This window comes from Phaseolus vulgaris, chromosome 7 (assembly GCF_051622355.1).
Source record: "Phaseolus vulgaris cultivar YP4 chromosome 7, ASM5162235v1, whole genome shotgun sequence".
Lineage (NCBI taxonomy): Eukaryota > Viridiplantae > Streptophyta > Magnoliopsida > Fabales > Fabaceae > Phaseolus > Phaseolus vulgaris.
The window spans coordinates 6,051,701-6,123,789 of record NC_143504.1 but is presented as its reverse complement, the minus strand read 5'-3'; the positions used below and the strand labels follow the sequence as shown (position 1 = coordinate 6,123,789).

The 72,089-nt window shown below is 31.6% G+C and overlaps 8 protein-coding genes and 1 long non-coding RNA gene across 12 annotated transcripts in view; 3 read left to right on the top strand and 6 right to left on the bottom strand.

The window, feature by feature from the left end:
- The window catches only part of LOC137828080 (PTI1-like tyrosine-protein kinase At3g15890), a 2,247-nt gene extending 2,032 nt beyond the window's left edge, over positions 1 to 215 (bottom strand). The window contains exon 1 of one of the 2 annotated variants that reach the window (XM_068634499.2): positions 1 to 215. This exon is cut by the window's left edge and continues 74 nt beyond it. The gene's annotated coding sequence lies outside the window, so the exon portion shown is untranslated. The other variant, XM_090305469.1, reaches the window with a different exon arrangement.
- Positions 216 to 11,519: 11,304 nt separating this feature from the next.
- Positions 11,520 to 13,491, bottom strand: LOC137829970 (transcription factor bHLH36). Of its 2 annotated transcripts, none has more exons than XM_068637025.2 (4): positions 13,007 to 13,491; positions 12,558 to 12,902; positions 12,366 to 12,441; positions 11,520 to 11,834 (listed from the first exon to the last, which is right to left on the bottom strand). In XM_068637025.2, the coding sequence occupies exons 1-4, from the start codon at positions 13,337 to 13,339 to the stop codon at positions 11,812 to 11,814; spliced, it is 777 nt and encodes a 258-aa protein (XP_068493126.1). In that variant the 5' UTR covers positions 13,340 to 13,491; the 3' UTR covers positions 11,520 to 11,811. The 2 variants fall into 2 exon arrangements, with proteins under 2 accessions (XP_068493126.1, XP_068493125.1); XM_068637024.2 differs by having other exon boundaries at positions 12,360 to 12,441; positions 13,007 to 13,434.
- Positions 13,492 to 29,510: 16,019 nt separating this feature from the next.
- On the top strand, positions 29,511 to 30,616 carry LOC137829703 (transcription factor bHLH118). Its single transcript, XM_068636587.2, has 3 exons — positions 29,511 to 29,943; positions 30,053 to 30,388; positions 30,513 to 30,616. Exons 1-3 carry the CDS (start codon positions 29,626 to 29,628, stop codon positions 30,594 to 30,596), a joined length of 738 nt encoding a protein of 245 aa, XP_068492688.1. The 5' UTR covers positions 29,511 to 29,625; the 3' UTR covers positions 30,597 to 30,616.
- Positions 30,617 to 34,623: 4,007 nt separating this feature from the next.
- Positions 34,624 to 37,099, bottom strand: LOC137828410 (receptor-like serine/threonine-protein kinase At4g25390). The gene has a single exon (XM_068634973.2). It carries the CDS (start codon positions 36,625 to 36,627, stop codon positions 35,014 to 35,016), a length of 1,614 nt encoding a protein of 537 aa, XP_068491074.1. The 5' UTR covers positions 36,628 to 37,099; the 3' UTR covers positions 34,624 to 35,013.
- Positions 37,100 to 43,264: 6,165 nt separating this feature from the next.
- On the bottom strand, positions 43,265 to 46,179 carry LOC137827843 (subtilisin-like protease SBT1.3). The gene has a single exon (XM_068634196.1). It carries the CDS (start codon positions 45,801 to 45,803, stop codon positions 43,467 to 43,469), a length of 2,337 nt encoding a protein of 778 aa, XP_068490297.1. The 5' UTR covers positions 45,804 to 46,179; the 3' UTR covers positions 43,265 to 43,466.
- A 4,927-nt stretch (positions 46,180 to 51,106) lies between these two features.
- LOC137827844 (3-ketoacyl-CoA synthase 6) lies at positions 51,107 to 52,630 on the bottom strand. Its single transcript, XM_068634198.2, has one exon. The coding sequence runs from the start codon at positions 52,628 to 52,630 to the stop codon at positions 51,182 to 51,184; it is 1,449 nt and encodes a 482-aa protein (XP_068490299.1). The 3' UTR covers positions 51,107 to 51,181.
- A 6,527-nt stretch (positions 52,631 to 59,157) lies between these two features.
- LOC137828333 (alpha-L-fucosidase 1) lies at positions 59,158 to 61,248 on the top strand. Its single transcript, XM_068634852.1, has 3 exons — positions 59,158 to 59,861; positions 59,945 to 60,184; positions 60,479 to 61,248. Exons 1-3 carry the CDS (start codon positions 59,296 to 59,298, stop codon positions 61,155 to 61,157), a joined length of 1,485 nt encoding a protein of 494 aa, XP_068490953.1. The 5' UTR covers positions 59,158 to 59,295; the 3' UTR covers positions 61,158 to 61,248.
- A 3,902-nt stretch (positions 61,249 to 65,150) lies between these two features.
- Positions 65,151 to 69,911, top strand: LOC137830761 (uncharacterized). Its single transcript, XR_011084256.2, has 2 exons — positions 65,151 to 65,366; positions 69,389 to 69,911. It is a non-coding gene; the product is annotated as an uncharacterized LOC137830761 (long non-coding RNA).
- Positions 69,436 to 72,089, bottom strand: part of LOC137830758 (cytochrome P450 704C1) — a 2,740-nt gene continuing 86 nt past the window's right edge. Inside the window, exons 1-6 of one of the 2 annotated variants that reach the window (XM_068638272.2) lie at positions 71,703 to 72,089; positions 71,085 to 71,300; positions 70,684 to 70,974; positions 70,256 to 70,576; positions 69,956 to 70,159; positions 69,436 to 69,829 (exon numbers count right to left, since the gene is read on the bottom strand). The exon at positions 71,703 to 72,089 is cut by the window's right edge and continues 86 nt beyond it. In XM_068638272.2, the coding sequence (XP_068494373.1) occupies positions 69,644 to 69,829; positions 69,956 to 70,159; positions 70,256 to 70,576; positions 70,684 to 70,974; positions 71,085 to 71,300; positions 71,703 to 72,089 (1,605 nt within the window). In that variant the 3' untranslated portion in view covers positions 69,436 to 69,643. The remainder of the gene's footprint in view (positions 69,830 to 69,955; positions 70,160 to 70,255; positions 70,577 to 70,683; positions 70,975 to 71,084; positions 71,301 to 71,702) is intronic. The other variant, XM_068638273.2, reaches the window with a different exon arrangement.

Genomic DNA, 72,089 nt, shown 5'->3' with positions numbered 1-72,089 from the left:
ATCTCTAAGAGAAATAAGTACAAGAAATTTTCGAAGGAAGTGAGAAGAAGAGAAAAAATAGATTTCGAAGGAAAGGACCAAAATTTATCGGCAAATGCAAAGAAAGAAATTAAGAATTAAGAAGTAAGAAGGCTCTGTGATGACGACAAAGAGGGCTGCTGCCTTGGAAGTCAAGGACTTTGAACAGAAGCCATTTCAGTGAGTATTATATCCTCAAATGGGTGTATGCTAGTGTTTACCAGCTTTTGTCAACCAAATTTTCCATTGAAAATGTCACACTTTTATAAATATTCTTGTCGGAGGAAACATTCTTCAGCGTTTTATTCAAGAGTTATGCTATATTTGCTTAAATTTTTACAACTTTTTTTTTTCCTTATCTTTCTCCCATGTATAAATTATCATGAGATAAAAAAATAATTAATTTTTAAATTAGTTTTTATTATTGTTAAATAGTTTTTAAATTAGTATCTAATTAGCAACCAAAGTTTTAACTACCAATTATTTAGATTTTAAATTTGGTAGCAAAAACTTTGGTCGCTAATAAGATACTAATTTAAAAACCATTTAACAATAATAGAAACTAATTTAAAAAAAAAAGTTTTTAAAATGGTCTCTAATTTAGTCACTATAAAAATTAATTATTTTTTTTCTCTAAAATTGATTTCTATTTGATGATTTTTTTTTAAGTGTATCTTATTTCATATATATTTTTTGAGCAATTTTTTTTATTATTGGTAATTTAAAATTCAATGAAAGGAAAGTGATGCACACAATCAAAATATAGCTAATTCTTTTTACTTCATTCTAGTAGAACAATTTAAAAGTGTAAAATGTAAAATGTGTTGGGCCTGTAACTAGGTGACAAAAAGTGTTAGCTATAGCTAGTTCATATTGTCATTGTTGAATTAAAAAAGAATGGTTCATAATTGAGCTTTTGAGACAAGTTCTATGAGAATTGGGGTCCCATGAGGCGTTTGATGTAAGCAATACAATTTTCTTAAAATAAAATTACTGAAACCAGTTTTATAATTACTTTTTAGATTATCGTTTTGCTCTTGTTCTCATCTGAACCTGTTTTTTAATGTTTAATCTGTCAATTTACATCTTCATTATAATAAACATTTGGCCGTACGAAAAATAAACGGAATCTTTTTTTTTAAGAAATTGTTTAAATTAACACACACAAACATTGCGCCTAATTAATTTAAATTTAAGTACCCTACTTGAAAAATAAACTATACTATAAATATACTAATTGACTGCAAAAAAATAAGATTAAAGCTATTACAATAGTAAAACAATTACCGATCACATTAATCTCCGTCTCTTTTGGACTTCACTCTTTAACTTTTAGTAGGTAGCAGTAAACTAGTTATAGTAACATGAATTTAATGTGACATGAAAATATATATAATCTTTACCTTGATAGTATATTTTAGCAATATATAGTACTTAAAATATAACACTATCATATACTTTAGCAATGTATTAATTGTTGCTATTAAAAATTATTAACATCCTTTCACTTTACTTTTTCATAGTCCGAGTTAAAAAAAAAATCAAACCCCGTTCCAATGTCTTTTTTATTAAAAATGAAAACAATATATATGAAGGAAAAAAATTAAAAATGATAGAAATAGAGTAAAAAAAGTGGTATTAGTTTGAATGGATGAAAATATAATATAAAGAAGTAGACGAATTATTTAGGTGAGTGACAAAACAAATTATCTAAAAATATTTATACTAATTAAAAATGCAATTTTGTATATATCTTTTTTATTAACAGATCTTATTTATATTATTCAAAATTGTATTCTATTTAAAAAAATCATTGTTATACCATTTCATTCTAATTTTTTTTTAAAAATATTTTCTAATATGTCCCAAATATTTTTTTCTTCTTCTAAATCAAACAATGAAAATATAATATTTTGTTACTATTATTGATTTTCTCATTTTTTTTAAGGTTGAAAAAATACAACAGAAACTAAGGAGAAAATACAAAATTAGTTTTTAAAAGAAATTATTTATCTCTCATTTTTTACTAAATAAAAGGAAATACGTCATTATGTATATTTTTTTTCTACTTATATACTTTTATTTCCTTTACACACCCCATTCATGAAATGATATTAATAAATTTTCCTGCCATTATCTAAATAATAAGTTGTATTTAGAAAAAAAAATTATAAATATAATTAGTAATTGAAGCATAATTAAAATAACTTGTTTGAGATTACTTTCTAAATTCTACTATCTTTTGTTTTTTGAGTCATCTTCTTAAATCTTTTATCTTAGTCTGATTAATTCAAATTTATTAATTAGCAAGGACTCTAGCTCAGTTTGTCAATTAGTTTGTGAATTTTTGTAATATATTTAGCACCTGAGTTTTTATTTTTTCATGAATAAAAAAGTTCAATTTTGTTGAATGTATATTCAATACTTTTTTCACATTTAGACTTCTTCCATATGTGCCTTTCCTCATATTTGCTTTCTTATGTCCATATCCTATATGTTATAAACATCATAGATTATCTTAATTATTATTGGCCAATCAAGGTAAGTAAGATGTCAATTTATGATCAATACAATATAAAATCATTAGGTCATATGTAATTTTTGTCATTCATCATATGCAAATCTCTTATAAGGTCAAAGATAAGATGACATGTTGGAATAGCATTTGATATTTTTTTTTTGTTCGTATTCCATATCAATGTGTTAACATCTTTTTCTAATAACTATGATTTATATCACATGGATTAAATTTTGAAAATAAACAAATTTTACTGACGAAAGAGAATATAAAGTAAGAGTAAATTAAAATTTATGAGTTCTTAGGTACTGAAAGTAAACTATGTTCTCCATTGTTGAGCAAAATAACTGGTCTGTCTAAAATAAGTACAAACAAATTAAGTTTAGCTGCATTAAGAGAAATGATGGAACACCTGGCACATGATTCCTCAGTCAACTTGTTAGATAAATGCAGCAAAACATAACATAACATATATGGATATTTTTTGGCACTAGATGTTCATGGGCTTGGATTTATTGTAAAAGAGGATTTGGACCTGTATGGGCCTGTATTATGGCACATATATGCTCATGTTCCTATGACTCTTTCTTCCTACACCTTCATACCTTCTTGTGTCACCCCATACTAAATATGAAAATACCACTTTATCCTTTTTTTTCACCCCTTGGATTTGAAATAATAAGCTTATGGATTATGTAATCCGGATAAATTCGAGATTACATAATCCGGAAGTCAATTTCATATTTAGAAAAGACTTTCGAATTATGTAATTCGGAAGCTAATAACACATCTGAAAAAAAGACTTCCGGATTACATAATTCAGAAGTTAATCTTATGTATAGAGAAGATTTTCCGATTATGTAATCCGGAAGCTAATCACAAAAGACTTCCAGATTACATAATCTGGAAGCTAATTTTGAATCTAGAAAAAGACTTCCGGATTATGTAATCCGAAATATTAAAAAGGGTATTTTTGGAATAAGAAAAATTTATGGGGGTAGCACAAGAAGGTATGGAGTGCAGGAAGAAGCAGCCTGTTCCTATCTCACAATATGGGCCTGTATTATGGCCCATATATGGTCATGTTCCTATGCAGTACATATCTTTCTCCACCTCAGTACATTTTTTCTGCACCTCCATAAATATAAAGTTTTATTTTTCTCTTTTTGGATTGTACTGTCTCAAACTTAAAAGTGTCGTTTTAAATTTAGGATTTTAAAAATCATTTATGTTTTCTGGATTGTATAATTCCAGAAACAGGACTTCCATATTTTGCAATGTAAAAGCCTTTTATTAAAAAAAGAAATAATTTTTAGATTGGGTAATTTGAAAGACAAAAATGAATTTTGTATTATATGAGTTATAAGCTTTTGTGAGTTGTGTAATTTAAAAAAAATAAAAATGTCTAGATTACACAATAAGAAATAGCAATATATATATATATATATATATATATATATATATATATATATATATATATATATATATAAAAGATGTAGCAGAAATATATGGAGGTGCATAAAGAAATCTTATGAAACATTTAGGGGTAAAAAGATAGAGTAAGTCCAATTTGATCTAGAAATTTGTTGAGAGTGTGGACTGCATCAAATCTCAAATTTATTAAAAATGTTTTTTTTTAACAAAATGAGTAAGTTTTATTTTTTTTTCAAAATAAATTTTGTTCAAATCACTTAATATTTAGTTTTTTTAACAATATGATGTCATGACACAGAAGAAACACCCACATCAACCTTCTTATCAGCATGTTGGATCTTCTTCTAACATTTACAAATTTCTACAATAATATATTGGTCAATTTAATTTTCATCCCCCTTCACTATTTTCATATGTCAATCATCATCATTACACGTTAGCCAATCTTCATATCAATGTATACACATATAATATTTTTTTTCATCACAATCACATCTATTTTTAGACAGATTAAATGTTTATGAGATATACTATGATAGATTACTGAAGAGTCATATTGTCTTTTCATAATACAACTCAAGATAATAAAGATGAACTCTTGAAAATATTATTATTTGTCTTTTCATAATACAACTCAAGATAATAAAGATAGAAGAAAAACCTAAGATTAACTTGTTTTTTTTTTATCGACAGTAAAAAATTAATAAATATGAACCACTTCATGGGTGGTTCAACCCTTATACAAAATAAAAAACTCAAGCCAACTCACTTAACTGGACTTTGAGATCCAACCTAAAAGAACAAACCCCTAGAAAAAACATCAACCAATCATCCTCATACAACTAGAGAGTCAAGACACCAGTCAGAAAAGGAGAAAAGCGTAGCATGAGACTTGATAGTGACCCATGACCAAGCCTTTAATTGAACCAAGGCAAAAACTTCTAAAACGTCAGCCACAATCCTATTAAAGATTACATTGTTCCTATGCTTTCACAACTCTCTTTACTACTGTAATCCAAATCGCTCCCCACACATCGCCTAAGACTAACTTGTGAAATCAACTACTATAAATAAATAGCTTACTACCTTATGTGTAATTCTTCAAAATTAATTATCACATTATTCAATTTCCTATTATTTATGTGTCAATCATTTTCATTTATTTTTTATAATTTTTTCACAAAGTACATTAAATATACATTTTAATTTCAAGTTAAAGTCTAAATATTTTTTAAATTTTTTTACACAAAATACTTAACTTAAAAAATAAACCTACATTAAATAAAATACAATTTATCAAATACAAAACATAAGAAACATTAAATATCTTTTTAACAAAAAAACAACATAAAAAAATATTAAAAAAAAATAAAAAAACCTATCTACTAAAGTCGTGGCTCAACCCACTCCTTCTATGAAAAATTTAAAAGGTAAAAAACCTATCTACTAAAATCATGGCTCAACCCACGATTTCACATAAAAAGTTTTAAAAAAATCTACACTAAAAAATTAAAAAGTGAAATTTAAAAATAAGAAAAAAAATTAAAATTCTAATTCACATGACTTAAAAAAAAATCTACACTACTTCATATGAAAAATTAAAAAAAATGAAATTTAAAAATAAGAAAAAAATTAAAATTCTAAAGGCATGACTTTAAACACGTTTTTTACAAATTATTTTTAAATTACTAATGTTGAAATCGTGCTTCCTATAACAACTTTAAAAAAATTAATTTAATACAAAATCCTGCCTTTATACACAATTTCAATTATAAAAAATATAAAAAATTCAGATGCACAATTTTTTGTATTTTAAAATTGTGTTTCCAAACATGATTTATTCAAATTTTTTTATAAAACAATATTCATTCTAGTAAAAATGAAAGATATTTTTATTATTTATGTAAAAAAAAAACAGCCCAAGTCAACCTTAAGCTAGCTTCTGTCGAATTTTCATTACATTAAAGTAGTTTTTGCTTATTTATTCTTTTTTTTTATACAAATCTCATATATTAGTATCCATAAATCATAATGAGAAAATACGAAAATAACTATATATAATAATACTAGTATGCTCCACAATTTGTTATAAATTTTCAACAAAAACAAACAGATAGTATCAATGTATATATATATATATATATATATATATATTATTTTAAGATGTTTTTTTTTTAATTAAAGATACTTTAGGTACAATGGGTCTATTCAAGATTTGAGATCATTATTCTCGATTTGATCCATTGAATTGAGACTTTAACTGTTATTTGGCTTTACTTATATTATTCTCTTTACTTATCTTTCCTATTCTTTACTTTGTAACCTAGAAACCTTTCCTGCTCAATATCACATGCAGCATTGAACAGTTGGAAATTTTTTATGAATGAATGTTGCTTTGTTTCTCATGTTCAAAATATCATAGTTTAACATTAGTAGATATCTTGTGTTAGTGGAAAAAGTTTATCCTTTTAAAACTTTGAGCTCATATAATGCAAAACAATTAAGTATTTATTATTATTTTTTTTATAAAAACTTTCATGTTTAGTATTGCTATATATAACTTGGCATTTTAGCTGGCACAACATCAAGTAATAACAATAATTTGCTATCACATGAAAAAAAATATTATTAAAAAAAATACAAAAAATATAAAAAAATAGACTAAATTTCATATGTTAACAAAAACTATTCATAAATAGACTATACATATTAATAATAAGAACAAACTAGATGAAAGCCTATTACACCAATGAAATAATTCTTTATAAATAAATTTTAAATCAGTCAACTTATCAACACACGCATTTCCTTCATGAAAAATATGAGTAACTCTAAATTTGATTTTCACATAGTAATTAAGAAAAATATTCTATCAATTACAAAAAATTTAAGTACTTATTATTTATTTTTATAGAAATTTATTCATCTCTTCATAACAAAAACTTTAAGCATAATTATTTTTTACTTTTTTGTTTCATTTTCGTTTTATCTTATAATCAGCCTATCGTTCTCTTATCACCCCTCTTTTCTCCTATGATTTGGATGAGACTAGCTTCCATCCTTGTCATGGATGGTAAATAGGAAAGAGAATGTTATGTTTTAGGATACTAATAATTTAAAAAAAAAATATGTATTTTGTCAAATATATATATATATATTTGTTTATCAATTATTATATTAAGAAATCTTTTTTTTACCGATAGTAAAAAATTTATAAAATATATGAAATATTTTGGATGTTTTTTTTTATCAACAATAAAAAATCAATAAATGAGAATCACTTCAAGGTGGTTTAACCCTTATACATGAATAACATTACCATTCTCCTAGTTAGAACTGTTCACCAGAGAAAAAAACATTAACGGATCGTCCTCATACCGTCCAAATGATTCAGAATTCAATTTGAATAAGAAAAGAGATCACAATTTAGAGTGTTGTAACTCTTTACAAGTATACAAATATATACATGCAACTATACAAATAGATACATGAGGTGTACAATCCACTTCCTTATAATCAAAAGCCACTACAAAACATAATTTCACATCACACATTCCTTTCTTTTTGTATTGGATTTTGACTTTATACTTGTGAGCTAAGTTCTCAAATCAGTTATATCGTTTTTGCACAATCTGTATGAGATATATATAGCGACAAGAAGTTGTCTTGTTTCTTAAACCTTATTACTCTTTCTGCAACAAGAAAGTAAAATGATATGAATATATATGATTTTCTTAAATAAATTTTATCTTTTCTGCATAAAATATATTTTTAAAGTGATATTGTTTTAAATTAATTTTAGATTCCTACAATTTTTTAATCAAATGACATGGTATTTTTATATATTTTCAATACAAAATTGTCCTTTCCATAAATACAAATATATTTTAAAATTATTTATTGTTTTAAGTTTTCATTAACTTTCAGTTCTTATGATTTTATACATAGTTAAACTTAACATAATAGTATAATGTTAGAAAGAAAAATAACTATTTTTATTAAAGTTCATGAAAAAATGCAAGTCGTGCTACTTTTGCAATAATCCCGCACAATGAACCCCAACTTTAATGATGAAAAGTAATTGACACTACAAGAAAATTATTAAATATAAATCAATTTTAGAGATAAAAAATAATTAGTTGTTATAGTGAGTAAATTATTTATTCAGCAATAAAAAAAAAACTTTAGAGACTAAAAAAATTTTGATTTCTAAATTAGTTTCTATTATTGTTAAATGGTTTCTAAATTAGTATCTAATTAGCAACCTACGTTGTTGCTACCAAATTTAGAATCTAAATAATTGGTAGTTAAAACATTTGTTGTAAACTAGATGCTAATTTAGAAATAATTTAACAATAATATAAACTAATTTAGAAACTAATTTTTTTTAGTTTTTAAAATGGTCTCTAATTTAGTTATTATAGTAAGTAATTATTTTTTATCTCTAAAATTGATTTTTATTTCATGTTTTTCCTGTAGTGTGAGTTCATTATACAAGGAAAACACAATTGGTAATAACTTATTTTTTTTAATCAATAAAAAATAAAGAAATTAATAAAGACATTCTAGGTATAGCAACTCTTATACAGATGCAACAATATCACCATCTACCTTGAAACAACATGAATAATACATACAATATTATTCTTTCCAAACAAAAAAGTGTTGTATATACTATACTTGTTGGGATTAGGGGGGTCAGGATAAGATCATATGACAGAAATTAATATGGGTTAATACCTCAAAATTGAATATAGATAAGTAGATATATAATAAGTGAGTGCTCATAAAATATTGCAATAATGCTGTTGAAGAAGTACTTAAAGAAGCATTGTCAAGATTAGCTTAGTTGTCATATCTTTGCTACCTTGATTTAAGTTATTTTGTCTATATTTGATGGCCACCAAACCATCTTCAGTTATAATTCATTACACTCTATAATAGTGTGAGACATGCATCAAAATCAAGTTGTTTGATGCATGATGGACCTAGATAGATATTGCAATAAATTGATATGCAATAGATTTGAACTGGTTTTATATTATACAGAAAATGTCAAAACTTATTTTGTTTATAGATATATTAACACGGACTCGATTAATGGTGCCCAGATGTAGGTTTTACTTAAGTTTAACACATATACCAGTTAACATCCATACATTTCCAATCAAAGATAAATTAGGAGATGCTCTAAGAAATTAGAAAGTTTTCCAGCCTCTCATATTTGTTAGAGAACATGACTTATACGTATGCTCAGAAGGGAATGTTTTAATTTTTATTTAATTCATTATATTTATCATTGCTAGGATTCAATTTTGATTGAAGCTGCATTTCATTATTTTAATTCGCATATAACATGATTCTTTTACAGTGTATTTCCATTAAACGTGCTGCATTTAGCTACAATATTCAAGATAAAGCCATACTCTTTCCAGGAAATTATAAAGGAATGGTGCAATTTTACACTAAATTGATTACAATGGACAAATTTTGATTTTTTTTTATAGAAATGAGTAAGTTATGGTGAACAACACAATTAGAAGTACTATGTTCAATAACAACTAAATTTCAATAAAGAAATCGTCAAAAAGACAAAAAAAAAAAAAGACTTTAGTTGTGAAAAAACTATTGAAAAAATCGTGTTGAGTTAACACAATTTTATAAGAGTTATTGGATCCGTTGTAATATTTTTATAGGGATATAATAAATGTGTTTTGCTGCAAGTTAAAATGAATCAAAATTAATAAGATGGATCAAAATTAAGTAAGCTTTTGTCTCTTTTTATGAGATCATGGGTGAATTTTTTTTAGGGTGTAAATTTAGAATCATATATAAGAGTCATTATGAAAAAATAAATGGTTGTTTAGGAGTTTTATAACTATTTTTTATATAAGTTTCCTAGTATTCTCATTTTATTTATTATTTGTTTTGATAAAAAAAACACAACTTTGATTTAGTGTTTTTTTTTATCAGTAAGAAATAATTAAATAATTTTCATTTTTTATCAGGATCTTTACATGGTTGAAGAACTCACAATGACTCGAAAGTTATATATTACACTACAAGAAAATCATGAAATAGAAATCATTTTTTAGAGACAAAAAATAATTAGTTGCTATAGTGACTAAATTAGAGACCATTTTAGATACTGAAATATTTTTGTTTTCTAAATTAGTTTCTATTATTGTTAACTGTTTTCTAAATTGGTATCTAATTAGCAACCAATATTTTTGCTACCAAATTTAGAAACTAAATAATTGGTAGTTAAAACCTTGTAGTTAATTAGATACAAATTTAGAAACCATTTAACAATAATAGAAACTAATTTAAAAACCAATTTTTTTTTAGTTTCTAAAATGGTCTTTAATTTAGTTACTATAACAACTAATTATTTTTTGGTCTCTAAAATTGGTTTCTATTTCATATTTTTCTTGTAGTGTTAAGACGTGGGTTGAGGGGGTGAGAGTGTGAGAAAAAAAGTGTGAAAAAAGTTAGTGTGTTTGAAGTAGGGTATGTTAGAGTGGATGTGTGAAGAAAATTTATTGAAATACGTGAGTGATGTGATGGTTGTAAGAGTATTTTAAATTATTTGGAATAGTGTAAATTGTAAGATTACAAATTTACCCTTATATATAAAAAAAGAATAAATAATTATTAATTTTGTGCACATTTTAGTTAATTAAAATAATTTAAAGTTTCATTTATAAATAAAAGAAAAAAATGTAAAATTCAAAGAAATAATTAAATATAATTTTAAATGTAAGTATAATTTTATTATTTTTCATTTTATTAATTTAAATTAATTTTGTTATTTTATTTAGATAATTTTAATATTATTTATGATTCTTTAAATTATATTATGTTATATATATATATATATATATACACAAAATTATTATTAATAATAATTTTCATTATTAATATTATTGTATGAAGGGCATCATGGTCTTTTCACCTCATTCTATTCTCCTTTCTCTTCAATTATGAAAAGATTCTAAATACTTTTAACTTTCCACTCACCCTCACCCTCTCCCTCTCATAGAAACAAACAAGAGTGATACCCATTCACCCTCACCCTCAACCTCCATCACCTCCAAAAGCAAACACACCCTTAGTCTTCTTGTAGCAGTCCTGAGTTCTTATTTCTGTTTTAGATGTATTCTGTATTTTTCTGCTAGGCTCACATGGTTGTGGTTCCTACATGTGTTTTCGTAATTTCAAGTTCTATCCAATTTTCTTGCATAAAACACTACAGTTTGATCCTGCCACTGAGAAGCATATATAGGTTGTGCTAGGAAGGTTTTATATGTGACTTTTGTACCATCTAGTTTTTTGCATTTCAATAGGTAGATCTCATCATGTAATCGTTGGCTATGTCACAGGTCACATATGAACATATATATCCTTGCATTATTTTTGTCATATCAAGGCCAATGTTGGTAGGACTGGAAGGGACGAAATGGATAAAAATATTTAATAATAATCTCATTCCTTTGGGTTACTTTCCTCTATAAGCAACAAAGCCACCTTAGAATCACATTCCATCATATATATCTACATATTCTTTATATAATATTTCTTTATTTCTGATAAAAAAACTCAACTATACATGATTCTGATTTCCACTGAAAAGAAATTAAATGAGCTCATGGAATACTGCATTACCATTTTTGTACTTTACTCTTTCAACTGGATTCCTTTTAGAGTACTCCAGTATAGTCATGACAACCAGCAAAGTAGTGGTACAATAACATGTACACATGACTAAAAGTTAATTGTCTACCAGATCAGAAATATCACCACACAATACATCTGTCATAAGATATCAACACTTTTCATGTTCAGATACTTATCTCCTCCAAACCTACAATTGTAACAAATGTTGTAATGTAAAGAATAGCAATACATTAACAGTAATCAATATTCTCAACTGGAAAACAGAGACATGTAATAAAATCTTATTAGTATTTTTCAAGTCATAATTAACAACAGGACTGCTAACTAATTCAATAGAAATTTCAATTTTTTAAGTTTTGAGTAGACATTGTCTACAAACTTATATTATACTTGCCTGTTTTCATATAGAGAAGAAAAAGTATAGGTCTTACTATCCTGTGCACCATACTTGAGTAAGAGAACTGGAATTTATGGTATTTTTTTTTAATAAAAGGTTGAAGCACCCTTTATGTTTCATATTAACTTAATTCTTTTATTGATAAAATATATTAAATATACTATTATAGTTGATAATTATTTATCTAATTACATACCATTATATTATTTATTAATTTAGATGTTATTATTATATGAAAAATTTAATTTTCCTTATGCAAATATTCGGACAAAATCATAGGAAAATATATGAAAATCTTGTGCAAATAAATAATACTTGTACTTGAAGATGATGATATTGCTTCGACAAGCTTCCTTTGCAGTTCAGTGTAATTAGTCCCAGTCATCATATGTGGAACCTTCAAGGCAGATAGATTATAAGAAGACAGCAATAATCAAAATTTTAACGGAATATATACATCATAATACGCCATGCATGCTCATTGATAACTTCAAATAATAATAGATATGGTACCTCTAATCGGATAGTGTGTATGAACCTGTCATCTGTTTTGGTGGAGGTACAGTTGACCACATCAAGCCCTTCTTTAAGCACCATATCTATCACTCTTGACAAAGAAAAGACATATTTTCTGAAACTATAACTACACTTAATCTGAGCACCTCCTGGAAAAGGATGAACAAGGACACATATTGGAAAATGGGTAGTGCCAAAGCTTCCACTATCAGAAACAACAGGAATCAAATTGGACAACTTCTTAAACTTGTCTCTCTTAGCTTCCAACAGTTTCACTTTGTTTTCAAGGTGTTTGATGTAATTTGAACCCTCATGCATAAGATCAGAAATTGAGCGCTTTCCCTGATGATGGCCATCAAGAAATAATATACTGAATATAGTGATGCGCAATAATGCCCTTGAATGGGTTGTTAATGAGATGAAAAATACTATAACCGTGTGTTTACCTTAATATATTGAAGAGGCAGAAGAGATCTAAAGTGGGTGCAAAGCCTGGTCATTTCTTGCCTTCTTTGTTTCTCGATCTCTCTATGCATCCACTTCTTGTTTTCATCTATGGTGGTGATCTTATAATCCTCGTTTCTCCAAGCAGGTAACTTTTGTCTCTGCTTGCCCTTGGTAGTTTCCATTTGACCTGTACATGGAATGAGAGCACTACCATCCATCATAGGATCACACAAGATCTGATTTTGCAGAGTGGTTGTTTGGATTGGTAGGGAACAGTAATCATCAGTTGTAATCTGAGAGTACAACCCATGACTAGGGTGTAAAGGATTCATCGTAATCTGGTTGGGGCACTCAAAGGTTTGGAAATTAGGGTTTCGGATTGATTCCCGTTTGACTAATATATATCCTAGGATCCTCAAATCCCCTCCCGTATAAGAAAAGAATCCATCTTACCTGCCATATCAACGTTCTTGTTTCTACTTTCTTTGCTCTTTTGTCTTTCTCTTGTTAATTAATATTATCTTGTGGGACATGGTGTTGATCTAGTTTGATGGATGATCAAATTTTGAAGAGTCTATTTTGAAACTTGTTTGATTTACATACCAAATTTTTGTTTGGGCTGCTTTGTCGGTTGGTATGTTGTGAATCCAATCTAGCCGAACCTTGAAACAATAGGAAGGTGGCTATGTAATTGTTCTCTTTTATTCTGTAAATATTTAAAGAAATTGCCAAAATTTATAATAATTATTAGTTAGGTGTTTTTAAAATTATGCAGTAATCATAACTTTTTTTACCTTTTTATCATAATAGATTTGAAAAATCCCTAAAATGTTGGATATTTATTATTCTTTTAAATATAAAAAATTAATTTGAGTTTCATCTTAATAATGCACATCATAAAAAAAAATTATCAGAAAAAAATCACTTCAGATTAATTCAATCCTATACAAAATATAAGAAACAATCATGTTACTTCCAATAAATACAAATTCAAAAACAAAACTAACACCTAACAACTAAATTGAGAGTATTAGGAAGAGCTATAAAAAAAAACACAAACAACAATAAAAAAGAAAACACGAAAGCTTAAAACCTAAAATATATCGTCTCAGAATTCATCTTCACAAAAAAAATAACATCCAAAAACACCTTTATGATCAAACAGAAAACACTCTGAAAACAACAATTCACCAACCTAAGAAAGAACAAACAATCTAAATTGAGTACAAACATACCAAAGGATTAAGACACCAATCTAAAAAAGATAAACAAACTGAAGAAACTTTAGAAATTACTCAAAATCAAGCATTCACAATTGGATCATAGAAAAAATTTCAGAGTAATCTACCACTTCACCTTTTTATGACACCAAATCTCTATTATCACAGCAATCCACTTACTTTCATTTTAACTCAAATTTAAAAACTTCATATATATATATATATATTACTATCTATAAGAAAATCACGTGTCTACAGTATTGTTATTTCACCAAATCTAAGTTATTTTGTTCCGAAAACATTCACATACAAGCCATGTTTGGAAAAACAAATTTACAATTTTTTTTACAATAACAGTATTAAGATTCAATTCTAGGATCCATATTACTTAAACATCTCATCTTCAGCTAAAATCCTTCTAGATCCATATTACTTTTCTAATTCAACTCTTTAGGTTTTCTTGTGGGCAATATGAATCCTTTAATTATTTAGATTTTAATCTAATTTTAAAGTTCTCACATCTTTGCACTTGCTGACCAGAAAAAACTTTTGTATTTAGCTAATTTACTGTTTATGTGAATTTTTTTAGGCTTAATAGTATATTTCTGAAATATTTGATTGATTTGATTTTTTATTTTTTATCAACAAAAATAATATTTATAAATGAGAGTACTTAGATTATTTAATCCATTTACAAGAAAAAACTATACATGAAACATTTTTTAGGAGGTGCAGGATATATAAAAGTCACCTAGTATTATCTTTCACTATTTTTAAAATTTTTATTTAGATCCTAATTTTTTTAAATTATAAATTGAGTATTTTCATCAAATTCACACAAAAAAAAAACATTAAAGAGTAATCACCTTTTTTTTTATCAGCAATAAAAAATAAATAAATGGGGACCACTTCAGGGGTGGTCCAACCCTTTTACAAGAACACATAGAATCTAACTCCTAACTTGGCACCCAAAATCGTCGGACAAAGGACCAACCAAACCAAACGCTAACTAGCTTTACCGAATCAGCCGTATACATGCCAAAGGATCAATAACCCAACAGGGGTAGGAAAAGTAAACTTCGCGGGACTTTGCAGCAATCCAAGACCATACCTTTACTTGCGCAGAGGCAAAAACTTCTAACACATCTGCCACTCCTCCATTAAAGACGATCGAGTTCCTATGCTTCCAAATTTCACTCACAATTCCAACCCAAATTGCCCCCCAAACATCATTAACTGAATTTGATGCCTGACTCAACCTGAATTGGATAAAATTTTGCATAGGATCCAAATGGATTACGAACGACACTCCAAGCCACTCAAAGCAAAGACACCAGACCCTCCAAGAAAAGTCACAAACGGATAACAAGTGACTCGACGACTCTTCAACCTTCCCACACAAGCAGCAAACAGGGTTTTCAACCACCACCCCGCGCCTTACCAAATTAACCCTAGTTGCAATCCTATTTTCCAACACCCTCCAGGCCAAGAAAACAGCAGAAGGCAAGGCTTTACACCTCCACAACCTACAGTAAATCGGAGAGAGTTCCCCATCACTAACCCTCCTTACCTTAATATAAGCTGAGTTAACAGTAAAGCTTTGAGACCCCTCAGCCTTCCAGACCCAGCTGTCCACCCCTCCCGCATCCATCTTTATCCCTTGCAGCAACTGACTCAACTGCTCCTCCAACAACTTCTCCCAGTCAAAGAGGGATCTACGCCAACACAGATGCCAAATCCAAACACCATTAGACCAGTTCTCGATCTCGGTCACCTTAGCAGCTTTAGCCGTGCTAAGCGAATATAATCTCGGAAACATTTCCTTCAAGGCACCACAATTCAGCCAGTTATCTTCCCAGAAAGAAATATTCCCTCCATCACCAACTTTCCACTCAATCCCATCTTCAAAACTTCTGCCCCAGCCCTCAGAGGCCCAAACCTCCTTCAAGTCTCTCCACCATAGGGAACCCCTGCAAGGTTTACCTTCCGCTCTCAAATTCCTCCAACCACCATATTTAGAGTCGAGAATCTCTTTCCACAAACCTCCCTTGGCCGAACCCCACCTCCAAATCCACTTGCCTAGCAGGGCCAGGTTAAAAGTCCTTAAATCAATGATTCCAAGACCCCCGTAGTCCCGAGGCTCGCACACCTTATTCCAAGAGGCCCAAGCGATTTTCCTTCCGTCAGAGCCCCATCCCCAAAGGAAATTCCTTTGGATCCGAACTAACTTGTCAGCCACCCCAGATGGCAGTTTGAACAAGGACATAAAGAATAACGGGAGTGAGGAGAGGACTGACTTAATCAAACAGATCCTCCCAGCCATTGACAACCACCTGCCTTTCCACCTCGACAGCTTACCCTGAACTCTCTCTAACACCCCGTTCCAAAAAACACCGCGCTTGTGGCACCCACCTACCAGTAAACCTAAATAAACAAAAGGAGTTACCATCACCTTACAGTTAAGAATAGCTGCAAAACGCTGAAGCGAACACTGATCCAACCCCATCCCGCCAATTCTACTTTTTAGAAAATTCACCTTAAGCCCAGAAGCAAGCTCAAAGCAAAGCAAAATAGCCTTAATATTAAAAACTCTTTTGGTATTCGCTTTGCAGAAGAATAAGGTATCATCAGCGTATTGTAACATATTAACCTTCACCTTAGCTCTTCCAACCTCCAGACTGTCAATCAAATTCTTCTCTTCCGCCATCCTAGACACCCCAGCCAACCCTTCAGCAACTATGAGGAAGAGGACCGGAGCAAGCGGGTCACCTTGACGAAGTCCCCTCCTAGGAGAAAATTCCCCAGTTGGGCTGCCGTTCACTAATACAGAGACTGAAACAGATTCTAAACAACACTTTATCCAACGAATCAATTGAGCACAAAAACCCAGTCTTTCCAACATATAATATAAGAACTCCCAGCTAACCGAGTCATATGCCTTTTCATAGTCAACTTTGAAGAACACACAACTCTTCTTCTTCCTTTTATATTCTTCCAGCACCTCATTCGCTACCAGCACACTATCCAGCAATCCCCTACCTTCAAGAAAAGCAGACTGTCTGACATCAATCACTTTGCTAATCACCTTTTTCAAGCGTAGAGACAACGCTTTTGAGATAATTTTATACAGGCATCCTACCAAAGAAATAGGCCTAAACTCGCCAAGCTGCAAAGGATTTTCAACTTTTGGGACAAGACAAAGGAAAGAAGCATTTGAACCTCTAGGCCAGTGGCTCTTTGTCGCAAAATCCTTCATTGCTGACATCACATCCATCCTTAAAATTTCCCAACAAAACTTTATGAAACCAAAATTAAATCCATCAGGACCAGGGCTCTTAGAGCTTTTACAATTCCAAACCGCAGCCCTAATTTCTTCTTCCGAGAACTCCCCCACCAACATCTCATTGTCTGCTTCCGAGATAGAATTGAACCTTACATTATCTAACCTAACCTGACAAACATCGTTCCTGTCAAATCTATCCTTGAAGAAGTCACACAAATGTGTCGTGGATATGTTACTGAAAATCATGTTACCAACATATCAACAACTCATTTTCAGGTTCTCACATTCTTAATCACATTTATGTTAATTTTATACAATAAACTAATTTTTTATATTAAAAAATGAATTTTAAATGAGAACTTTAAAAACAATAAAATAGTATATTGAAATAAACTTAATATATAGTGTCAGAAAACAAGTTATTAGTTTTTTAAAATAATTGATGATTTCTTAAAATATTATCTATTTTAGAAAATGCATGTATGGGTTAATTTCGTTGATCTAAATAAACATTCTTAATATTTTTTATTTATTTTAAATATACATTTCACACATTACTGTTAGAAAAATAAAATATTGTTGCATTCTCAAACATTTTTGTCTGTGTAGATAATTTTTTAGCAACTCGTCCCTTTTAAACATTTACTTTCTACAATTTTCGATATTTTAATAATAAAATTAAATTACACGTTATGCAAAACGTGTTTTTCACTGTAGCTTTTACGGCATTTTTATCTTTCTGTTTGGTCAACGTCGTAGTAGTGATGTAAAGCCCACGAGATAGAAATTTAGAAACATGACAAACACAAAACAACGGCAAGGATAATGTCAAGTCAATTTCCATAAACATGCACAAATTAAAATTTATATTTTAAATTTTCAATAATCATTCCTATTTTAAAATTAATAAATTTATTTTTATGTCATCTTTATACAAATTCTTTAGGCTTTATTATTTTTGTCTAAAATATTTAAAATGTTATAATAAGTTTATAATATGAAATGATTTTAAAACATAATAACAAAAGTAACAAAAAATGAGAGGATTTATAAATACTAACAAATATGCTTTTACAGTAATGAAATGTATCACCTCTATAGACTTGACTTTTTCATCTTTTTTAAACGATAATAAAAAAAAAAAATTATAATAGTTATCAAAATAACAAAATAGTTATTAGAAATTAGATTAAAGTTGTAACACCAAACCATATTCTTATATAAACTCAACAGAGAGTTTGCAAAACAATCATTATTAACACAAGATTAAAATTAACTATGTATAAACATATATACATATTATTAAAAATATCATTTAATGACAATTAATTTTAAAAATTAATAATTAATCATTATAATAATTAAGTTAAATATTATTTTATTAACTTAAAAATTATTAATATATAAAATAATTTCTATTATTAATAAATATTTATAAAATAATTTCTAAATTAATATCTAATATTAATTACTAATACTTTGCTAAGTTTCGCTACTAACTACCAATGTTTTCAAGCACACAAGTCTGAACTTCAACATTTCTGTTTTTCTTTCACTTTCAGTGTGTTCACAACCTTTCTTTTACTATGGAAGCATTCACATCACTTTTGGGGTAATCAAAGATGGTAACTTCAGTGAAATTCTCTTTAATTGTTTGGGACTCTTTCTTCCTGGAGTTCCTTAGTTTCTCTTGACACCCCCATAAATCAGACGAAAAATCATTTTGTTTTTTTTTTTAAATATATTCCAAATTTAACAATTTAAAATATTTTTTTTTATTTATACTTCTAAAATATTTTTTTTTTCTTTAAAAAAATGCATTCTAGATGTCAAACTTAACTTTTTCCATTTCATTATAAATTGTTCCCTCTAAACAAATAACCAGAATACATAAAAACTAACTACATAATTAATTATAATTTTATCTAAAACTAAACCAACATAACCTAAATAAAAGAAAAACAAGGTGTTTTATAATGTATACACAAAAATGTAAATATAATTATGATTAGAAATATTTTTGTAATGGTATGGGCTGCCCGAGACCGGGTCAACCTGACCGAGACCAAAGAAAATCGGTCGAAACCTGATAGACTTGGCCGAACAACCGACGGGCCGAGACCTTAGAAGATCTGGCCGAGACGATCGAGACCAGAGAAATTCGGCCGATGGCCGACGCATACCAGGGGAACTTGACTGACGGTCAACCCTGATTATCACTAAACGCTCAAACCAAGGTCAGTGAAGTTAATCCATCACTAAGAATTAGATAATACAACCCTAAGCGGTATCCACCTCAATAAACGGGTCCAACAATGCAAGCCCATTAGAATAATATAAATAGCACGCATCCTAAAGAGTAAGGTATGTCATTTATTATTATTCACCTACCTGAGAGCTGACCACCCGCTTTACTGACTTGAGCGTCGGAGTGCCTTCGCAGGTACTCCCACCATCTGGTGTTCACCCGAGACCGAGTGCCGAAGGAGAAGCAGGAGGACGAGAGGAACCCCAGTTCATCATCCAGCAATCTGCCCAACCGAAGGAAGGAGGTGAAGACTTCAATAGTTCTCTAGGTCCCATCTCCCTAGTAGGAACAATTGGCGTCCACCGTGGGGCCGAGGGAAACTAGCTGAAGGAAAAAAGTAGATGGTCTCAACCAGAAGCATGGAGAGAATGACCGAAGCCGACCAGACGATGTTGCTACTGTCTCTCTAGAGGGAGATTGCCGAGATGAGAAGGAAAGCTGAGGAGGCTACTCAGAAAAACGAGCAAGAGCTGCAAGTACTCCGTAGGGAGAACGAAGAGATGAAGAAGAAGATGGGGGAGGGAGGACCCTCTGTCATACCGACGAACGTTGTCGGCAAGTCCTACACCTCTCCCCCCAACCCAGATGTGGCCGAGGGGACGAGAGGCCAACCCCCTCCCCGAAAAACCGAGATGGGCGACGAGTAGTGCTTAATCAGGTCCACCCGGACGACCCTGACGGCCGACCCGAACCGTCGACATCCCTTTACCAACACCATCATCGAAGTCCCGCTGCCTGAGAAGTGGAAGGGTATCAACCGAGATCGATATGACGGGTTGACCGACCCGGACGAGCATATGGACGCCTACACCACCCATATGAGTCTCTACACCTCGGACGACATCGTGTTGTGCCGAGTGTTTCCCACATCCTTGAAGGGAGCAGCCCTTAGTTGGTTCACCAAGCTTTCACCCAACTCCATCGATAGCTTTGCCACGCTCGTAGGAAAGTTTGAAACCCAAGTTCACGACCAGCCGGCCACATCACCTAACCTCCATCGCCCTGGTAGGCATCTGCCAGGAAAATGGAGAATCACTGAGAACCTTTGTGGATAGGTTCAGTAAGGTGGCAATGAGCATCCGGAATCTAAGCCCGGACGTTGCCATGCACCACATGCTGATGACCTTTCGTCCAGGACCCTTTGCCGACAACCTGTGCATGCAGCCGGCCGATAGCTTGGACGAGCTGAGAAAGAGAGTTGCTAAGTACATGCAGTTGGAAGAACTCCAAGAATTTCGCAACCAGGCCCGTGCTGAGGCCGACGGGGAGAAAAATAAGGAAGAAAAGGACCGTCAGGGGCGGCCGAGTCAAAGAAATGATCGACGCCGAGACAATTGAGATCGGCCAATCTGGTTCTCAAGATATACACCCCTGACGACCGAGAGGGGGACGATTCTGGATGAGGCCCTCAACACCGAGTTGATCCCTCCCACAAGGAAGGTGGCCAGCCCAAACAATGCCGATCAGAGAAAGCAGTGTCGGTACCACCAAAACACAGGACACTCATTCGAGGAGTGTCAGGCCGTTAAGGATAAGATCGAGGAACTTATCTAGGCTGGGCATCTCCGCCGTTTCGTCAGGAATGGCCGAGACCCACCCCCTTGGGCGGATCCATCCAGGCGGACGAGATCACCCCAACGCGGTCGAAATGACCAAGATAACAGGGGTTACTGACAACCCGCAAGGGACGATCCCCCCCGAAGAGACGCCCCCCCAAGGAGGCCGGTAGGAGAGGTAACCGAGAGGTTATCAACACTATAGCCGGCGGCTTTGCCGGGGGAGGAAGCACGAACAACGTCTGGAAGAGGCACCTCCGTGCGGTACATCAGGCAAACGCGGTGACATTTCGACCGAGGATGCCACCCATCACCTTCACGGATGAGGACTTCAAGGGCGTAGACATAGACCGATTCACCATACGGAAGACCCTTGTGAACCAAGGAAGTTCGGTAGATAGCGAGTGGGTGGGTACCAACGGTTTCATCGAGTTGTAGACCACCTTCGGAGAGGGGAAGAACACCAGGACTATCAAAATCCGATACCTGGTCATCGACGCCAACACCTCTTATAACATCCTCCTCGGCCGACCATCTATCAACCGGTTGATGGCCATGGTATCAACCCCTCACCTCGCAATGAAGTTCCCTTCAAGGACATGGAACATTCTCACGGTCCACGTAGATCAGAAAGAAGAACGAGATTGCTACGCCGAGAGCCTCCGGGTGGAGCCTTTAAGGATCGACACCTCTTCCCTCAGGGTGAGGAAGTCCTCCCGAAAGGACCGACCAAAGAAGATCGAACCAACCGTGGCGTTGGTGGACCTCGATCCTCGGGCCACCGAGGACAGGCTGGAGGCGAGAGAAGAGCTGAGGAGAGTCCCCCTCCTCGACGAAGAGCACAACACGGCTGTAGGAACAGCCATGGCAGTGGCCGAGGCCGAGATCATGCATGTCGCGCTGAAAAAGAATATCGACATGTTCGCATGGACGTCGGTCGACATGCCAGGCGTGAGCCCGGATGTCATCACCCATCGATTGTCAATATTCAAGGAGACCCGCCCGATCTCCCAAAAGAAGAGGAACTTGGGCGACAAAAAGCGACTCGCGGCAAAGGAGGAGGTCGACAAGCTCCTGTCGACCGGGTTCATAAGGGAGGTCCGATACACGATATGGCTGACCAACGTCGTCATGGTCACCAAACCGAACGGTTACTAGAGGATGTGCGTCGACTACAGAAACATCAACAACGCATGTCTGAATGACACCTACCCTCTCCCAAACATTGACCGACTAGTGGACGGAGTGACCGGCTACAAAATTATAAGCTTCCTGGACGCTTACTCTGCCTATAACCAGATAAGCATACATCCCAGGGACAAGGGGAAAACGACCTTCATGACGGCTGACGCCAACTACTATTACGAGATCATGCCGTTCGACCTCAAGAATGCAGAGGCGACCTACCAGCGCCTCATGGACAAAATCTTCAAAGGTCTAATTGGTCGGGCGGTAGAAGTATACGTGGACGACATAGTCATGAAGTCCAACTCATTCGAGCAACATCTGAAGGACCTGGACGAGGTCTAAATAAAGCTCAACCCCGAAAAATGCACTTTCGGGGTTGAGGGAGGGAAGTTTCTGGGCTTCATGCTCACCCACCGGGGGATAGAGGTCAACCCCGACAAATGTCAGGTCATACTCAACATGAGAAGTCCGAACAGCATGAAGGAGGTGTTGGGTCTATTAGTGTCTAAGTTCAAGAGGGGAAGGGTGAATTGAGCTTATAAAATTTTCGCAGGAACACACAATTTTCAGTATACCAGAGGCAAAAAGAACATATTGTTTTTACATGAAACAGATTGATTCTTCAGAGCAGTTTAGCACAATTTGAATTTGTTCAATGTAGAATTGTGATTAACAGAGAATTACAACAGAGTCAGATCAGCTGAATATTATGAGGATGAAGGATACAGTTATGCTTAGAAATCAAACAACTTTACTCAACACAAGGTTCTAAGGAGAATGGTTCTTTCTCAGATTTTAATGAATAGACTGTTTGTTCACAGATCACTTAAACCATCATATACAACTGCCTTGTTTGTGATTAGAAAGCTTTAACAAATCAGGAAGAACAGTTCTTACTTAAACCCAGAATTAACAGATTCAATTTCAAAAGAACAGATTTAGTTCTTGACAGAATTAAGCAAAACCAGAAATGGGTGCAGGGATGAAAAGAAAAGGCACACAAGTTTTTATACTGGTTCACTCATACAGAGCTACGACCAGTCTCACCTTACCCCAAGGTGGAATCCACTAAAACAGTACCAATTACTTACAAACACAGCAGTTCTTGAACACTACAAGAACAACACCAACAATGCTGAAAAACCCTATTTCAGCACACCTTGCACTCCAAGAAACCCTATCAAGGAGTGACTAACATTTACACCTTTACAAAACAGAATAAAGGAAAGATTACACCTGAAAAGAAGATGCAAGAACTCAAAACCAGTAGTTCAATTTGCTGCAGAACTGCACCAGCACCTTCACCAAGATCAAAGGTTTCCTAGAACAAGCACACTTGAAAATCTCTTTGGAAAACCTTTCAAAAAACTTTCAAACCTTCTTCTCACATGGAAAATGTTTGATCTCTGTCAAAAACGTAATTGCTCAGCACCTTTTCATGTGAGAGAGACTTTTCTTTATATAGAAAACAGTTTCTAACTTCTTTTAAAAAAAAACAGTTGAAAAGCAGTTATGAAAACAACAGATTCATTTTTGAACTTAACAGATTTATTTTGTGAAAACCGCCAACTCAGCTAACTGAAATAACTGTCTGAGTTGTACCTTTGGTACCCTAACTAACTTGTGAAAAACCTTTCAGCTGACCAAAGAATAAACCTGTTCTTTCACAGTGAAACATATTAAAACATAGCAAACAGGCCAACTCAGCTTTAACTGAAATAACTAACTAAGCTTTACCTGTGGTGCCCTAACAGAATTTTAGAAAAGCCCTTTTAATAGAGAAGAAATAAACCGATTCTTTCTCCACAAAACAGATTTATTTTTGTACTGATTTAAATCTTTTAAGAGAACTTTTAAAAGCTTTTCAAAAACCATTTAACCACATCATGTGCTTGATCTAGACTTGGTTAGGCATCTAGGATGGGTTATACAGCAAAAGGCAACCTTACACAATTACAAGCCTAATTACAAACGAATCTAAAACCTATTACAATCTTCAAAGCACTCAAGCTATTTTCTTCATCAAACACACATCAAGCTTTGGTAGGGAAGAAGCTTCCTCCAGCTTCAACAGGAGGTACAACAACTCCTGGGGCGGCTAACCGCCCTCTCCCGGTTCGTCTCCCGCCTGATCGAGAGGACGAGGTCGATGTTCCAGCTACTCCGAAGGGCAAAAAATTCGCCTGGGACAACCGATATGAGGAAATCTTTAAACAATTCAAAGAATTCCTGACATCCCCGACCGTCATCCAGAAGCCGAGACCCGACCACCCGATCCTAGTATATCTGGCAGTCTTGGAAGAAGCAGTCAGCGCTGCCCTGGTACAGGAGATCGAGGGCGAGGAGCGACCGGTGTACTTCGTCAGCCGAACCCTCCACTCGGTCGAGACCAGGTACCGGATGATAGAGAAGGTGACTCTCACCCTAGTCCTCACAGCAAGACGGATGCACCCCTACTTCCAAAATCACTCCATAATTGTAAGAACCGACTATCCTATTTTTAAAATTTTGTTTAAACCGGATCTTGCAGGGAGGATGATAAGTTGGTCAGTCGAACTGATGCGAATCAAATAAAGAAGGCTTTTAATAATAAAGGACAAGATCATTCGCCCTCACATTTAAAGTTCTTCTTATTATTCTTTGCAAAAGATGAGGCCCAAAGCCCAAGCCCAAGCCCAAGCCCAAAAAGGCCAAAGCCCAAAAAGCCCAAGTTCATCTCATGAAGGGCAAAGCCAAGTATTAAATAATAAAGAATATTGTTGAAGGTGCTTAGAGGGAAACATTAGAAACCTCTATTGTTAAAGCATCTTTTAGTCTTTAGTTAGGAGTTTTAGGGGGGGTGTGTTAGTAGATAGGTGTAGGAGTAAATAAGGAGGTGCCAAAGTGAGAGAAGGGATCACACCTTCCTCATGCATTGTTTTAGGCGCCAATTCTAGAAGCTTTTAGGAGGGAGTTTTTTGAATTTGTGTAGCTTACATTTCAGCACCTTAGGCTATAAATTAAGGTGCAGCCCTTGTATTTTTCAGATTGGAATTAATCTAAGAAAACTCTACTCAAATTTTGAGTGAACTTTGGAGAGCTTTGAGCCTTCTTCTCTAGTCTTATCTTGATGGATCAATGGAGTTCTCAAGTGGCGGCATCACTCTCATCTAGGAGCATTCCACACTTCTAGTGGCGAGATCATCCATCCTCCTTCCATCTTCATGAGCATTTCTTCTCTCTTTCCTTTCTTCTTTGTTAATTCTTTGTTCTAAGCTTGTTGTCTTGTTATTTGGTTCGGTTTTTCTTGTTTTCCAACACCTATTTTCTGTTCTTGCCTTTTAATTTCTCTTGTGTTCCGTTCAAATGTTTGCTTATTCAATTCTCTTCGGTTCCTTTTAATTTTACCTCTCTTTGTTGATTCAATTTGACAATATGTGGAGCATCCAAATGAGTATGGGATTTGGTACTAGTTTTTGGTGAGTTCTTGTCTTAGAACAATGATCCAACTCTAAGAAAAGTGCCTCTATAATGTCCAGCTCAAGGTGATTCCTAAGAATGTCAAGAATCATTCTCTATATGGCTAGTGGAATCACATCACGAACTCTCCGAGTTCGACATACGTTACGAACCGAGGGGCGCTATCAAGTCTCAGTGCTTGGCCGACTTCTCGGCCGAACTGACACCACTACCCACCCTCTCGGATGGGTGGACGGCTCCTCAAATAAAACAGCTTGTGGAGTGGGAGTCGTCCTGGAGGGGCTGGGCGACATCTTCCTGGAACAAGCTCTCCAGTTCGGATTCCGGGCGACCAATAACCAGGCCGAGTACGAGGCCTTGCTCATCGGGCTGAACCTAGCCTACGACATGGGAGCACGCGAAGTTACATGCAAAAGCGACTCCCAAGTGATGGTCGGCCAGGTCAATGGAGAGTTCGAAGTTAAATAGCCTTTGCTGCAGCGGTACTACCACGCGGCCAAAAACAGCATCGCCCGCTTCTGCAAAGCACCCTTGGAACATATACCGAGAGAGGACAATAAAAGGGCCGACATCCTGTCCAAGCTGTCGGTCACCAAGAAGAATAGTCATTAGAGGTGAGTCATACAAATATGGCTGAGACACCCCAGTGTGACTGAGGCCGAGGCCGAGTGCCTGACTATAGAAGAGGCAGAGGCCGAGGCCGACAACTGGATGACACTCGTCATCCAGTACCTAACAGACGGTACATGCAAGGCCGACCAAGAAAAGGCGATGAAGCAACAATGCGTCCGGTACACCATGATCAACGAAAATTTGTAAAATGATAATATTATTGTTATTGTTAATATTATTATTAATTATTGTTAAAAAATCTAATAACGTTATTAATAATATTGTTAATAACAAGTTGAGCTTGATCACTAGTTATAATGTAAAATACGTCCAAATTTTTTTATAACAATTTAAAAATCGATAGTATAATTTAAGAAGAAAATATCTCCATTATTTATAATAATTGATTCAGCTTATTAGTGTAAGGAATAATGGATAATAGGTTTGTATTTGATTGGTGTTTACATTTATAAACATTAATTTTAGGTTCTTGATGTGTCTTTTGTAAATTGTAACTTTCTGATCATTTTTCCCCTGGGCCATTATTCCTTTGCCAATTGAAAAACTTTGTCCTCAATTCCATTTCCATTGGCACGTTTTATCTTTTTAGTATGATATATGTGTTCATTTCAAAGCCACAACTTTACCTAAGTTGAAGGTGAAATGTTTTTAGTGAAAGTGTTTGTTTTGTTTGGATATTTTAATCCTAGGAGCCACAACTTTTCACCTAAATTTGTGATCAACACGCACTGCAAGGTTCTTGTGTCGTAAACACCATTATAGCCACTAATTATCATTATGTTAATGCAAGATCCCATGATTGTGTGAAAAGAAAAGATCATAAAGCATCTTCTTTTTCCTAAGCATTATTACATATTGCTACAAATGAGGTAGCAGAATAAATTGAAGCATTTAAAAAATATTTCAATCGGTATACAAAACAATTTAAACTAATATTTTCAAATAGATATAGTTACGAAATAAAATAAAATAAAAAGTTCAAAAGCTTCAAGTAAACATATTAACACTTGAAAAAGTGGAGTCACTTACAACACAAAAATAAACTTCATCTTGAACATCTGTCAAAAAATCATATTACGTCAACATTCGCAATAATCATTTTAATTAAACACTCAAATCCTTAATCCTTTTTCTCGTATCAGTATTGACATTAAAAATAAAAAATAATTTAATATCTTGTTAATATGATTTTATAACGACGACGTTATAAACAATTAATTTATAATGATATTTATAATAATGACAGTTTAAAAACCATTTTTATATGACATGTTCTGTTATTAATGATTTTTTCTTATCTACACAAAAAAAAGAAATTAGTTTTAATTTTTTCAATAGTATTGATAGTGCAACAATTCTTCATGATTTATTCAACACCAAATTCATAATGTTAGAACACTACCTTCAAATGAAAATATTTAAAAATTTCTAAGCAAGAAGTTCTGAAGTTGGAGCACAACTTCTTTGTATAAAATGGTTCCAGTGAAACCCGATTTATCCAAAAACGTAGTTAAATTTTTTTTGCCCATTTTAATAAATTAGTAAAGTTACCCTATTTAAGTGCAAAAGCGGAATTGACCACCCCTATCCTTAATGGAAAATGATGTTTTGACAATTGAAAAGTTGTATAAACTTTTGGTGTGATGAAATTAGATATAAATATATATAATAAAGGATAAATTTATAATTAAATTATATAAAAAAATATTAAAATAATAGTATTAAGAGTCATAATGTAATTGCATAAAATTTTTGGATTGTCAATATATCATTACTCCTTGAATTCATCATTTAAATGGATAAAAGAATCTAAAAAGTAAAAAAATAATATATAACTATTCTAAATTAAAAAAAAAAATTATTTCCTTGTTTTCCACAACTTTTTTTCTCACACAATTGAAAAGGAAAGATTTTGCATGGACAGAAATCAGTCATATATTTTATCTTCTATTTTTATTGTTTTAGAGAAGTTAGTATTAATAGAATTTATGGCGCTTAATTAAGAGCATTTATGATAGTTTGAGCTCTTCAACTTACGATTTTTGTGGTGGAATTTGCGGAAGCTTCAATGGATTGTTGATGGAACAAGACTCTCTTAAGAGTTGTGGTAGTCTTGGAGGTGCATAAAGAGTAGGATAGTGAGAGAGGTTCGGCCAACTCTCTTTGTAGGTGAAAGGTTTGAAGATTAGAGACCTAAATCTTAAGAGATTTTAGGCAAGGGAGTAAGAATGACACATTTTGATAGCATTTCATTACTCAAATTAATCTTTCAATTTCAGCAACGAAGCTCTCCTTATATAGGACTAGGAGGCCAGAAATGAAGAGTCAAATGAAAGGCAAATGTGCACAAAATGAAATGAAGTTGGCGCCTAAATGAGAGCAGACATGTGGAGGTAGGTTCTAGAATCCTTCCATGTGTGGAAAGGCCTAGAACTTACTCTCTATGATGTCTATGTGTGAGCTGGACTTTAATTTAATTAGGAAATCCTAATTAAACTTAAGATTTAGCCTTCTAGGTGCCTCTTTGCATGTTTCAACACAATTACAAAAAGAAATTAAACTATGCTACTTTAAAAACTATTTTACACTAAAGTTTATGACATGTAAAATGTGTTCTCTTGGCCCCTCTTTAACCATAACTATAGTGATTGCCTTATTTTGATAGCTAGGTGGCCTTTTGAAAGATTGGTCCATCAATTTAGATTATTATGTGAAAGTGAATAGGTGGGGTTGTGTTATGAACAGTGGCCTCAAATAATTACTCCAGTAGTGAGGTCAGACTTCAAATACTTCAAATCACTTCCCAAGGTGAATAGATAGCTATATATGGAGGTGGAAACTTTGGCATATATATACAAGGCCCTCTTCTCTCAAACAAAACACATTAACTACCTTAAACTAAATATCTGTTTCCTTAGCCAAAATTGAGGATAATAACTTGGAACAGTACTGTTGATCAAGCTGACCAACCATGTTTCCTTTACAACGCGGCAATGAGCTGGTGATCCAATTTTCTAATGGTCTCCAACCGCAACACAAAATCTCTAAAGATCTCCTCCTGGATGATCACAATATCGATAATTCTCCCCTTGTCGCTTATTCAGATAAAAAATTGCGTACTAGCCACCCCAACAAACTTTTTTATGCGCCTGAAACCAGTCACGAAAATTCTACCCAAGAAGAATCTGCAAAAAAGATGGTTCACAGAGAGATTGAGAGGAAAAGGAGGCAAGAAATGGCAACCCTTCATGCCTCTCTTAGATCCCTTCTCCCTCTTTCCTTCATCAAGGTCAGCCAATTAATTATCCGTCTACTTTTCCATTTCTTTCCATTTTTTTCTTGATTGTGTTCTGGTTAGGGTTATTATTAGTACTATTCTTTTTCTATTGGATTTTCAGGGAAAGCGTTCCATATCTGATCAAATGAGCGAGACAGTGAATTACATAAACCACCTGCAGAAGAATATTAAAGAGTTGAGTGACAAGAGGGATAAGCTGAAGAAGAAACTTCCCATAAACTCCACCCTCGAAAGCCGTCAGAACAAGCATGAATCTAGTGGTTTCACTGTCCACCAAAATAGTAGTGGAGCTGTGGGGATTGAGATCAGTGGATTCAGTGAGGAAGGGGTTTCACTTTCTAAATTGCTGGAACTAGTGTTAGAAGAGGGACTTGAAGTTGTTTGCTGTCTTTCAACTAAAGTCAATGGCAGATTACTCCACAGTTTGCAGTGTGAGGTATGTACGTGTAGTAGATTCTTGTCTTCTAGTTATGTTATACGTTTTTTTCTGTGAAAAAGTATACACACACTACTATTTTATATTTTGCCTTCTGTTATTGATGAAATGGGTTCACTCACAGGTTGAAAATTCCGACAGTGTAGATCTATCTGAGCTGAGAAGAAAATTCTCCAATGTAATTGCATCATTTAGAGTTTCTGAATAAAACTTTGTGGTTTGGATATATATCTAGGCTCACTATCTGCTTATCAACGTGAAATTATAACATATATGACCATACATATCTGACCTTTCTAACTGGTTCTTATTTTGTCACTGAGTTACACTGTATATATTGGACACTCTTTGAATCTACAGTTTAGAACCTTCTACTTGCAGTTTCGGGAAGAGAAGGACAAAACTTGTGTAGATAAAATTTGCCTCCTCCTTTTTCTCTTCCCATCTGTCTTTGCTATGAAATTCAACATGATGGAGAGAGTTATGTTCCATTGCTTTTATAACCTCATTTAATCTCTAATTACATGCTAGAGTTACTTACCCTGAGAAATCTCTTGGCGATATTTAGATAAAATATCTTCACTCGTCCTGTTTATTGATTGATTATAATTTGACACAGTAATTAATTGGTAGAAGTTTTTCTTCTGATTTTAAGTATTGCATGTTTCTTAGGTTTGAATTATTTTTATGTTGAAAATTTCCCCACACCAAAAGGTACAATTACAATTCTAAACAAGAAAAAAAATCCGTTAACTTACCAATAAAAAGACTCTGGAACTACCGCATACTGAAATACCATTATGTCAAAATGTTTAAACTCGTTTTATGTTTTTTTAAAATTTATTTACTTATAAGTGTGAATGAAGGAGATAAATGTAGATGAAAAAATATGTGGATGAAGGAGGTGTGTATTTGAATAAAGGAGATGAGTGAGTGTGGAAGAGGAAGATAAATGTTGGTAAAGAAGAGGAGTATAAATGAAAAATTTGAGTGTAGATGAAGAAGATAAATGTGAATAGATTTATATATAAAAGTGAAAGATAAAAATTGTAATTTGTTATCTTTAAAACCGAACTTTTAGATTAAAATAATCTACCATTTTTATTTATTGTCATCAACACTTTTAAACTATAATCGATTAAATTTGTGTTAACTTAAATAAATATTAAAATTAAATTATATTAATGTTAATGATGTAACTTAAATAAATAATAAAATAAACAAAATTAATGTTGTTCTAATTAATATTAAACTTGTATAAATATTAAAAATAAATAAAATTAGAATCAATTATTTATTTTTAATATTTATTTTGGTTAAATATTACTTAACTTAACAGTAATTTAACATTATAACACAAATATGTTACTTATTAAAAAAAGTTAAAAAAATTTAAAGTTTATTATGTTCATAGTAAAACTCTATTGACTAAACCTGATATTATACAAATATTTGTATTGATTAAAAAGTTAATGTTAGTTAAATCAACTCTATTCTTATATTTAGTACCGGCTTAACCTTATAATTAGTACTGACTTAACCAATATATTAATATAAAATTAAATTTTAAAATAATTTTATGTAGTTTTAACCTTTTAGAAAAAATTAACTTTTTTTATCGCCTTAGAATCAACTTAGCGGATTTTAATAATTAGCAATATCAATTTTCACTGATGTTATTATTTAGAAGTTAATATGTTATTAGTGTTTTGTTGCACAGCAATTATTATCTTTGAAGAGGTACAACATTAAACAAAGGTTTATCTTTTTCAGTAAAGTTTTATATTTTTGGGTATAAATGACAAGGAATGAAACCCTATGTTGAAGGGATGAAGGGATATATTTTTGAATAGTGTAAGATTTTGTTAGTGTTAATGCACTTTAGCTAGCATCTCTTCAGCCAAAAGGTTCTGATGAAGTTGGTGCATGTGCATGGCTTGCCTACAATACTGTCTTTGCATGTATCATATACGTGATGCTCAGCAATTATGTGAAGATGTGTATTATTAGCCACTTTCCCCTTTAGTGCAAAGTAGAATTTTGATATTTGGCTCTGCATACGTTAATTTTGTTTCGTTTCATTTTCATTGCTTTAGCAGATTTTATTTTATGTGTTTCTCATATATGGCAGGATAAAACATCTGATTCTTTGTCTTGTGCTAGGAACTCCTAAGTTAGATGTTCACAAGATGAAAATTAATTTTAAGCACTTATGTTTGATATGTTTTATCCACATTGATTTGAAGTTAGATTAAACTTGCAACTGTTTAGATGGTAAATTAGTTAACTTCACATCCTACCAAAGCTCACTTGTGGGCTTTGAAATAAGAAAATTTAAGGAACCCGCACTTTAAAAATCTAATTCACGTAAATGTTAGGATGTAAAAATAGAAAATAGTTTTCTTGCTAGTTTGTTAAATGATGCATCTTAGGTTTGAGTTTATTATGGCAGTTACACGTGATAATTGTATTTTCTCGTAATATTTAATTTAATGATTGATATTTAACTTTTTTTTAATATTTTTTATATTTATTGTTTACCATTCACAAATATATAATCTTATGGAGGAGTTGATTGATTTTAATGCACATAAATATCGAAGATTCCACCTAAAAATAATGTCATTTAATAACATATATAAATAGATATAAATATTAAGTCAATTTCATAAGATTAACTTGAATTAAAAATCTATAAATACACTTTTAAATTATATAATCTACAAATTCAAAATTATATTCTAAATTACATGATAATCTGAAATACATTTTTAAATTAGATAAACTAAAATGCATTTATCAATCATAAAATACAGAAAAATATAGTATTGATAGTGTAATTTAGAACAAGTTTTAGAATTTTATAATCTCAAAACTGTAGACTTTTCTAACACCGCATAGAGGTGCAGGAAGAAATTAGGTGGGTATAAAAAGTAATTGTCTCCTATGAATTGGAAAGTGACTTTGAAGAGTAAACAGTGTTGGGTTTGCGGGTTTTATTTCTGCATCCAATATTTTAGACCTGCATCCAGTATACTTTTGAAATTCTAAAATGGTCTTTCATTTTGGAATTGAAAATTCAAAACTAAAAAATATATTTAAGAAAAAAAATTCTTAATAATTTCTTTTTTAGAAATAAAATTAGAAAACCAAATTTTCATTTTGGAAGAATAATTTTGAAATAAAAAAAATAAAATAAGATTTTTTTTCAAACATATAATATAAAAATATATTTAAAAAAGGATGCCAGAAAATTACAGAAAAGGTTTTAATTATTTGGCATCAGTGATTAAGTGAAAGTCCAAATTTGTTGGGTTGAGTAAGCAATGGCATCCTAAAGAGGATAAATTTCCATCCCGTGCTTATAGGTGTAATCTTTTACATTTAAAACATGTTTATAATAAAAAGGAAAATTAATTATAAAATATGTTTGGACTTAATATGGTATTTAGTGGTAAAGCTATATTATATGATATTGGTACAAGTATTTTATTACTCAATCCAATTTTAAAAATTTAAAATAAAATAAAGCAGTATTAAAAATGATTGTTAAGAGACTACCAATTTGGGTTAAAATAAATATTATTTTATATCTTAAAAAGACTAAACACCTCATATTTTTATTTCATATGTTTGCTTAGATAAAAGTATCCCAAGTGCAAAATTAGGGACACATTTTTAAAATGCAATATGATACTATAATTGGACAATGGAAATTGTCTGAACCAAGTTATTGCCCACTTTCTATTTACAATCTGCCCGTGGACAGAACAGAATACACTACTATTTTTCTGCATCAAAATTAAGTAAGCAGAATCAACCCCGAATTCATTTGTTCCCTTTGTTGTATAATTATGTGAGGATATTTCGTAAGCAAATCAAGTTTGCTTATGAAGTTTTGGTATTCATCATATACCCTCTGGTTTTGCCCCATTTTCCATGTAGCACGGTGCCTAGAGAAAACAATTTTACAGTGGGAAAAAAAATCTGAAGTAGTTCCAATGTCTGCATTCCCTGTAGCACAGCACAATACCAAATTATCTCAAAGCCTTTACCACCTAGGAACTATTAGGTCAATCAACAGCTTAAAACGGCATTGATTACGGAAACATGGGTCCGTTTGAGTTTGACTTGACATGAAATAACCCAGGAACAACCTCTTATCATCATCATCTAAGTTAGACACAGACTTTTGGCTCAATAGAGCCATGTATCAGATCGGAGTGTACTTGTGCTTCTATGGAAATTATAATTCCAATTTCCCATTTGTGAATTACATCTAGATTGCTCTATTCGAAGGCAAAATAAAATAAGTGTATCCTAATTGCGGAGCCAATTCAAAATCAGCATAAACATCAAACAGTAATGGAAATGACTTGGTATACAAAAGGCAGTGTGCTTTTTCATCACCAAAACTTTCTTCCTTTTTTGAATATTTCCATTCCACTAAACTACAGAACAGACCATGATTTTGAAGGCAAGGCTAAAAGTGAGTGTGAAAGAAGATGAGGGAGTGTTAAAATAAGTAAAAACGCGTTCCTCCAATACCAAGAACACAAGTGTTCCCCCTTCTAGAACTAGCGTAGATGAAAAAATGTTAGTCAGCCTCACCGCCGTCACCGCCGTCACCGACTTTGGTTCCTGGAGTTGAGGGGGAAAGTATTGCGCGGCAACTGCGGAGGCTCCAGCTCGCCACTCAGCATTCCGAGAAGCTCCTTCATGGAAGGACGACGAGCGGGTGACTTGTGCAAACAAGCGAGCGCAACCCTCACGCACAGACTAGCCTGCTCTTCGTCCAACCCCTCAACACCCTCATCCACCACTTCTAGAAGCTTCCCTCTCCGCCCACATTGCCTCGCCCAAGACACCAGATTCGCACGCTTAAACTCCGATATAGGCGACCCTGTCACCTGAAGTGGCCTCCTGCCGGAAACAATAACAAGCAATAAAACCCCGAAACTGTACACGTCGCACTTCTCAGAAACATCCCCATTGTAGCCATACTCAGGAGCCACGTAGAAAACCGTTCCCCTCATACTCGGACTACTACTCACACCACCACTCTTGGCTACTATTTCTCCACTACAAGTCCCAGAATCGTAGCTGTTCCATCTAACTCCATGTACATCCCCACTCAACCACGAATCTACACCATCTTCTACCTTCAAATCACCCTCACCGTTACTACCCTTTCTCTTTCTCTTCTCCTTCTTTTTCTTTTTCTTCGTCTTTCTCGCAAGCTCTTCTGAATACTCCTCCTTCCACCATTCCCTCGCTGCCCTTCTCTTCTCCTTCTTCGAAACTCCACTGTCATCCATCGTCTCCCACCACTCCAATTTCTTCCTACTTTTCTTCTTCTCCGCTACTCCACTGCTCGACCCAGAAGAACCCTTCTTCACCGCCGTCGGCCTTTCCTTCTTCAACTCCTTCCCAATCCAATCTATCACATAATCCGACCCGGTGTTGCCTTCAAACGATTTCTCCGTGTTGACGCTTTGAGTTTCTAACTCCGACCCACAATCGCTCTCGGACTCGTCCCTTCTCTTCTCGTCGCGTTTTTCTTTTAACTCTTGCACATGGGGTTTTAATCGCGCAAGGCCGAAGTCGGCGAGCTTGGCAGAGAAGGAGTTGTCGAGGAGAATGTTGGAGGGTTTGATGTCGCCGTGGATGACAGGGGGGTCGAGCGAGTGGAGGTAGTGGATGCCTTTGGCGATGTCGAGGATAATGGAGAAGCGGTTATTCCAGCTCTTCAGGTGAGGGGTTTTGCAGCGCAAGAGGGCGTCGTGGAGGTTGCCGTTGTGCATGAGGTGGTAGACGAGGAGGAAACGCCGGCGTTTGGGGTCGGAGGAGAAGCCGATGGCGGGCACCAGAGTGGGGGACCGGAGCCTGGACGCGAAGAAGAGCTCGTTGTGGAACTCGCGCTCTCCCTGCTGGGAGGCAGAGTCCATGAGCTTGACGGCGACGGGGTCCCCGGCGAGGGTGCCGGCGAAGACGGGACCGAAGCCGCCGTGGCCAAGGCGCGTGGAGAAGGAATTGGTGGCGCGGCGGAGGAGGGGGTAGGAGAAAGGGTGAGGGGGAGTGGAGTCGGAGTCGGAGGAAGGGGTGGTGCGTTTACGCTTGCGGAAGCAGAGGCAAAGTAAAAAGAGAAAGGAGCAAACGGAGGCGGTGGAAGTAACCGGAGGGTTTAAGAGGCGGTGGTTAGAAGGCGGTGCCGACGTGGAGAGTTGTCGAGATGGCATGGCGAGAAAGAGAGAAATTGTTGGAAAGAATGGTTCATGAATAAGTTGAAGGCTTGAAGGGGAGTGTCTCTGTTTTGTGAATGAATAATGCTAGTGTGTACTTCTGACCAGACCGTTTCTTACTTTGTTGCCCTTCTTTTCATTGGGATTGGGACGTCACAGGCACAAAATTCTCTTTTTCTCCTCTCTCCTTCTCCTCCAACAGGACACAGATCAATTTCTCTGCAGACAATCATCCCTCCATGCAAAACCATTCTCCATTATCTCTCATTCCTTTTACAAACATCCAACCACAAAACTTTATAAACATAAATCTGAACCAATTATATCTTGGAAATTGGCTTGCGAAAAACACATTCGTGCTTATCTTGGACTAATTTACATAGACAAAAGAAACATTTTTTAATATTTGGTAGAGTAACAAAGATCACAAGATTCATGTGAAAAATTAAAGACAGAAAATGTTGTTTTGAGTGTGAACATGAAAAAATAATTAATTTGCTTTAAGCGCACCACTATTCCAAACTCAAGCAAAACGTGTGGATGAATTTCACTGCAAAATTGTGATATTGGTTACGCTGCAGGACACTAGGAAACACCCACCTAATTTACAATTACATTTAACTAAAATTAAAATAAATAATGCTCTATTATATTTGTGATTTTCTTTCATTTGAACTCCACACGTTTTTTTTAAAGAAAAGTTTTTTTTGTAGGTAAAAGTTGAAACCAGATCACATGTAAATATAGAAATGGAGAAGGTTGAGGTTACCCTGCACAATAACTAGTACCTATAAACGCGGTCCCTTCTGAGTTTTTATGATTCATGCTTACCTTATTACATTATGACTACTAAATGATTGCCTATATTTCATAATACATCTTCTCCATTTTCATAAAGTTCTGATCCCTCTTTTCTTTCGTTACAAGGAAAAGCCAACGGAAAAAGACTAATGATTACAACTTCTTCATATACTTTTTATTTTCATGACATACAAATATTAATTTGAAGGTGCATTTGTCAATAGTAGGTTTGACCTAATGGATCCAACACCATTTACAAATCTATTCTTTCTGTGACTTTTATAAATATATTTTACGTTTAATTACTACTTGCAATATCTTATTGACAAATTATCTCTAAATATTTTCAGGTTTTGAGTGATCCACTTTTGCAGTTTTGTAATTGTCAATTTGTGGTGTGAGATATAGACACGTTGCCTTTATTTTCGTTTTTAGTTCTGGTCAGCTTAAGCTCCATAATAAAAATATAACTATAGCCTTCACATGACGCATCGCAACCCTTGAGTTTGTCGTTTCACTATTGCAAAATAAAATGGTAAACAAGTTTGTCCCAATTTGTCTCAACAAGAACATTTTTTAAGGAATTGCTACGACAATTCTCCTGAATTGACCCCTCACTGGCTTGCTACCTCGTTCCTCTTTAAATCAATTGTTTTGTAGGGTATGCTTTTCTTGTGTAATTGTAAAGATCGTTTGGTTTGGTTCATCTATAGAAGTTTTTATTTTTCTTCTTTTGGTGTACATTAATATATTTCTTGGTATACCCATGCATATGGGAGCTTTGAATTGCAAAAGCATATACATAAAATATATATGTCAAACTTTCTAATTAAAAACAAAACATTCTTTAGTCAACCAAACTCACAATATAGTTCGTGTGGTTTTAGTCAAACAAAAATCATTTGGAAAATTCTAATCTCAAAACAATAGTATTTTTTGTTCAGTCTATAGCCACCGCACGTTCCCATTTTTAATGACCAAATATTTCCCTCTTTTCGATTTTTTAAACTAGTTCACTCTTGCGGCTATCATCTTCAATTGGGAATTGTTTGTTGTTTATACATATTGTTTTTTAACATCATTTTGAAAATTTATACAACCATTTTTATATTCAGATATCAAATTATTAGTTCTAATTTATAACTTACGAGCCTTTGCAAGTAGATAACTTTATTTCTTCTAAAATATATAAGGGTTAAAGTTTACAAAATAAAGTACATTTATAATTACTGATTAAAGATGGTCTTATAAAAGTTTAAACAACTTCACACTTTGTTATGCATATACGTGTATTTTTTTCCATTTTCTCGAAGTTTTAAAAGAGACAAATCTCAAATTATATTATCCATAAGAGATTTGATTTCAAGTTTAAATAATATTGAAGTTTTATTGATGCAATGTGCATGGCTATATAATCTTTCATAATGTGATTTTAGTAAATTCGTGGTATTGTTTAATTCGTGATTTTAGTAAATTCATTAAGTTTTGGGAGGATTGTTGGATGAATATTTTATTTTGTTTTTCATGTAAAGAGGCTCTGCTATATGAAATAAGGAGATGGGAAAATAATTACTGGATACGAAACTTGGAGTGGATGATGAATTTTTTTTATTGGGAAGAGGTTCAGCTTAACCAATTTAAAATAATTACTCCATATGTATGACATTTTTAAAAAGGCATATAAATTTCGTAACATTTTTGAAAAAAAAAATAGTCTATAAGGTAACTAACATTTATATTAGTCTCTAACATGGAGTTTTTCATTATTGAAATAAGTATTCAATATTATACTTAAAAAAAACTCGAGAATAGATTTGTAGACATTTTCTAAAAAACTAATCGCTAAAGTTAATTTATTTTCTTTCTTTTTGTAAGTTTTTATCGATCTTTCTTTAAAAAATATTCATACATGTTAATCACAATATTAAGAAATGTAATTTCTTTTTAATTGTAAACCGAGTTAAAGTCCTGTTAAAATATAAATTAATAATAATCAAATAAACAAAAGCAAATATTGTTTTACTGTCTTCTATATCTCACAAGTTATACGAATTAAAAAAAAAACCTCATTAACATACAATATACATAAAGAAAAAAAATCTTCTAAAAATAAAATTTTTCCTTATTCTGAAGACGAAAATGTTGAATAATTGTAGACCCACGTGTGCTTGAATGAATGTGGCAAAGTTGACATAGAATTTGGTTCATAAATTAAAGCAAGTTTAAAAAAGGTGTATCTAATAACCCTTTCTCTTTCTTTGGGTAGGAAATAACGTGTTACCTTTAGTTTAATGCACGTGGCATTTAAAACGGCGTACAAGTTTCAATTATTCAAACTTTGCACGTAATCATTATTATCTCTTAAATGCCGACTTTCTACGTGATAAAATAAGTAATTATGTTTTATGGTTTTAATTTTATGTATTAGGCTGCTTATTTCATTAATTATATTTTTCTTGTCGTATTTCCATTCATTTATATGCATGTAAAATAACCATAATGTTATACATAAAGTCATTCCATTTGTTGTTTTGGACCGAAAGCCCAACTTTAAAGTCATTCATGAGGCTAGGCTATTTCTTCCTGCACCTCCCATAGTTTTTCCTTGTACCTCATAAGTCAGGCAAAAAGACCATTTTCTCCTTAATAAAATATATTTTGAATCCTGTAATTTATTTATTTTTTCTATTTAGACCTAGATGGTGGAATATGGAGAAAAATATCTTTCAAATTCTACAATTTAAAATATATTTTTTTTTAATAAAATAAATTTCATATTATAAAATCTAGAAAATATTTTTCAGATAGATTCTATAATATGAAAATATTTTATTGATTTCATAATTAAAAATAAAAACATTCAATATAATAAAAATTATTTTTGATATTTTAAAAAATAGGAGGTATCACAATAAAGTTTCAATAAGAAACAGTCATGAGGCTAATGGGTAGACTGGTTCAATGTTTAAAGTATAAGTAGCATGCTGTTGAATATTGAGATCGTGTTAAATAATAAAACAATTCAATTCATATGAACAACTATTCCTCTAAACATTTTATAAATAATGGGTGAATGTTGAATATCATAAGATTACAAATAACGTGCATAGTCAAATTAACTTCTTTAAAATATGTTTTTTTTTCTATTTATACTTATACTAATTTTAATTTATAGAATAGTTAATCTTATTTCCTTTTCTTATACATTTTTTTCTTGAAAATATTTGTATAACTTATTAAAACAAGTACTCCAACGGACATCTTGTATTTTTATCATTCACTTCTTATTTCTTGACTTTGAATCTTAAAAACTTAAACGCAAAAAATCTTTGCAATTGCATAGCACATGTGTTTGTGTTCTTATGGACTTGTGAAGAACACTGTCCTGGTTTTTCACTATGCTTAGTGTTAAATTGTTACAAAACTTATTCTTAAAAATTTTATATATTATGTTAGGCCATATTTTTAGGTAATTTTTTTAAAAAATTTGTCTATAAAAACTTACATTTGTCTGTCACTCAAGTTATGAATTTAGCTAAAGTGTATGATGTGTTGCATAATTTATCTACCATTACTGCTATTTTTAGGCATAAAATAAATTTAAGTAATTGAGTTCTTATTAAAAAAAATTATTGAATATTAAAATATTTATTATTATGAGAGAGGTAATCGACGAGTTGAAAGAAATTGAAGAAGAAAAAATAATTTTATCAAAAAATTGATGATAAAAAGATAAAATTAAGGGTCTTGTTGATGATTAAAATAAAATAAATTTTAAATATTCAATAGTAATTTTTTAATAAGTATTTAATGGAAATTTTTAATAAAAAAAAATCCAAATTTATAATATACTGTTAATTTAATTAACTTTTTTATCTCTAATTGCAAATTATCTAATTGAGTATACGTTGAAATGGATTTTTTTTCCTTTGGCATGAGATGTTTGTACACTTGTGCTACAACATTTTGGGCCTTCAGTTATAAAAAGTAATTGGGCCTTCAGTTATAAAAAGTAATCTGGCCTTCTTAGCCACAAGGCGTTCTCTTCCTATATTTCCATAGTTTTCTGAGAAACCACATATTAGATAAAAGGATTTAACCCTTAAAAAATATATTTTGATTATAAGATTTGGAAGATATTTTCATATTCAGAAATATATTTTAAATTTTATTTTTTATAACACCTTTTGAATTATAAAACTGAAAATATTTTGTAAAATCTATAATTTAGAATGTATTTTTTAAGAAACATATTTCAGTTTATAGAATATTTAATACCTTTTAGATTCTCCAATTCAGAATGTATTTTCTTTATGAAATATATTCCGGATTATAATTATTAAATATTTTTAAAAGAAAAAATATTAATAAAATACATAATAATTTTGATATTTTAGGAAGTATGAGGTGCTGAAAGAAAATATGGAGGTGCAAGAAGAAAACATCATTTGGGAATTGAAGAGCACTCTCTCTCAAATGAATAATAGACCCAACAGATTGCTATATATCATGTCCATGAAGCAAAATATTTTTTATACAATAAAAATATACAAAAGCTTATAAATTGAAACTGAAAGAAAAAAAAGAGTATAATCCTCAGGTATTTTATTATGTAGTCAACATCCCATAAAAATGTTAGTTATCTCCCAACAAACAAGGGGTAGAGAGAATAAAATACAAATTTCTTTATTTCCATTGCAGAGATAACCTTGCTTAAAGGGCAAGAAAGGATTCATATTTAAAAAATGATACAATAAAATATATAATAAATAGATGAAGAGACAAACTAGTGTTATAAAAAGTATTGTAAACACATTAATATATATATATGATAAGTTACCTTTTTAAAGATTTGTACATAATTTAGTATTAATTTTTCTGGCCTATAATATTTTTTATGAAGAAGTGGGTTTAAACATGTCCTAAATCAATTATAACCTTAGATAAGTTCTTCTATTAGTTATTTCCCCCTTTCCTTCTGCATCTTTTTAGGGTTCATCTGAAATACAATTAATATAACAATATTATTTTTTATCTCAAAGTTGAGAACTGAACAAAAGAAGGTGTTAAATGCTTAAACTATTCTCATGACTGTCAAATACTATTCATCAACAGTGCTACTACTTTCCTGAAAAAGTGATTTATAAGACCATTGCATGCATATGAACTCTTTTGAGTCATAATGCATAAATGCATAATATAAAAAAATATTACTGTAAACTCTTTGGACCACAATTTTTGTCAGATCCAGCTATGCTGTTGATGCTCACATGCAAGGAGTACTATGTGTCATGCTCAAAATGAATGCACCAGCATTCTATGTCAAAACAAGATTCAGAACATTGAAAATTAAATGTGCAGCTCAAAGCTTCTCTCATGTTATCAATTAAATAGTGTTTCGTGAAACGGGAATATCAAGAGTCCTGTTTCAACTGCCATAATACTGAGTAAATGAGTTACAGTAGAACAATTAATTGCTATAATTAATGAGTGTATGTCCACCACACACGATTCTATATAAGATCTGAAAAAACAATATTATCATGCATAAAAATGTAAGTCATGCACACGTCTGGTATGATGCTCCCATTCTTAAATTATTTCAGTAAATTAGTATTTCTGCTGTTAAGCTATTGCTATATATTAATAGCACCAGCTTCGTCTGTTACAGATTCTTCTAGTTATAAAAGAAAAGATGTTACCTGAATGTTTGCGTGATTAATAGATGACATTGATGAAACAGGAGATCTCATGTGAATACAACATTTAAGATAAAATCCGTTTAGTTGATTTCAATCTGCATATGAATCGTAAATGGGACAAATTATGCCAGTTGAGGTCTAAGATGCAGCAAGAGGCAACACCATAATTTTTTTTTTTGGCAATTTAGCACACAAGATCATTATTGAAAGCAGACAATATCCGGCATTTTCCTGTAATAAAGATGCATACACTTCATAGTACAGAAAATTTTGCTTATTGCAAAAAAAAAAAAAAGAAATACTGCTAAACTTATAGGTAGTCCAAATGAAGTTTCATATTGGTGTCAAATATGTTAGAACAATTGGACTTCTTACTTTGTGCACACCATCCTTCCATACCAGACCTCCAAATTCAGGTTCTGTTTGTCGAGATTGTGTTGTGAATGTAACTTTGTAAGATAATTTCTGATATTTTTTGGTAAAACTCAAGGTTTCTGGCTCAACTTTAACAGAAGCACCTTTGAAAGGTGAAACCACAACATGGTACTTGGAAACAGCAGGGCCAACGTTGGTGGCAGTTCTGTGAACGGTCAAAACTGAAGAGGAATTTATCTGTGAAAAAACTACAGATATGGCTGGGTAGTTCAAGTCCCCGGGACTTGCAAGAGAGTGTCTGCAAGTTCTGTTTGAATACTTGGCAAAAACTCCGAGTTCAGATGGAGTTAGTTTCTGGGTGCACAGGAATTCAAAGTAATCCTGTGGCTGAATATCATAAACCAAACCTGGGTCAAGAGCTCTATTGGGGTTGATGTGTCCAGCACCATGATCATAAGGAGTTGAGGCATCAGCACTGGAGGCATCTCTGAGAGGCTTGATGGTATTGTCATGGACATAAGCTGTGGTCATCAAAGCAGATTTTATAGCAGCAGGACTCCATTCTGGATGCCTAGCCTTGAGCAAAGCAGCAATGCCACTCACATGAGGGCATGACATTGAAGTTCCTGAGAGTATATTGAACTTCACCCTTCTGTGGTCTGTTGGCAAACTTGAAGGACCAATAGCTCCACTCCAAGCAGCAAGAATATTCACCCCAGGAGCCACCACATCAGGTTTCAAAATTTCAAGGGTAAGAAAATTGGGCCCTCTTGATGAAAATGCTGCCACTACAGGAGATGGTCTAACACCCAACCTTGTAGCCATAAAACCTAGAGTTGCAGTAGCTTTTTTACTTGTTAACACATAATGTTTGAGCTCCTTCCCTTCCTTCTCTCCAACTGCAACTGCTGGAAGGAGATGGCAGTCTGCAACCAGCTCCTCTCCATTAGCTGCAGTGTTGATGAGAATCATTCCCACCCCTCCTGCATTTTTCACCACTTGACCCTTCTGCACTCTTGGACTAATGCCTCTGTCACAGATAACAATCTTTCCTGAAACCATTCTGCGATCTAAAGTACCTTCCAAGCACAAAGATCTTGGATCAGGGATGCTTGAGTTAATATTTCCCATGTATACTAAAGGGTATTGTTTCTTAACTGAGAGCACGCTTCTCCCTTTATAGAGTGAGGTTCCGGTTATCTTTCTTCCAGTTCCAAGACTAACTTCTGCTGGAAAATCTCTATCCATTGTGCTGGCTCCAACTGTGGTGATCCAAGGTGACACATTTGTGAGGCTAGCGGGATCAGGTCCTGCATTGCCAGCAGAACATGAAACCAAAACACCTTTCTCCATTGCTCCAAAAGCAGCTACAGATAAACTATCACGGTAGTAAGAGGAGACTCCACCACCCAAAGAGATGGATAGAACATCAACTCCATCAGCCACAGCTCTATCAACAGCTGACAGAATATCTGAGCTGAAGCATCCCCCTGTCCAGCATACTTTGTAAGCAGCAATTCTCGCTCCTGGTGCCATTCCTCGTGCTGTGCCATAAGCATAGCCGAGAAGATTAGCACCATGCACTGGAGAGCCAGCAACTGTAGCTGCAGTGTGAGTGCCATGACCATCTTGATCTCTTGGCGATTTGTATTCTGTTTTCTCATCAATTTTACCCGTTGCTGCTTCATACCCATGGTAAAACATTCTTGCCCCCACAATCTTCTTGTTGCAGTGATATTTTGCAAAACCTCTCCCTGTCTCACAGGCACCTTTCCAGTGAGAAGGTACTGATCTCATGCCAGTGTCATTGAAGCTCTCACTCTCAGGCCAAATCCCAGTGTCGAGCACTCCCACTGTGACATCATAGTTGGCCAACGTTTCTGACCACACTTTAGTGCTTTGTGCTGGTTCAAGCCCAAGGAAAGTTGGACTTCTCGTGGTGTGTAGTTGGTACTTGGTATCCGGGAATATGGCCACAACACCTTCTTCTGCCTCTAGCCTCTCAGCTTCTTCTCGGCTCAACTTGGCAGCCATTCCATGAAAAGCAGTTTGGTAGGTGTAAATGATTCTCTCCTCCTTCTCCATCTCAGCTTCTACCGAGATGGACAGAATTGATTTCACTTTCGAGGTATACCATTCAATGTGACTGGAGAAGGTGTCAGGCTTTGCGTACTTATCCATTTGAATGATGTACGTCTTCTTGGCAAATTCAGCATTTGCAGATGATAGTATACACAAGAGGAGAAAAATTGTTACAATTAGACTCATCTTTTCCGATGGAGTGATTGGACGCATGTAACGTGCTAGGAAGAAGGAAACTAGGGGGGTTGAGGTATCGAGTTCGAAGGGAGAAAGATGGGTGAAGAGAATTTAATGAGTTTTCATGGTTTATTGTATTGTGGTGTGTGTTTTGGTGCCTTAGATATTTAAGAGAAGGGGGAAGAGTGTGTGATCTTTACTCTGTCACCATTACGCGGGTAATAAAACTGCCTGGTTATTTTGTGGATACCAAGCAAGTTGAATGAAGAGTTAAACGAGCTACCTTGTGGTTGGTGCACGAAGTTAATGTAGCTATGGTCCTCTCACTCTAAACAATTCTATTTTGTTGCTTTGTGTTATTTCACAATTTTTACATCACACTTACCAACAAGTAGCATCATGTGACCTTGCTGTTTCCTTTGTCTTCCAGACAACACTTTGCTGTCCAACATTAAAACAAAAAGTACTCATTTCGTTGATTTTAATTTTTCACTTAACAGTTACTCAATCCACTTTTACATAATCTTACAAAAGGTTTAAACTCTTTCTGACCGAGTAAAGCAATGAGCACTGTAAAAACATCAAAAGGTTAAAGCAGTCACCTTGCCTGCAAGGATCAATGGAGGATAATTTTTCCAATAGATTTAGTCCTTCTTACACAAAAATCTAATGATGGGTCCCACTTTCACAGAATGCATGTAATATATCTGAGCACCGCTGAATTCAGATTCCCTAGCTTAGTGGCCAATTATTCATCCACTTCCTCAATTATTTGTTCTAGAGTTGCAGAATGCATACACATATTTTCATGATGAATGGTGTAGTTTTCAATAGCCCTTTAGATTCTTTGATCAATTTCTCAATGTACATTTACTGTAACACTGATATCTGCTAATTAAGTACTAGAAATGTCTGTGGGAGAGATGTGGTTGCTGAAAGAAAAAATAGGCAAATAAAATAACATCATTCCTTTGATAATTTGGTTTAAAGACGAAACACTTGATCATGCCAAATGTAAACAACATTTGATGAATAAAAAGTGCTACTTCTTTTCTCAATTATAATGGAGTTAAGCCAAAGGGTTTAATGAGAGTCTTGGGTAACATATATAACAAAAACGAGTATTAATTTTTAAAATGATTACGAAAATGATCTTATTCGTGAAATCGACAATGCTTTAAGTTGTATTAACAATAACATTCTTTTACACTAATTTCAACCCTACCAAATTAGAAGAGTTATTCTGGAATAGCACTGGTCCCATGTATCATACAAAACATAAATGTTGTCTTCAGTCTTCACTATCATGTTAGTTACATACGAAGTTGTTGGCACACAATAAATTTGACAGAGTATAGTGAAAATAATAAGTCAAATTGTTTGAATCACTATCTTTAAGGTGTTTCCCTGAAAAGGAGGATTAGTGGTAGTAATATAGATGAATTATCTGGTAAACTAGAATTCAATGGTATAACAAAAAGCAGAATGGCAGTTCATCTTTACTGCTGATCTTTGCAGAGTAATGGAAAGGACATCTGTTGTTGAACTTTAAAACAAAACATATCCTCTGATTAATGCTTTATCATTTCTATTTCTAGTCATCAAATAAATGGCGATAATTGTTTCTTTCCTGGTACAATGTTTGTTGTATTAACTACGGAGACAGGGTTGTAGTTCAACTAGTGAAATTTTCAGTTTTTTCGGTTCATTTTCTAGTTTTCCAAAAGTTATGCAGCACAAATTTCATTTTCACAAATTTATAGCATAAGAAATTGCTTATTCTACTCTAAACTTTACATCTAATAATAAAAAAATTATTAAAATTTGATCGATAAGTAATGACTAAATTAAAAACTATTTTAAAAATTAAAAAAAAATTAATTTTTAAATTAGTTTCTATTATTATTAAATAGTTTTTAAATTGGTATTTAATTAGCTACCAAAATTTTTGTATCAAATTTAAAATCTAAATAATTAGTAGTTAAAACTTTAATAACTAATTAAATATTAATTTAAAAACTATTTAACAATAATATAAACTAATTTAGAAATTAAAAAAAATATTTTCTAAAATATCTCTAATTTAATCACTATAATAATTAATTATTTTTTTTCTCTAAAATTGAATGTAATTTTTTTTTTTACTATAAATATTCATAAGTTTTAAAGTTTAAACTAGAAAAAAAAAAACAACTTTACTTAAAAATATACAAATAAAATACTTAAGTATTTGTAAAGCAAGAAAAGTAATGCTGATCCATGATTTCAGTAGTTAACCACTAAGTTTTTTTATTAATTTATAATTAAGCTTATTATAACATGTTATGTTTTGAATAAAAAAGTTCATACCAAATTAAGCCTTTCATTAGCATTTAGCATTGGTGATTATAATATGCCCACTCCGTGATTTCCGTCGAATCATAAGTGTAAAACACGTCGGTTCCAAATAATTTTGCACCAAAAGCTTCTTTGTGCAGTACAGTAAATTTGTAATTTTTTTAGTTAGATATCTTTATGACACACATTGAAAAACTTACAAAAAATCCAATATAATTAGATAATTTTAGTATATTTTTTATTAAATAAAAATCAATTTTAAAAAGTAAAAATAATTAATTATTATATTAACTAAATTAAATATTATTCGAAAAATTAAAATAATAATTATTTTTAAATTAGTTTTTATTATTGATAAATAATTTTTAAATTTATATTTAATTAATTTCAAAGATTTTAACTATTAATAGTTAAAATTTACAAAGATATATTTTAACTAGTTAAAATCTTTGTAACTAATTATTAAAAATTAATTTCAAATTCAATAATTATTTTAATGTTTAGAAGAGTTTTTAATTTAATAAATATAATAATTAATTATTTTTTTATATAATTTCTATTTAATGTTATGACTGACATATAAATTATATAAAAAAAATTAATTATTCTTTCTCGCGTGAAACAAATATTTAAGAAGATGACGTAGAAAGAGCTACTAAAGGCCTTGGTGACAGTCGTACAAATTAATATTAACAAAAATCACTGCAGACAGTACTCTAATGGCCCCTACTGCAATTAATTAGGTCAAAACAAAAATTCCAATTGCAATTGCCTCATGATAAACCTTCACTTTTTCCATATAAAAAAAAACTAACTTTTAGCCTTTTGCTTTATGAAAAAATAAGTAAATTTGCACTTAAAAAGTGTAGTAATCTGTGATGTAGCCACATAAACACCATTAATGTTGCAGCAGTTTACATAAATTTGGTATTGCATTTGTGACTCTAAAATTGTCATTATGCTACCGAAAAAGGTTAACATGAAAAAGTATTTGGTGAAGCTGATCATAGGTAGTAGCAATAGATCCCTTCTCCAAGATCAGAGAAAATTCACACCATTTCAATGCATGTTTATTCGAATATAAACTCAGTTTATTCTTTACATCATTAATTCCTCTAACTCACTAAAATAATTACGGTGGATTAAGTGAATTAACCCATTATTTTTATTCATATGTCGATTCGTTTCACCGTTTGAAGCATGTTTAAGGTGGTTTCAACCCTTTATGTCTTTTTTTTTTTTGTTTCTTATTGTCAAATGAAGTGTGGCTTGAATATTAACAAGAATGCATGTGAATAGGTTTAAAGTTTCACTTTTTAAGGTAGCTCTCCATATGTATATTTTTATATAAAAAACAACAACAAAATAAGATATTTTTAAATATTTTATTCAGTTGAAAGCATTAACCAATTCAATCAGAATGAATAAATTGATAAGAATTTTTTATTATTAAGTTTATCATCGATATTAACGATGAATATATCACAGTGACTGAGTATGTTATGAGTATGTTATATATGAATAACATGATCGAATATCTTATGAATAATACAATTAAAATCGATAACTAACACTAGAAGAAAATAATGAAATAAAAATTAATTTTTAGATATCAAAATAATTAGTTATAATAATTAAATTAGAGATCATTTTAAAAGTTAAAAAAAAATTGATTTCTAAATTAGTTTCTATTATTATTAAATAGTTTCTAAATTGATATCTAATTAGCCACCAAAGTTTTAACTACCAATTATTTAGTTTCTAAATTTGGTAGCAAAAATTTTAGTAGCAAAAACTTTGATAGCTAACTAGATACCAATTTAAAAACCAATATTTTTTTTAGTTTCTAAAACTATCTCTAATTTAATTACTATTAATGATTTCTATTTCATAATTTTCTTATGATATAATCTTTGAATAATATAATTAGTCTAATCAGATATACCAAATCTTACTTTAATATTCAGCTTAACTTTATGACTTATCATATTCTAGATCCAAAATCCAAATCTATTATGATCCTATAAATATGGAATAAATCAAAAGCAAAAGGTACATGTTCTTTAAATTCAAAGTCGTAAATTTTTTCATATAATCACATTATAATTTTTATAACTGTAATTTTAATATTTTTTATATTATTTAATTATAAATTTATTCTTTATTAAAATATTTATTTTTAAATCTATTATATGAAAGATGGTATATAGAAATTCAATAAAGTTGTGAAAGTATAATCTTCCAAAAAAAATTAACGTAATTACTCTTGAGGAAAAAGAGCTAATGTAAAGAACTTCAAGTGTTAAATATAGTATGTAACAACAATGCATGTAGCAGGAAGTGAGAAAATATTTACACCGCCTGGTTTGGCAAATCCCATACTTAAATGGAGGTGGTGAGAGTCCCAAAACTCGGTGCCATCACTCCATGCTGCACAACAGTTAATGATGCAACCAACTACTTAATTAGTACCATTTACTTTACCTCGGAAAAAGATATGCTCATCATAAATGTGTATATATATATATATATATATATATATATTCACCCTACATCTGCACAAAAGTATAGCTGAACTCGTTTCTCTATGAACCAGGAATATTATTACATAAATATACTTGTTCTTTGACGTGTTGTACAATTTTTTGTTGGAATTTGCACGATAATATACGACTCTCCTGAAAAGTAGAATCAAACTAGGTGTACATATAGTCTGAATAATTACAACTTACAATTGTGCAAACTAGACGGTGCAAACCTGATCTATATAACATATTTCAAATTTTTCTGTTCCATTAAATTGATACAATGAAGACACATATATATTATTGCGTGGATTATATCATGGCATGTTCAATACGATACACTTTGTTGTAGAAAATTATGAGTAATATTTATTTGGAGCAGCAAAAGTGAATGATAAAAATTGTATTTTACATTATATTATAGTAGCCTTTTCTCACTATCACGATATAGTTTAACAACAATGCTGAGTAGCTTACTAAGAAATGCGCCAGTAGCCGTATTCATTTAAAACCCAGAAGATAACATATATAGTTAAAAAGCAGTGAGAGTTCTTAGTCCATGGTTATTATTGGGTACTGATGGATGCAATCTGCCCATGGTCCCTTCTTGTACTCTCCAACTATAGGACTAATACACTGGAAAACAACACTGTTACATTTGGGTCCACTTCCCATTCCAAGCAGCCAAACCTTGTCACCCTTGTGCACTCTTTCCTTGGCTTCCAAGTAAGCTAGTTCATACCACAGTGAGGAAGAAGACTGGTTTCCAAACCTATGCAGTGTCATCAAAGCAGGTTCAATGTCTCTCTCTGAGAGCTTCAACCCTTTCCCTATTTCTCTAATCACCGGTCTCCCTGAACATGGCAAGCAGAAGTGTTGTATCACTGTCTTAAAATTTGGCACGTAAGTTTGATCAGACTTGAGGAACTTCTTCTTGATCACAGAAACTCCACACCGAAACTTCTCTGAAAGAGGCAGGATGTCACATCCCAAGATGGAGATGTTTGCACGGAGAGTTTCACCAGCCACATTAAGTAAGTCCCTCTTCAGTGTCACCCCAAGTTTTCCATCAGAATCTTCTTCCCTAAAGGCAGAAAAATAAGCTTTGTCATCAAAGGCCCTCTGTGCTCTACGTGTCCTAACCAACCTGTATTTTGCAGTTTTATTCGCTGCTTTCTTGTTTGAGAGAAGGATTGCTGCACTTCCCATCCGAAAGAGGCAATTGATGAGCAGCTTGGACTTTTCGTTGCCTGAATACCAACCTGTTGACAAAATCTCCGTGCTGAGAAGAAGAGCATTAGAGTTCTTGTGAACCCTTAAAAGATTCTGAGCCATATCAATACAAAGGGCACTTGCACTGCACCCCATGCCAGAGACATTATAGCTCTTGATGTCGCTTCTCATTGAGTATTTTCCAATGACAAGGGAGGTTAAAGAAGGTGAGGGGCAAAAGCCACTGCAGTTTATCATAAGTATATCTATATCAAGAGGTGAAACGTTGGTCTTTGCAAGAAGATCGTCCAGGATGGGGAACAGAACCATTTGCACCTCTTTGATGGATTCTGTATGGTGAGTCTTTGGAGGAATGTAGTGCAAGGCTGGGGGGAGGCAAGTCTCTTCACTTTGTCCTGAGGAATGGAGGATTTTGTCCATGAAATCTATGCTTTCAGTGTCAAAAACTTCCCACATGGAAGCATTTTCAATAAATGTTGCAAAAGGCACCCTGCAATGGCTTGGTGGCTTGAGACATGAGAAATCCACAAGGTAAATGGGAGAGGGCTTTGAGAGGAAGTGTTTCAGGAGGAAACAAAGAAGGAGGAAACATAGTAGCACAAAATGAAACATGAGTTTGGAGTTTTGCAGAAGTAAGAATGTTTGAAGTGAGAAGATGAAGGGCCAAAGAAAAATAGAGAGTTTTGAAAGGAGGTGGTTTGCCAAGAGAGAGAATGGGTGAGGGAGGATTGCATGGGGGAGAGGGAGGTTGTTGGAAATGGCTTCCATTATGAGATGATTGAAGGAGTGGGGAAGTAGAGGTATAAATAGAAGGTTTAAATAAGGGCACAGAAGAAAATAACATCTGGCAAAGTTTATGTGGCAAATGGTTAGGTGTAGCAGTTGACAGGTGAGGACCATCAGCAGCAGAGTTATTGACTATGTAGAAAGAACCAATATTTCATGAATAAAAAATATATTAACTCTCATCTTATATATAAATAAAAAAAACTAGTTAATAACATCAATAAAAATAGTTAAGTTTAAGTATATATTTAATGCAAGTTCATAGTTTAAGAGATCTTTTTAATCAGTTCAATGAATAATTACACTTATATACGGGAATGGATGAGTATTTTATTAATATATTTCATAATATTTTAAGAATATCAATTAAAATTCTAAAAATGGTCTTTTTCTTTTTTTATAAAGAAAGAAAATACTCTTAAATATTAACTTTTGTTGTATACTCTTAAATTCTTATAAAATTTAATTACGAGAAAATCAATTTTTTTATGCAAGTCAGTGTGAGTGTATTCGTTGTTCACAATAAAAATTACTAATAATGTACTCTTTAACCCAATCTTTTCAACACAGTTTATTATTGGCTAAAACTATTAAGAATTATAAAATAAATAATGAAAATAATTAAATAAGAAGTGAATCTATCAAAATTTGTGCTTTTTAATTATGAAAAAGTACTTTATCCCTCCAGTTTTAAAAATGATTTTGATTTTGTTTTATAACTTTATAAGAGATTTTTCTAGAATGGATTTTTTTTATATCGAAAATAGGTTTAGAAACGTTATGAATTGTGTTTTTCTAGTAAATATCAAAGAACTAAAGAGTTCAATTTTCAAAAGCCAAATATGTATTCTCGGTACATTAGTTGTTTAATGGTAATTTTGAAAAGAAAATCATATGACATACAAAGCTAATGTAATTATTTCAATTAAAAAAATCTCAATAAGTATGTATTAATTATAAATTTGTTATGTTTAAACTAAAAGATATATTGAAAAACTCCTCTTAGATTATTAACGTTATAATATAAACTATATATTACAAGAAAATTATTAAATAAAAATTAATTTTAAAAATTAAAAAAAATAATTATTATAATAATTAAATTATATATTATTTTAAAAATTAAAAAATTATTAGTTTCTAAATTTATTTTTATTGTTGATAAACAGTTTTTAATACTAAAATTTTTCTATCAAATTTAGAATAAAATAATTGGTACTTAAAATTTTAGTAACTAATTAGATACTAATTTAAAACTATTTATCAATAATAAAAATTAATTTAAAAATAAAAATTTAATTAATTTTTAAAATAATATTTAATTTAATTATTATATCAATCAATTTATTTTTTTTAAATTAATTTTTGTTTAATGATTTTTTAGTAGTATGTGATGGAATCGTAAATAATTTCCTAAATATAACCATCACTTAAATTGTTTAATTTTATAGAAATTTATCAAATTTTCTTGCATAAAAATAAACAAAATATTTTTTAACAAATAAAAAAGTATAAAAAAAATCTTAACAGCATGTTGCGGTCATTAATGAATTGACCGACATCTTACAACTATAGGCATCATTATACACCGAAAACAAATAAATGACTGCAAAGCCTAATATTTCAACAAGTAAGGCTGAAGTTACTGCAACTTCATTTATTTCTTAACGTAAAAGAGTAGAAAAAACAGTTTTTTTAACGTTTTGAGTTTTTTTTAGTTATTTTATTTATTTTTTTCCACTTATATTTAGTAGAAAAAACAGTTATTTTTCCACTTATATTTAATTACCGTAATACTTATAGTATAAATAGTATAATCTCCATAAGTTATTTAAGATTTGCAAATATCAATATAATATTTATTCTTATTTTTCATAAAGTAGTTACTATGAAAAAAATTATTATCTTTTTTTCTGTTTTTTCTGTTTTTTCTTACCATGAATAAACATTATTAGGAATATGTATTTTTTTCCTGAAAAAAATACAAATTTCTTGTTATTCTTATTAGAAAAAATAGTGACTCACTCCACCAGGAAATGATATTTTTGGGAAGAGGAGATGATATTGTTGGAAAGTTAAGTTTGTACATATGAGAGTTAATCGATAGATTATTTATGAAGTCAATGGAGAAATTCATTAACAGAATTTTTCTCGACGTTAAGTTAATAAAAATTAGAAAATATACGATACAAGAGTATGAAATGAATAAAAAAATTAAGTAAGTACTTATACAGGTGAACTTGATCTAATCTGATTTTATATGTTGATACATTATTATTCATTTTTTTTGGATACACGTACTTACATAAATTTCTCCAGAATTTATGAATAAGGTGTAGGTTGATCGATTTGAGAAATAAACGAGTTCATTAATGATGGAGTTTTCACTATTAATAATGGAATTTTTACCCCTTAAAAATGTTTCATCTTTTGATGATTGACATTTCAACTTTTTATGCACAATATTTGAGTGTCACTACCATCTTTTGAGGTTTTTGTCTATTTAATATTTATTATTGAGAGGTTCTTGTGTATTTAATGTTCATTAATGAGATGTTTTGTGTATTTAATGTTCATTAATGAGAGGTTTTTCAATATTAATGATGAATTTTTGACCTTTGAGACGTTTCATCTTTTATGTTTTGTTTGGATTGGGAAGTTGAAAATTGAGGGTGTGAGAGAATGGAAGTGTGAGGATTTGAGAAAAAAGTGTGAAAAAAATTGAGGATGTTTGGATTTAGGTATGTTAGAGTGAATGTGTGAGAGAAGTTTATTGAAATATTTGAATGATGGGATGATTATAAGTGTATTTTGAATTATTTTTAATAATGTAAATTGTAATATTAAAAATTTATCCTGGTGTGTAGAAAAAAGAAAAAAAGTAATCATTAATTTTGTGCACATTTTAGTTAATTAAAATAATGTAAAATTAAAATTATAAATAAAATAATATAAAAAATTATAAATTTAAATATAATTATATTATTTTTTATTTTATTAATATGCTAGTTGAATTAATGTATTTAGATAATTTTAATATTATTTATGATTATTTAATTTAATTTATATTATGTTATATATATATATATATATTATTATATAAGACAATTAATATTAATGAGATTTTTATTATTATTATTATTATGAAAAAAATAATATATTTTAAAAAGTAAATGATTATTTAAAATTTGGGTAAGAAAATTTTAGTGTATGTTTAAAATTTAACAATATTATATTATATGAATTAATAACATAAAAAATGATATTTTATATTTGATTTATGATTCTTTATTTCAATTTTTAAGGTATAAAATAGTGAAAAAATAGAGGATATTTATTGTACAAAGAAGGTTGTGGTGTATTGAAATTTGTTTCATGATTAATGTCATTTATTAATTTTACATGCACTATAAAAAATAATAAAATATCACTTTTAATATATAGTTACGATGAATACATGGTAATTGCACACTAAAATAAAATATAGGATAATGCAAAATTACAAAAATTCATTACATTTAATTTGGGAGATAGTGACTTGTTAATTTTTTTCTAATTTTGAAATTAGTACAAAATTAAGAACATAATAATGTTAATTGAAAATCTTTTTTGTGGAGACCTTTAAACTTTTTCTAAAAGACATATCTTATTTCTTTGTCTAACCGTAATTGCATTTTTTTCATCGCCAAATTTTCAATGCACCATTTGAAAAAATTACATCATAGAAACATGCCACTTCTAATCTGTTTTAAAGAAAAATATAAAATTCAACAATGAATAACTTTAAAATAACATTATTTAAGTTTGCACCAAATCTAATTGAATAAATTTTACCTTGTACTTAGGATAATCCTAAAATCGTCTTTCCGCGATTTTTTTCACTTGTTCACGAAATAACAAAATCTCCACAATCACAAATAGGTGCAACGAAGGAACTCGTGCTCCCACCAGTATTGATAAAAGTACAATATTTTTTTGATACCACAGATAATCAACTAGACTCCAAAAAAATAGGACATAATTAATTATGTATTCTATTTAATCGATTATCAACTATTTTTTATGAAATAATCGATTAAATGTATTGTGCTTCTTTAATGTTAATCGATTAGGAAGCATAAAAAATCATCACAGTGGTTAACTTGAGATCGAAGATGCAATTTCAACTGACTGCCTTTTGCACTCTACTAACTCTCCAAAGCCACTGAAGCATTGCACATGTTTGTTTGAATGCAGATATGTGTTTCTAAGAAGCATGGTTATATAACAACTCTCGTGAATCATCTAACTTATTTATGACCTAATCTATACAGGCATACATTGATCACATTCAATTAGGTCAAAGAGATTCATTGTGCCAAAGTCAAGAATCTTCGAATGGAATACTATCGTGCATGGCAAGAGTATGATATCAATTCATTCAAAAAAAAAAAAGTGAAGAAAAGTGAGGACAAAAAAAAAAAGTGAAGAAAAGTGAGGTCAAAAAAAAAAGTGAAGAAAAGTGAGGACAAAAAAAAAAGTGAAGAAAAGTGAGGACACAATGGTAAAACACATATGTATTACGTTGCTTTATCTTCTCTTAACTCTCTTTTCTCTCCAAAGCTGCAAGGCACCCTCACCCACTCAACTTTCTCTTTCACCGCTCTCCCACCCTTTCATGTGTTCCTTTCATCCGTCCTTATCTAAAGAGCACCCCCCAATCTAAACAATGTGAATGATTGACATTTCAATTTTTATGCCACAACATTTTAGTGTCAATATTTCATTCAGAATGTTGAAAATGTTTAGATTATTTTATATTTTGATAGTTTATTTTCAAATGACTTCAAATTATTAAGATAGTCAGTTATTTTCAAACAATTTGATAAGAAATTATATGAAAAATATATTTAATTAAAGAATGTGTTCCAGTAAAACTTTGCTTGAAAAAATTCACCTTAAAGATAAAATATCAAGCTAAGAAAAAATAGTATATGATTCCATTACAACAATTTCAATCAATTTTATATCATCACTATAAAATAATTATTAAATAAAAATTAATTTTAGAGAAAAAAATAATTAGTTGTTATATTGACTAAATTAGAGACCATTTTAGAAACTAAAAAAAAATTGGTTTCTAAATTAATTTATATTATTGTTAAATAGTTTTTAAATTTGATAGTAAAAGTTTTAGTAGGTAATTAAAAAATTATTTAACAATAATAAAAATTAATTTAAAAATCAAATTTTTTTTAGTATTTAATTTAATATTATAATAATTAATTATTTTTTATCTATAAAATTGATTTTTATTTGATGATTTTTTTAGTTTAGATCTTCAAAGTTGTATTATAGCTTGTTGAATAATCATAAAACCAAGATATTTTCCTCCACTTATTGTTGGTGCATGTTCACTATTATCTGTGGGAGAGTGTCTCTTTCTTTGAAAAAGATTTTTGATATGTATTTTGAAGGTATTGAAAAGTGATGATTGGATAAAGCCAAAATCATAATTTGGCTATAAAATTCTGTGATCTGGAAAAAAATTATACTTTTTATTTCTTACATACTAACCTAAAAATACAATACATGTATATAAAAATACAAAGTTAAATTTTATTGTAAAATACAATAATAATTAATTATATAATAATATATTAAAGTACCTAAAAATACAGTTATAAATATGTAAAATTTATTGTAAAATACAAGGATAATTAGTTACATAATAATATATTAAAGTAAAGTTTATATCTTACTGGATGACAGCTTCTAAATTGACGCAAAAAAAATGAAAGGTGGTTGCAGAAGGTAGCTTTTGGCTCGTGAGTAGTATTGTGAATAATTGGAACTCATAGTCTGATCATCATTCAGAAGAGAGAAAAAGTTGGGACCCCAATCAAACTTAAAGCAAAATGGAATCTTTTCTTTATGTCATTGCTCCATTATAAACTCCTTAGCCCAGTTAATACTTCCATTCTTAATAACATATTCTTATCAACGTCTATATACCTATATAAAGACGATTATTCTCCTGTTTTTTTTTTCTCAATTTTATCTTTATATAATATTTATTTTATCATTTATCACTAAAAAATTGTGATAATATTAATACTAATTTTATAATTATAATTATTATTAATTTATTATAGTAATATGTAATTTATTTTTTTAAATAATATATTTTTAACAATACTAAAAAATATTAAAAATATCACCATATAAGACGTGAAAATATATTTTTCAACAAACATTAATTAGAGATAAAGATTGAGTCTTCTTATAAACAAGTTTTACTTGAGTTATAGTTAAAATTACATTTCTTATATCAAAATCATTTCAAATTATTTCAAGTTTATTCTATCAAATATTTGGTGACGTAATACTGTCTTACATACAAGAAAAGTCTATAGAAAATATATTAAATATATCACATCGGCTCAAAATAATAACCTGTGTAAATTAAATCTTATAATCACTTCTTAATAAATATCACTATATTAAATATGAGTATTAATAACTTTAGTAGGAGTAGAAGACAAAAAAAGGGAAAAGTAAAACGTGTAACAATTATCAGAATAAATTAGTCTTTGAGACATCCGTTTTCTGTGAGCATTGCCGGTAGAGTATATATAGCAGTAACTAATGAGAAGTAGCAGAAGAATATGAGCATGATGGTTAGACTTAGGCTATGGTGGTCTTCTCTCTTCATTATATTCACACTCCTATTCCAACAACTCAGATTTTGTACTTCTGGGAGTGTGCAGACCCCAGTACCCCCTTTGCCAATTCTCCCTCTCCCAACATATTCCCAGATTAAATGGCAACAAAGGGAAATCGTAATGTTCCTTCACTTTGGTGTCAACACATTCACTGATAAAGAATGGGGTACTGGCAAGGAAAACCCGGCAATCTTCAATCCCACAGGGCTCAACACCACCCAGTGGGCCACTGTGGCAGCAGATGCAGGAATTTCATTGATGATACTAACTGCTAAACACCATGATGGCTTCTGCCTTTGGCCTTCCAAGTACACTGACCATTCTGTCATCAGCAGCCCATGGCAAGGTGGCAAGGGTGATGTTGTTCAAGACTTTGTCAATGCAGCCACTGCACAGGGAATTGATGTAGGGATCTACCTTTCACCTTGGGATAGACATGATCCTAGATATGGTAATGATTTGCTTTACAACCAATATTACTTGGCTCAATTGCAAGAGTTGCTCAAGAAGTGAGTTCCCACTCTACTACTGTGTTTCATAATTCCTGTTTGATGCGTGTTTAAAACCTTTATGGTGTGTCATGCCTTTTTAGGTATCAAAATGTCAGAGAGATTTGGTTCGATGGAGCAAAGGGTCCCAAGGCAAAAAATATGTCCTATTACTTTTCAGATTGGTTTTCTATGGTGAAGGAGTTGCAGAGTTCCATCAATATCTTCTCCGATGCCGGTCCTGATGTAAGGTGGGTGGGAGAAGAAACCGGTTCTGCAGGATACACATGTTGGTCTACCATAAATCGAACCTCTTTGTCGATTGGAAATCCTAACATCACTCGGTAAGTTCTGCTTCTAAGCAAAGCACTCTTTGAAAAAGTGTCACCTTTTCACTTTGTTAGTTGCACTGAACTAGAATAGTGATAATGTACGAAAGGTCAAGCTTTATTGCAGGCTAAGAAAAGCTTTTTGATATATGCTTATTATAATTTGGTACCAAACTTGTCCTTCATAAAGATGAAATCTCTCGAAATGATAGAGACCCACCAAGGCTACAGCAATTTTTCTCTTATTATGATGAAGATTTAGTTGGTGGGGTGATTTAACGAAACAGGGCATTTTGTTATGCAATGCAGGTATTTGAGGAGTGGTGATCCAAAAGGGACAGATTGGGTGCCAGCGGAATGTGATATCTCAATTAGACCGGGATGGTTTTGGCACAAGTCAGAATCACCAAAAAAGCTGAGCCTGTTGCTTGATGTTTATTACAATTCAGTTGGAAGAAATTGTGTGCTACTTCTCAATGTGCCTCCAAATAAAACTGGCCTTATAACTGATGTTGATGCTCAGAGATTAAAAGAGTTTAGAAGTGCAATTGACACTATTTTTCATCACAATCTTGCTGAAGATGGTTCTATTAAAGTTAGTAGTGAAAGAATGGGTTTTGGAGCAGAGAACATGGTAGACAGTGACCACTTGTGGTCCTATTGGGCCCCAGAGGATGATGGTGGTGAAAAGGAGCATTGGATTGAAATCTGGGCAAGGGAAGGGAATTTGTTGAGATTCAACGTGATTGCAATACAAGAAGCAATTGGACTTGGTCAAAGGATCAAAGGGCATCAAATCTATGTGGATGGTAAATTAATGGTGGAAGCAACAACAGTGGGTTACAAGAGGCTTCATAGGCTTGATGCTGGTGAGGTGCATGCTCGTGTTGTGAGGATCACAATCACACAAACAAGAGCACTGCCTCTTATTTCTTCTATTGGATTGTATTTTGATCCCTTTTCGCACTCTAAATTTACTGTCACCTGAACTACCATAACTGCATCAAATTAGCCTTAAGAAAAATATTCAAATATTGTTCTGTTGGTAAAGAACAGAAAATAAATTTTCTTTCTTCTAATTTCTGCATCCACTGTTCTTCCTTTCTTTTATCATAAATTGAAATTTTAGATGGGTCATCCTGGTGTTATTATCGGAAGTTGAACTTTTTTATTCGATTTCTTTAATATCTTATCAGATTCTTATAAAGCTACTTATTTAATATCCTATCGAGGCCTTATAGAGTCAGTTAATTGTATCAAAGATACATTTAATAGCATTGGATTCACTTTTTGAATTTCTCATAAGTATTTTAAACATAATAAATATATATATATATATATATATATATACATATATATATTACAAAATCAACTGCCAAACTTCAGCTTAGTGCCATAAACTTTATGACAAATATTAGCCTACATATTGTTTAGATTAAAATAAATAAAGTAGAAAGTAAAATAAATAAAGTAGAAAGTAAGAATTATGAAAATTTGTGAGTAATATAATTATTTTTTTTTAATTGATAAAAAGTAAGATTACAAATTTATCTTTATATGTAAAAATAATTAAAAAGAAAAATGATTTTTTTTTACTTTAATTATTTATAATTAAAACATTATTTAATGAACACTACCAAAAGATGTATTGAGATTGAACTTCATAGTATGTTTAGATGTCAATAGTATGTTTAGATGTGTTAACAAAGTTGTAGAAAAATCCATATTAAGATTACCACTTTTACAAACATGAAGCATCATTTAATATCAACATGACGCATAATTATTATTAATAAAAAAATAATCAATTATATTTAAAAAAATACATTTATAACTCTACATTATGACATAAAGATAACTAATTATCTTAAAAAAAAACATACAATATTAACATAGTTACACAAAAACTTTACTATACCCATCACATATATAAATATATAAATAAGGATCACCATTTAATATCCCATATAACATTTACTCATCATAATGGCATAGAGATGTCCAATTATCATTTCAATAAAATCATACATTTGATTATGGCAAAAGATAATCACTTATGACAGGGAGACTATCATATAAAAAACAAGCCTTATGAATAACTTTATTATAATTAATTATCAATTAAAAATAAAAATATAATTAATTATACAGAATAACTTTATTATAATTAATTATCAATTAAAAATAAAAATATAATTAATACTTGCGGTTGCGGTTGCGGTTGATCATATATAAGACTCTTTTATCTTCACGTCTCTTTGGGATCTTGATACATCTTGCTTTATCGTCACATGACCTTAGAGAACAAGATAAAATAATTGGATTTTGCGAATTGTGGTTCAGAACATGGATTTGGATTTTACATGTAACCTACTAAACGACAAATTAACCCACAGATACCAAAGTAACATTGTTCCTTGTTTTACTCTAATTTGCATTGGGGCACAAACTCCACAGATTCGCCATAACACCAAAGCGATATGTTTCTTCTTATTTATTCTTTTATACGAAGAAAGTCAAATTGGTTGAATTAAGATAAATAGTAAAAAATATATGGAAATTTATGAACAATATAATATGTGGGATTAAAATTACATTTTTAAATTGATAAACGTATAAAATTAGAAATTTATCTTTTTATTTAAAAATTATTACAAAATTATTTTAATTGATTTTTTGTGTGGATTATAGTTGTTTTTATTTAAAATATTATTTGCGGTGGTACTATTTAAGAATTATATTTATAAAAAAATATGAATTATATAAAATTGTGGGAAGATATTTATGATTGCTATAGAAAATATTTAATTTTTTATTTAAATAAAAATTTGAAATATGTTAATTTTTTAACATATTCAAAATCTTAAATAAATATAAATCTTTAATTATTTAATATTCTATTTAAATAAAAATTTGATATATATAAAATGTATAAAATATTTAAAATTTTAAATAAATAAAAATTCTAAATTATTGAATGTACTATTTGAATAAAAATATGAAATAAATAAAATTTCAAAATTATTCAAAATCTAAAATAAATACAAATCCTAATTATTTAATCTTCTATTTAAATAAAAATATAAAATAGATAAATTTTTTAAATTAAAAAAATACAAATCTTAAATGATTTAATATCCTATTTAAATAAAAATATGAATTATATAATTTTTTTAAAATATTGAAAATTTTAAATAAATACAAATTCTAAATTATTTAATTTCCTATTTAAATAAATATATAAAATATATAAAATTCCTAAACTATTTAAAATTCTATATAAACATAAATCCTAAATTATTTAATTTTTTATTTAAATAAAAATAAAAAATATATAAAATTTCTAAAATATTCAAAATCTTAAATAAATTTAAATCTTAAATATATAATGTCCTATATAAATAAAAATTTAAAATTATAAAAATTTTAAAATATTTAAAATATTTAAAATATTTAAAATCTTAAATAAATACAAATCTTAATTTTCTCATATTTAGGTACAAAGGAGTATTTTTATGGATAAAAAAACTGAAATGTATGTAATTAATTTAAGAATCATGATATATTGAGATTGTCGACACAATAATACATATTTGATACGTAACAATGACATGGTTTGGTGACGTGGCAAGTTCAAAATAGGGTAATAGCGCGAATGAGTAGTGATGCGCAAACTTCAAAATAGGGTAAAAAAAAAAATATTACATCGATTCTTAGTAACAACCAGTGTAATATATTTTTTTACTCAGAATGGCCATATTACGTCGATTAAGCCATCAAACCCATGTAATATATGGTCCATATTCAAAAACTTTTTTATTTTTTTTCGGGTGGCCATAAACGTCACAAAAGTGACCACTTATAGGCACACGAATAACCAGTTTTGCATATGCTAGTACATGTGGAGGAAAATGTGGTTAGATAACTAGTTCTCGTAGGGTGGGGGTCCAATTTTGTCATGGGTGTAATATATGGCCCATATTACACTGGTTAAGCCATCTAACCGGTGTAATATGACCCATATTCAAAAACTTTTTGAATTTTTTTCATGAAGAATGGATGACCATAAACGTCACAGAAGTAACCACTTACAAGCACACGAGTAACCAGTTTTGCGTGTGCCAGTACATGTGGAGAAAAGTGTGGCTGAGTAAACAGTTTTGGTAGGGTGGGTGTCCAGTTCTGCCATGGGTATAATATATGACCCATATTACACCGGTGAAATATATGACCCATATTAAAAAAAATGAATTTTTTCATGAGGAGAGGGTAGTCATAAACGCCACAAAAGTAACCACTTACAGGCACACCGGTAACCAGTTTTGCTTGTGTCAGTACATGTGGAGGAACTTGTGGTTGGGTAACCAGTTCTGGTAGGATGAGTGTCATGCCATAGGTGAAATATATGGTCCGTATTACACCAATTAAGTCATCCAACCAGTGTAATATATGGTCCAACAACGTTGAACACTTGAACAACAAACAAAGAAGCAACAACGACCGCACAAGAAAAGATGTTTACCTGATTTTCAACGCTCTACACCGAAAAAAAGTATGGTTTGTGCTTCGCTTGTTCTACGGTTTAGTTCGTACTTCTCGCTGCTTCTTTCTCCCTTTCGTTCGAAACTCTTCGCACCGCACTCAAACGCTAAACCCCTACATTCTTACAAAAATACTCTCAATGTCACATCACTTCCATCAAAATTACAAAAGCTCTCCAGTGCCATATCCCTCCCAATGTTACAAAAGGGGTTAATAAAACATTTTCGCTAATGTAATTTATCACTACCGTACAAAAGACATTTAAAGGACACAATAACACTTTAAAATTCACACAGTAAAATACTTAAAATTGCTTTCTTCAAAATTCCATTTCCATCAAGGCGTCTCTCTGGCCTGAATTTCTCAGAATCTTCACCACCACAACATTTTCATCCGTCGCACGCCATATACTTTGAACGACACGAAGTCACTTTGTTTCACACTAAATCCATTCGTCCACGTGTCATCTGAAAAACAATACTTCATTTTTGCTATGTTTTCTTCACTTACTCTAGATGTGTTCATCAATGATTGATCCAGCTACTACATCTATTGCCTCTCTAATTTCTTGCGCAATTGAAGCTTGCAAAGTTCGTAAAGAAACCAGGAAAGAGTAACAGAGCTTGTATCTTTCCCTGCAAGAAACGTCTCTAAGGTATTCTGTATCAGTTTCTTTCAACTCTATAAACCATGATAAAATGTCTCCTTTCATCACCTGTAAAATTTTCGCGTTGCCAACAAGTTAGTATTAATTCTATGAAATCAAGAATAGTAAGCAAAAAATTTAGTAGTTGCGCTCACATGATAATTTTCTTTGTAGCTTTTGGATCTACTCAATCTTGCTTCTGATTAGTTCTTGCTTCTGATTAGAGAACCATTGGAGAACTCTGTTTTTTTGGAAATGAGACTTTACTCTCTCTACGACTCATCATTAACTATGTTTTACTTCTAGTAAGAATATTTGTTGCCACTGAACGGTTTTGATTAAATTTCTTTTACGTCACTCTAGCTTATAATAAAATATCATCTCCTCTTATTCAAATAAAGAAGATATAGATCTTTCTTCAATCATAAAGAACCTCAAAACACACACACATTAGAGTCTCTTTGTTGTCTGTAGCCTTCTACTCATCAAGCTCCTTCACCTTGGAAGAAAAAGTTTGTTCCTATTTTACCCAAGAACTTCTCCAAATCCTTGATGCACCCAACACCTTAGCAAACATTACCGAAAACAATTTTCTTCCAATGATAAATTAATGTCATACTCTTCTTCACCACCATCACCATCTCAGCCGAGTCTAAGCTATCCTCCGTGTTGTAATTTTTTTCAAGAAAATAAAGTGGAAAGATGAAGATTTGATTTATTTAAAAACCATAAACGTTACAATTTATATTTCAGAATCCATTTTAAAGGCCCCATAACAAAAGAGCTAGAGATACAATTTGTTAGGATTTTTCAAAAGAATAAAGGACAAAGATGAAGATCTATTTTATTTAAAAACCAGAAACATTACAATTTATAAAACTTAAAGAATAATTTCTCAATAACAACATGGTCCTAGGAATAGGCCATGAACACAAATAAGGAAAACAAAGCACCTAAAGTTTCTTAACTGACTCCTTAAAACTAGGAAATCAACAACAAATAAAAATGACAAGATCACGACATGTTTTAGTCTCTTGACCACATAGTTTGGCATCTCTGTGTCATGCTCACTTGGAAAGGTTCCCCCTACACCCTAAACTTGGTTTTCCATCTATTTTGATGTATCGTAATAAACCCACAGCTAACAAACTCATATATTCATCATCTTCATCATCCGCCTGATTCAAGGGACATTCCTTACTCTTTATAAAAAAAGCGATGAACTTCCTCCCTTGGAGAGAACTTTGTGGTGAGCTACGAGGTGGTGGTGATTGATGAGTTTGGAGAGTGAGGTTAGGAGTGGGACTTGATGCTATGATTGGCATAAGCATATGCTCTAATTGATTAGTCTGGACAGGATTAGCGTCTTCGACTATAATGGGCTCAACTAGAGAGTTCTTCTTTCTCTTAGTCAGCCTCTCTCCATTTCCAATGTTGGTGCTCAAATGGTAGTTATAGAAAAGTTCTGTCATTTGAGAGTTGATTTATTCAACACAGAATAGTATGAATTTATCTATAACCCAAAACCTTAAAGGAAATGAAAAATATGTTTGTGGTTCTTTTTTCTTTGTGTTTTTCTTCTTGCATAGTTTTTACCAAGTTTGAAACTCTAATTACACTTTAATCCTAACAAATTCTCTCTCAAAAGCATTTTTCATCAAATCCACATTGATATCCAATAGCATTTATTAGGTTTTTTGTTTTTTTTAGAAGAGACGTTAGGAAGGTTTGAGAAAAGTAAATCATGAGACAAATTCATGTAAGAGACCATGATACCACATTCAATCCAAAATCTTAAAATAATAAGATTGTGATTATATATATATATATTATTCTTTTTATATATTTTTTACTTGATTTGGGACTTCAACTCACAAGAAGAACTAGTTATCCACTTATTCAAATAAATCACATCTACTCATCATCTTGCAAACTTGGAAAACTTATGATATACATGTCTCTAAAATATTTTGGATAAGTGTAGAACGTTCCTATTATTTATTGGAATAGAATCTAATACTCAACATCTTCATAAGTTGAGCCACATGCAAGAATCGCATTCAAGAAAACAAAATATATTTTTGATTCTTGAGCATTATACATGGAGGTCAAATAGTGTGTTTCTATTAAAACATGTGGAACAAAAAAGTATGTACTAGTTTAAATTTTAATAGTTTTGTCTTTGTATTACTGGACCAAGTGGAAATCGAATCCTCACGGTATCTCAGCTAAATTCTGTAGTTAACAACTAAGAGGAATTATTCGACTTCTCGAACTAACCAAAGAAAGTACACTGAAGCGATTAGCGACTAAAGAACTCAATTATGTCTTTAAAGCATGATTAGGAATATATGGACCTACTTAGGTCTCTGCCTTAACTTCTTCCGTAGGTGAAGTCTCATAACCAAGACTATAAAGAGGTAAACATCCTTATAATTTGTAAGGTAATGAACTTGTGACTTTTACATATACCTTAATTCAGACTCATCTGACTTAAACATTTTAAAGTACTTGTTTCAGATATTCTTGTGCGCTCTCAATCCAATCCAAAACGAAAGATCGAAATTGAAAGTTAATTAACTAATAAACACAAAAAGATAAAAGAAAGTGTCATATATAAGATATATTCAATCTTGTAATAACAATCCTATTGAAAATTTCCAACAATTTAATTTATGTATGACCAACTACATATATCCATCATTTGATGAAGTTATAAAATTTTGCGTGTAGAATGAAAATGAAATCAAAGGACTGGAATATACGTAGAATTGTATCACGTAAAAATCAAATCGAAGCATCAAAACTTTGATGTAAGAACAAAAGAGGTGTTAAGTATAAGATCAGATTTAATTTGACAAACAGTAAGAACTCATTCGGAAACGTTTTTCATACAGAGAGACCAAAATATAGAAAAAAAAATAGTGTAAGAACTAAAATGAAAAATAATGTTGGTGATGACATAATTCACCAAATTTGCAGTTGACCTCTTAGTCAACCTTTCTCTGACTGTTGTGTGAGTGGGGTTTTTTTTCTCCATCACAAGACTAAGGGCAGGCGCCACTACAAAGTGGGTCCCAAGTTGCCAAGAAGTATCTATCTAATTTCCACAAACTGGAAAATATAACAAACTATTAACTATAATGTAGTAATATTCAAACTATTTTAGTGATGTTGATTTAAGAATAAAATTATTAGAAAATATAGATACTCTAAGATATGCATATATTTGAATTAAGTTGTTTAATCAATAAAAACCTATGTATGTCTATACACTAATACGAGGAAATAATGTACGAATATACTAACAATTTAAAGATTTTTTTAGCTTGTCAAGTGATAAAAATAACTATATATATATTAACTTTTTTTAATTTCCTATACTAATATAAAAATAAAAGTCATATTGCATGAGTTCTGATTGATTGTTAATTTATGCATGGAGATTAAGATTTATTAATAGTCTATAAAAAAACAGTATATGTATTAACAACGTACTTTTTTTTTATCTTTTCTCTACCAAAAACAAATAAAGAATTTTGTTGCACAACTAACCAATAAAAAATTTATCATCTAGCATAAACTAGTTAACTTTTAAACTAACCTAAAAATCATACTTAACATAAAAATCTACCGATTAAAAATAATATTTATTTACACTAATATTTTGCAACACGAGTATATCACGAATAGTTTACATTGTATAAAAAAATGTCTAATTACATTTTTGTTCTCTTGAGTATTGTAACGATGATTGTTCTTATGTATCAATTTTATCAATTGAATCCTTAAATCATCATAAATATGCAATTTTAGTTCAATTGTATGAAATAGGTATTAAAGTCTTTTTAGTCTTTTAAATATCTCACCAGTTACATCATTGTTAGAAGTAATGATAAAACATCACAAGAATTTGCATGATCAATTATAACATTATGCCCTCACTCCCTCAGTGTTGCTGATATATATGAGAGCTATATCCATTAATTATATAAGTTTTGCAGCTTAATTATTTTTAATGGCTTATGCAGGTCATGGGGTGAACACAGATGCAGTTGTTGCATCTAAAGATAGAGAATATTGTGAATTCCTACGTACATAAGTTTATCACTTGTAAATTGTTGTAAAAACCACACCAAACAACCTACGTACATAATAAGTTCTTATCAACTTAAAAATAAGTTGATGTTACGTTATACCTTTGAAAGGAACAGAGAAGCATGCATATAAGCTTATATTTATGTTCTGTTTTATTTTGTACTTGAGGGTGGATTCCTGCAAGACCCTTATTTCTCTCTCCGAGAAGCATAAACGTGCAAGCCACCTTCAATTTGCAGAGTAAGCATCATTCTGTATTTCACTGATTTGTTTTCGTCAGCCAGTTTGAAGATGTGAGTACCTAAGAGGAGTGCAGAATATATTTTCATCTGTCTGTATGCAAACTCCTTCCCCAGGCAAATTCTTGGACCCGCCTGTGTCACAATATCACAGTAAGTCTCAAGTTCTATTGAGTTCTAGAGGACAAATGCTATGAAATGAGAAATTTTCTGGTTATTTATTTCATTGCATAAACAAAAGTAAAAGGTTTAATCTCCTACGTGAAAAGCTGTGAACTTAAAAGGGCTTTCTTTCTTCAAAATTCCATTCTCATCAAGCCATCTCTCTGGCCTGAATTTCTCAGCATCTTCACCCCACAAGAACTTCATCCTTCCCATCACATATGGTTGGAATGACACAAGATCACCTTTCCTCACGCTAAATCCATCTGGAAACGTGTCATCTGAAAAACAAAACTTACCTTGCTAGAAATGCATCATAAAATTGGTTAGTCAAATAAAAAACTCATCACTCACAATGATTCGTGTATTAATGTTAACGAAGTAATGTAGCTTAATTACCACTGGAACTGCTGGATGGAGCCTGAGTGTTTCATTCAATGAGGCATATAGGTACTGCATCTTTTCCAGATTCTCTTCAGTTATTCTAGCTGCAAGTTCATCAATGGTTGATCCAGCTGCTACATTAGTTGTCTCTCTAATTTCTTTTGCAATCTTTTCCTGCACGTCAGAGTTCTTGCAAACCTCATAAAGAAACCAGGAAAGAGTAATTGCTGTTGTATCTTTCCCTGCAAGGATAAAACTCAAGGAAATGTCTCTAAGGTACTTTGGATCAGTTTCTTTCAATTCTATAAACTTTGACAACAGGTCTCCTTTCATCACCTGTTAAATATTCAGGTTGCCAACAAATTAGTACTAATCCTATACAAAAAACACAACTAAGAATAGTTAGTAATTCATAATTTTAGTATTTTAGTTTTTGTGCTCACGGGTAAGTTATCTTGTAGGTTTTGGGCTTGCTCAATCTTGTTTCTGATTACTTTATAAACAAATTCATCCATCACTCTTACACTTTTCCTAAGAACTGCTTCTGATCCAATGTTGAAGAATCGCATAATTCTCCAGAGAAAGTTAAAATACCGGTACATGACAGCAACACTTGCTTCATCAAAAGCATTGGAAAACTCCGTGCCTTCATTATAGGTTCCACGCATGGTGTTCAGATCAACACCAAAGATAACCTTGCATACAGAATCTAGAGTAGCTTCCATGAACAATTCCTGCCAATAAGCAAGAAGCGGATGAGACCGTGATTTGTGATTGTGAAGTAACAGAAAGGTTTTGTACCTTTGCTTTGTGTACACTACAGTTGCACTACATAACATCTTACCTGCATCTCAATAGTATTATTTGAGATTGCAGCTTCAGACACTATCTCTGCAAGTTTTAGTGCATTAGATTTGAACGCCGAATTGCTGTAGTCTCTCAACAGTTTTGTTGAGAACTGATAGCTTGTTGCCTTTCTCTGATGTCGCCACTGCTCCCCATCCACCGTGAATATACTATCTCCAAGAAAATCTGACAAGACACTATGGTGATACCAACCCTGCCACAGATGAAGACTTTTTGAGGCTAAATCACACGCAAGGCTATATGGAAAAGTCTGTATATTTTTATTTATCTATACCTACAGTTCTTGATCATTTGGTTATCAAGTTTTGAATATTATGATCATAATCCACCTTGAGAATGGTTTTGTACACGCTTCCTAAGGATTTTATCCTCCCCTATGAGGATAAATGATATTTACCCATAATGAATGAATACAAATATATCTTCAACCGAAATGTGATATTTAATAATAAGAATGAGACTCTGAGAGCAATAAGAATCAAACTCCTAATAATTTACTCATAATGAATCTTTAGACATTTTTGCATCAAAAACATCACAGAATTTGCGCTTAATAAGATACCAAATTGAAGGAATATGCATAGATGATGGTTACCTTGCCGTAGTTTGAGAAATTTGTGGAGAGGATATACTCAATATTAACAGGGTTTGCTGTGTAGACCTCACTTCTGATGAAGCTCAGCAACCTGTAAGTTTTGCTCTGGTTTGTACAGTCGATCATGTAATCGAGAAGTCTGGTAAAGTTGAAAAGTTGGTGTATGACTGTGCCAGCAACAGGATGGTACTTCCTTTTCTTGTCAAAAAATCCAACACCATGGATTTTGATAATAGTAGCAACTAGGATAACAGCTATTACTGTTGCAAAGAGTGGTTTCAGTGCAAAGAGAAAATCTGTGAGCTTCATCTCTTTCGATCTCTCTTTCTCTTCCTGAAAATGTGTACAAGAACTTCGATCCAAGCTGGGGCCATATACGTGCAGTGG

What these genes read in the sequence shown, in the direction of transcription:
- LOC137829970 (XM_068637024.2), bottom strand. Translation starts at nt 13,339, where the DNA reads ATGAATCCTTTACACCCTAGTCATGGGTTGTACTCTCAGATTACAACT. An exon ending in TGCCTCTTCAATATATTAAG is followed by an intron (nt 12,903 to 13,006) that starts GTAAACACACGG and finishes GGCCATCATCAG; the next exon opens with GGAAAGCGCTCAATTTCTGA. An exon ending in ATCATCATCTTCAAGTACAA is followed by an intron (nt 11,835 to 12,359) that starts GTATTATTTATT and finishes TTACAATTGTAG; the next exon opens with GTTTGGAGGAGATAAGTATC.
- LOC137829703 (XM_068636587.2), top strand. Translation starts at nt 29,626, where the DNA reads ATGTTTCCTTTACAACGCGGCAATGAGCTGGTGATCCAATTTTCTAAT. An exon ending in TCCCTCTTTCCTTCATCAAG is followed by an intron (nt 29,944 to 30,052) that starts GTCAGCCAATTA and finishes TTGGATTTTCAG; the next exon opens with GGAAAGCGTTCCATATCTGA. An exon ending in TCCACAGTTTGCAGTGTGAG is followed by an intron (nt 30,389 to 30,512) that starts GTATGTACGTGT and finishes GTTCACTCACAG; the next exon opens with GTTGAAAATTCCGACAGTGT.
- LOC137828410 (XM_068634973.2), bottom strand. Translation starts at nt 36,627, where the DNA reads ATGCCATCTCGACAACTCTCCACGTCGGCACCGCCTTCTAACCACCGC.
- LOC137827843 (XM_068634196.1), bottom strand. Translation starts at nt 45,803, where the DNA reads ATGCGTCCAATCACTCCATCGGAAAAGATGAGTCTAATTGTAACAATT.
- LOC137827844 (XM_068634198.2), bottom strand. Translation starts at nt 52,630, where the DNA reads ATGGAAGCCATTTCCAACAACCTCCCTCTCCCCCATGCAATCCTCCCT.
- LOC137828333 (XM_068634852.1), top strand. Translation starts at nt 59,296, where the DNA reads ATGAGCATGATGGTTAGACTTAGGCTATGGTGGTCTTCTCTCTTCATT. An exon ending in TTGCAAGAGTTGCTCAAGAA is followed by an intron (nt 59,862 to 59,944) that starts GTGAGTTCCCAC and finishes ATGCCTTTTTAG; the next exon opens with GTATCAAAATGTCAGAGAGA. An exon ending in GGAAATCCTAACATCACTCG is followed by an intron (nt 60,185 to 60,478) that starts GTAAGTTCTGCT and finishes TATGCAATGCAG; the next exon opens with GTATTTGAGGAGTGGTGATC.